The following is a 70,843-nucleotide window of genomic DNA, read 5'->3' as shown; positions in this document are numbered from 1 at the left end:
CTAGAGGGAGAGCGAGACCTTTGAAGTCCCCAAGAGCCCTGCAGGTGTGTGGATGAGGCTCACTATTTCACTACTACCCTTTGGCAGGCATCTTAAACACGCACACATTTAAAGGCAGATTGGCCCGCAGTGCCCCGGAGGGGGTCTGACGAGAGCTAACAGATGTCTAACAACTAACCTAAAGGGAGAAAAGTCACAGCCAAACAACCCACTAATATCTCTCTTTAACTCCGAGGTCTGAAGAAACGCCAAGGACGTGTGTGAACCTGCAGCACATCGAACCGAAAGGCCCCTTTTCAAATACACGCCGTGAACCCAAATGGCTCCAAAACTGATATGACTGCAGAAAGCGTTTAGAATTGGGGGCTTGCCCTGGATCCAAAAACAACACCCGGGCTGAGTGCGGGCCTTTCAGAGGAGCTTGATGATATCTGAGCACCAGCCTGCCACAAAACCCAGATCAGACGAATTATGGCGTCCGGGGGTGGCGTGGGGAGGTAACGGCATCCGGCACAAACTAGTCAGATGTTTGGATTTGCCGGACCGGACCAGGACGGCGTTTGGAGCACAGAAAACAGACTGAACTCCTCTTAAATCTCAACTTCTATTTTTATTTGGAGACGCGGGTCTCACATCACCTGAGTGAGTTTGAATCCAGAATCAGGCCAGAGCTGTCAAAGCGGCCCGGCAGTGCCCACGCAAGCGCGCAATGAAATGAGGCGTCCATCCACAGTGGGAGCACTCATCTGCGCGGCAGACTGGTGACTAAGCCATTATCCACTTTCTGAATGGAATCACGGCTAATGTTTACCAGCAGGATTTTGAGCAGATGACTTATGGGCAATTTCAAGTTGGGTAGAATGAGAATGCAATGCAGGTGGGTGTTTTTTGAGGGTTTTTTTTTCCCGACAAGTTTGAATTGGGGGAGTAAAGGAACTTTTTTATTTCACTTGTAATTGAGAGGAAGACTGAGTGAATGGTGCTGTTTTAGGTATTTCGTATTGAATATAGAATAATGATTCATTGTGAATTAATGTACATGTCTCAAACGACAAGTGACCCGACGTGCACGTTTTTCAAAAACTGAATCGTCACTCAATCAGCAGATTTCTTTTCTTGAGTTGCGAGCAGTAAATGGTGGCCAAAAACTTCACAGCGAGCAGCCGATAGGAAGCAATTCCTCAAAAAAGTGGCCGCTTGCTTCAAGCTGTTCATTGCCACTCCCAGTTCAAGTTTAAACTTTACACCTTTTCTATTTCAACTGCCCACATACATTATGAAAATCTGCCTGCTTAATGTGAACACAATGAGAACGCCATTGACGGGTTCGCGAAACCGGCATACAGTACACGTTTCTGTGGTTATAACCCTTTAAGAAATAGATATTTGAACACAAATGGTGAAGCAATCACATGAGGACAGAAAATATTACGACTCACAGGCGTATGTTCTTTATCCTCTGTCAGAAACAACTACTGAAGTGCGCTGTGACAGTCTTCAGGATTTGCTATGAATTTCTTTAGACAGACCCCTGGTGGCCAAGGCATGCACACCAATGGCCAAACTATGAGTGGTGTTACTTTTTCCACATATTAAAATACTTTCCATCCATCCATCCTTTGTCCGATCCGCTTTTTCCTCACAAGGGTGTGCTGGAGCCTATCCCAGCTGTCTTCGGGCAGTAGGCGGGGGACACCCTGAACCGGTTGCCAGCCAATCGCAGGGCACACAGAGACGAACAACCATCCGCACTCACACTCACACCTCGTGACAATTTCGAGTGCTCCATTATCCTGCCATGCATGTTTTTAGAATGTGGGAGGAAATCGGAGTACCGGGAGAAAACCCACGCGGGGAGAACATGCAAACTCCACACAGGAAGGCCGGAGCCGGGATCGAACCCACAACCTCTGCTCTGTGAGGTGGACGCGCTAACCACTGGATCACTGGGCAGCCGCACATTAAAATACATTTAATTAAATTGTAATACTGTATATTCAAATTACATTGAGAAACACTCTGCTATTTCCAGCTGTGCTGCACCGCTAATAAAGATTGATTGCAAAAGTTACATTGGCATAAAATTTGGGCATCATGATTAATTCATTGCAGCTCCTTCAAGTGTGCACAACTTGACCAGAGAGGGGCAGTATAATATAGTCATGCAGGCACAACTGAATGAGAGTGTCACAGCTTCTTCAAGTGACCCTGCAGTAATATGAGGAGTTTTACACAGAGGATAACTGTCTACATGTGTTGCTGCATTGTTTGTGTTCAAGTTGCTTGAAGCGTTGTAACACTGCCACGTGTATGCAACTTGTTAGCCCATCCTAGGTGTTTCCCATTATGCCTTAGCATTAAATTAGTGGACTTAAAGGCAGTTATGTGGTTGCTTCTAATGCACAATGTGTAATTACCCTTTTGTTTTATGTTTAGTTTGACAGTAAACAGCTCAGTCTTTTTCACTATCTGCTACTTGCGACTTGTTGTGAAGTGTTCCATCATGTCGGGAAATCATAAATTTTCCTCACTCAGGCAACTTTTACTACATCCTCCTCATTTGTTACATTCAGAGAGGTTGAAATGTGTCTTTTTTGCGTCGTATTGTGTATTTTTCCATTTGTGTCGCAGCAACTTATGCCAGAAGCGATGAAAACCCTTTTAAATCCACCCACCTCCAATGTCACACGTTGTCTGTTCGGGTCGCCAAGCACCAATTTGTTCATATTTATCATGAATCCGTTCCAGAGGTTAACTGTTGCCAACATAAATCCTTTTTGCATTCAAGAGATGTGAGTTTTTCCATCACTCCAAATTGACAATCCTTTCCTAAAAAAGATCCAAATCAAGCACTGAGCTGCCATTAAACGTCCTGCCGTGACTTTGTGTGCACATTTCAAGGAGGCTTTAAGTGGCTGTGTACGCACTCAAGCACAGTGGCGCTTATCTGCTGCCTTTAGGGCGACAGAGTCAGATTTGAAAAAGAAGCAAATGGGGTGGGGGGTGGGGGGCGCAGTTGCTTTTTTCCATTAGTGTATGAAAAAGTTGCAATTTGAAAGGAGTCCCCACTGGGAATAGACGGACCACCGAGGAGCGGGGCTTTCAATGTGGGGGCTTTCTACTGCACGGCTGCCGGAGTCCCTCAGTCAACACACGCACACATGCTCACGCGCAGCCAAGCTAACATTTTCTGTGTGCTTTGAAGTGAGTCAAAGCTCTCTTTTTAAGCGCATGTGGTGGCCTCTCAGCAGTTAACTTAATCTGCGTGAAAATAAACACACAAAAGGATGCACTCACACTTGCCTTCACGTGAGCACACTGACCCGTGAACTCCACTGTCAGGCCGCGGATGCAAACAAGACAGGCCCTCTTTCAGCACAAAAAGCATGCCTGGGCTTGGCAAGGGGTTAAGGTTGGGGGGGGGGGGGTAATGTTGCAGACCACCCCTCCTTCATGCTGATTACTGTCGGGAGCATGAGGGACAAATTAAACGATGCTTGGTTGTGCGAAATTATGATTGTAAATCAAACAGGAGTGACTCGTCATCTTGCATGAAAGAGTTGGTGAAGTGCTTGAAATTTACAATCCACCCCTTCCCCCTCGTGGAGAATTCTACTCATTGTACGTGCTGTGATAACACACTAACTAACGAACCGAAGCCCCACCACACACACACACACACACACACACACACACACACACACACACACACACACACACACACACACACTTTATATGGGCCACAATGTGGGAGAAAATAGGGATAATTGCTCAACTCCGGATATCCAGACCCCAGCGATGCTGAGCGTGAGGCCCCATTTTCACAGCGAGATGCCCAAAGTAACAATGAGAGGACTCGATTAAAAGTGCAGGCTGTTTACACCACTTTGTTTGTAATTGAAAAAAAACTATTGGAAGTTTGTTGACATGACCAGTGTGTTTCTGCAGTGGAAAACTGAGAGAGTATGCGGTTCAGATGGATGGAAAATTTGAAAGTTACTCCTTGTACTGTATTTATGGTCTCGTGCTGGGTGGGCAAAGTAGGGGCCTAGGTCAGTGATTCCCAACCAGTGTGCTGGGGCAGACTAGTGTGCCGTTAGAGCTTTTAAGCTGTGCCGTGGAAAATGATCAAACATCACTAAATTAGTCAGAAATGTTTTTATTTAGTATAACAAATAGTGTATCCTTGCCCATCTACCTAGACCAGAATCTTATGATCACAGACAGAACAAATATACATATATTCTATTAGATGGCAGAAAATATACCATTGACATGTGTTAACCACTTTTTGTGACATTTCTTTGAGGGTGGAGGGGGGGGGGTTAAAACTAAAAGTATGTGCCTTGGCTCAATAAGGTTGGGAATCACTGGCCTTCAGGGGCACATGTGGCCTGCCTCATTCTGTTATGAAGAGTGATTTTGGCATTTATTTCGCGTTTTTTAAATGAATTAAAGGTATTTATTGTTTTTATTTGCCATATTTATCTCAGTGAATGTTGACCTATTGTTAATTATGAAATTAAAATGTTCATCAACTAAACAATTTTACACATACATTAAACACATTTGTATTTTGTGAAACTATTGGGTAATTCTGTTTAAGTGCTAACAAATTCTTCGTGCTACTTTTGAGCGTGTTGGGCTCTGCGCATGTGCAAGAATCCCACAACTTCGTGGAAAAATGGCCTGAAAATGAAAAATTTTAAACGTGCTTATAACATCATCGACATTTACGGCATTAGTCTGCTGTTAGGCGTAGTCGACAGATTCACCCAGTCGACACTCAGGAAAAGCAACTACTAAGCGTGCATTCGCCTATGCTACTTTACAAAGTGACATCGCCCACTATTGGCCTGGCAGGCACACAACAGTAAGAATCTTCAAAAAAGATGCCTCTGAGAAGGCACTAAACCCTGTTCTGAAAACCACTGCGTACATAATTAAATGTCAACTATATACATATATCGCTTTGATCTGATGAAGTGTTTTCACTGAGGGGGCATATTCAGACAAGACTACAAGCCCCAGGCAGTTTGAGCTGGCAGATTTCTGTGACTGTATGACTCCGTTATCCATTATAATTGATTTTCATAACAACAATAGTAACACGTGATGGCCCGTTACAACTTCACTTATCCGTCATAAATCATTCTTATGACTTGAAAGAGTATAACGAATTTACAAGCTGCTTTATTTCAGCTGTTGCCAATTATAATGGCTGAGGGTGGAAAATAAAGTGTCATGTGGCGTTCTTATTTTTCACATAAGCGGCTCGGGTAATGGATGGACGGATGAATACATTAATCCCTGCCAAAAAGAGAGAAAAGGTTTTCCAGTATGAAAACTTCCCAGCAGACTATTAGTAGTGTGTGTGTGTGTGTGTGTGTGTGTGTGTGTGTGTGTGTGTGTGTGTGTGTGTGTGTGTGTGCGATTGCAGGAAGTGTGCCACAAAGGAGAGAAACTATTAAGTCCCATTAACGGTGACTGCTTTTGTCACTTAATGTAAAAATACATTGTGAATTACACTTTGAGTTACTTATTTTGCTGTATTATTACTAACTATCAAAATTATACCATAGTTGGTTTGATAAACCATAAAACGGGAAGGTGGTGGTGGGGGGGGGGTATTACTGTCAATTGTAATGACTTTTTTCTTACTTTGAGTAGAATAACCACGCAGATGAGAAGTGGTCCCATCCTAGGATTTTTCGTATGATGAACGATGGAAGGAAAAAGGTCAAAACCAGAAGAATCTCATCCAAAAAATGTGTAAAAAAGGACGTAAAGTTGTCAAAAAAGATCGTCTGCTTTGCTCGGCAAAGCCCAAAAATTCGCTCATAGTCCAACAAAACTCTCGTCTTGTCTTTTCAGACAGACAGGGATGCGTTCAGAGTCCCTCGGTCATTACTGCACCGTCCGGTTTGGGGCGATTGGCACAAAGTTTCTTTTGTTTAAGCTTTCAGGATGCGTCGGCCGTGTTTAGTGTGTGAGTGTGCTCCGCTGCTGCTCCACAGCACAGGCGAGAAAAGTTGCGGCGAGCTAGGCTTAATCATTTTCCTCCTCCCATGTCCTCGGACCTCACACGGGCCTCCTGATTGGCTGCATCCCTGAAGGGGCGTGGTATCTCTTACGGCTGGCCTGCTCGAAATCTTTTTTTTTTTTTTTTTTACATTATGCCGTCAGAATCTGCATCAATATCTTCTTTAAAAAAGAAAATATCTCAATATTTCTTTTCCCCGTGAACTGGCCTAAAAATGTAACTAGCTCATGATCCAAAGCATACGACATCACATGTCAACGATAATGAATGCCCCATGTATACTGGATAGCTCTTCACACAAAAGGAAAAGCTCATGATCCAAAGTATACCACATCATTTGTCAACGATAATAACGCATTACCTATTTGTATTGTATTGAATTGAGTTTATCTGAAAGGAACAGTTTGTGAGCCAAAGTTTTCATCATGTTTCAAAGACAATAACAACAATACATTAGCTAGTTATGCATCTACTGATGTGAAAGCAATGGCTCATGATCCAAGGCATACTACATCAAGTGTCAAAGTATCTATTTCGTCATGCCTGGTTATCACCAATCATCTGCTGAAATCGAAGTAGTCAGCAGTAGACTGCATGTGATTTAAAAATATGAATATTTGTTACTTTATGGGCTGTGTCAGACATGTCGACATTGTAAAAGTGGGCTGTCGTGTGAGATTAAGTGTCATTAAAGCTTCAGGATAGTCGTTGCTGGCCTGTGATCACTTGTTATCAGCAACAAAAGAGGAGCACGCGAATGAAACGGCATCCCCCTACCGGAAGATGTCCATGTTTGATCTCTGCAATTGAAATTGATTAGCAAACCAACACGGGCAACTCAATGGCACACCTTGTAAAGTGAAGTGAAATGCATGGCAGGGGGCCTCGGACATCAGAGACAAACAAATGGGGAGAGCCCTCAGACACAATACTACTTGCACTTCAAAGCCGCAGGCCGGGAGAACATTGCAACATTGATAAAGCGCCAACCATGTTTTGGGAGTCACACAGAATTCTTTTTTTGGCCCCTCGCGCATACGAGAGCCTGTGAAATTGTCGTCATGTCCAATTATGCTCCAAATAAACTGCTAAGTGTCTCAGGTGCTGCAGAAATCACATTCATACAAAACTTTTTGAAATACTTTTATTGTCAAGGATGAAATGTAAAAATATTCATCACTATTCACTATTCACATTCCGCACTTTGACACACATAATTGACCATTTTTCACATTTCAAGCCCCACATTCACTTACTATTTTTTTTTACCCTAAAAAGTTATTTTGAAGTTATTGTCACAGTAGCAAAAAAATAACACAATTACTAAAAATTGTTTCCAATGTCGATGTAGATTTTCAGTCATCGATGTCATGTCATTCAAAAATTGAAGCAACTTTGTTTTGTTCTTGTTTTCCAAAGCCATTCAAAAATGAAACAATTAGCTTTTTAGAAATGATGTCTTTTACAACTATGAGCTTTGTAATACACTTTACGACATTTTTTTTAAAACTGGGAGAACTGTTGTTGAGGCTGCCACCGTATACCCGAAAGTACTTACCGACCCTAATTCGTGTTGTCTGCTTTTAAATCCTTTTTAAAGAATCTAAAATCATTAAAAAAATAAAAATAAACCCCAAAAAATTGGGGGGTAGATATTCTTTCATTTTATTTTAGGCCATTTTTTTAATGTCTTTTTTTTAACGTGAGTTACATACAAAATACACAGTATTCTTTCTTTCATATTACAGGACTATGAATATGTTAATTGTGATCCTCTATTTGGGCCATGACCATAAAAATCATCATTTTATCATATGACTATGGGAATTTTGAAATTCTCCACTTAGAAAAATGTTGTTGTTTTTTGTATTAGTGTGTAGAGGCTTTGTTCTTGACACAGATCATTTTATTTTAATTTATTTATGATAGGACTGTGCTAGAAATATTTCACTAGATTTGATTGCAGGGTTGCAAATGATTGTCCTGTTTATGGTATCTTGTTGTCCGCACTGTTGTGTTTGGTACATTTTCTTGTAACCACTCAATTATTTTATTTCATTGTATGTATAACTGATAATAATCTGCGTCGTTCTTAAATTTTTGTCTGTATTCTTTTATATTGGATTTGTTGTTGCGCCATTTATTTAAAAAAAAAAATCACTGAATTTTGTACATTTCCTTCCGAGACAGAGTTCGAACCATTAAAATCATCTTGAATACATTCGAGAACGTAAGGCAAATTAAAAGCTTCTGTGGAACTCAAAGATGGGTGAAAAGAATAAATCCTTGCTCGGCATCGTGAGAGGCAGTGGAAGTAGACAACGACAGTGGTCTGGGTCTCAGGGACGAGGAGGTCGTTGACGGAGGCGCAATCTGGAGATTGTGGATATTTGCAGGACTTGAACAGCACCAAAATTGCAGCATTTCACAGTGTGTACCCCCTCGGCATGCCTTCACATCTGGAGGGGCTGTGGAGGGGGGGGGAGGGAGAGTCTCAAGACTCGGAGACGAGGCCAGTAAGTGAGAGCAAGGTGTCGAACCCTCCCACCATTGTCAAAGGCCACATCAGAACGACCGTAGCCCCCTTCACCCTCCTCTTCCACTTCCCGTATTCACTGTTTTGTGGTTTGTATTTGACTGTGGGGGGGGTCAGGTTGGTTTGATCACCCCGTTCCCCCTCCCACCTCCACATCTCCACTCAATTGTACCCCGGAGGTGTTTACGGGGAGGCCGACAGGATGTTCAAACCACCAGGAGATCAAAGTGTCTTCCAGAGAGTAAAATGCGATGTTACTCACTCGTGACCTTTTCAACTGCGACGGGCCTAACATCACAGACGCATGCAAGGCCCGGATTAGGCCACAGGAGGATCTGTGCGGCAGCTTCCTCCCTTCACACGGGAATCATCGTCTCGGCCTTCGCTGATAAGAGAAGAGGGGTGGGAAATGGGCTCAAAACTGGATCTGCAAGTCATATTAGGCTTTGTACAGTCGATCCTCTTAAGTTGACTGTCATTGAAATAAAGGTCAAAGTGTAGCCACCTATGAATCTTTTAAAGGAAATACTTATAAAATTAAAAACGATAAACAGGAAAGTTTGAAGACAAACGTGTTACGAGATATTGTGCATGTGATAGGTAGCATTTTGCACATTCTTTATTAACCCAAATGTGTAAAATGTTAAATTTTGCCAACTTTGTAGTGTCATGCGTAACAGTTCGCAGTTGCACCTGTATTATTTTGGAAAATAACAAAGAGGAAAACTGAAAGAGTTTTATTTTCTGTTTTATTTTGCACTTTTGTTTAATTTATTACAAATGGATTCTAAATCCTGAGCTACTTGTTTGTGTTTTATTTGGGACTTTTGCAGAGTGACTGCTCTGTCTTTGGTCAGAAATAATTGAAAGGTCGTTCTTTAAAATGATCTGTCATTGGTTTAATACTACATATTATGCATCAAAAGTACTTGTGGTATCGGTTACGTGGTATCGGTGAGTAGGTAAAAGGTTTGCACTAGTACTGATATCGGTCTTAAAAAAAAAAGTGGTATTGAACATCCGGAGTAAAAACGATAAAATAGTCTGTGATGGCAAATGACAAAAAGCCCGAGACATTTCGTGGCATCTCATTTGTCCTAATTGACACAAATGTATAAAAAAAAAAGTTAACCATTTTAAATGATAACATAAAATAAAGCTCAACCTCATGTTTTTAATTGACCGCACTTATGTGGGTGATGGACAAAAATATTAGGACAGTCCTGGATTCTGACTGCGTTGACTCAATTTAAAACTGACATGCTTCTTTTATTTTACACCTCAGGGCGCCCCCCCGCCCCCACACCCAAAAAAGTAAATCCTTCTATTCCTGCTGAACGGTGGCCTTACAGAATTTGTACATTTGTGTGCAACTTCAGAAGAATATTTTGGTTTATGTCGAATTGCAAGCAGGAAGTTCCACTGTATGACTCTGCTCAGGAGATATAAATATAATAAGATATCAGAAAAAGTCAGTTGGACTCTAAGTAAAGTACAGTCAAATGTATTTTCAACAACAACAACAAAAAAAAAAAACAATACAAAGGCTGAATAATAGAAATCAAGTTCATATTGAAGGCAGTGCTGGCATGAAGCATTAAGTTAAAATCACACAACGCCAGAAACGTTATATACAGTGTGTATTTACAATAAGAATTTTGAGCATGAATGCATAGCAGGGTGAAGTGTTTCATTCAAGGCGAATTGCATTTTTACATTTCTTTATACAACATACCCCCTTTTCTTTTCTTTCTTTTTTTTTAACAGACTGAACAAGTGTGGGAATGGAGGGGCTTTTTCCAAATGCTGATCGATTGTTTTTTTGTTTTTCTCACATTGATCCAAACAGTTGGCTGGTATGTCATGACACTGCATAACAACTACCATGTTCCAACCGCAGCGGAAGAATTCCTCTGAAGCTCACATTCGGGCTTCAGATGTTTTCTAAACAGTGCAATAGCAGCCAACGCTTGACTTCACATCATTAAAACCATCCTCTGCACATGTGAGTCATGTGTGTGTCTCAATGCCAGAGGCAGATGGTGAGCTCGGACCGATGAGCTAAAAAGGCACATTTTGTGTTGAATGCACGACAGGCGACTTACCAAAATTCAGAATTATTCAAACCTAAAATCCAGTGTATTCTTTTCAAGTCAACCTCATTTGACCTTCTCTAAACTTTTGAATAGGGATATTCCAGACCACGTTTTTCAGACAAATGTTGACTATTCAATCTTTGACGACATACCCAATACTGAGTACCGATAACTCTGGTACGTTTGATGTATAAAATTTCATTTAAAAGGAAAAAAAAATGTGAACAAAAACCTTGAACATACACATCAGACCACAGACAATTTGCTTTGTCCCACAGCCAATTCTTAAGACAACATCTTTACATTAAAACAAAATATTATGAGGTCATAATTACATAGAATACATCCTATGAGTAGAAAGGCATATATTGTAGTCTTCTCACACTAAGTGGCTACACTTTTCTTTGGTGAAAATCCTGTTTGAAGCCAGTTAGCTGTTGTCGTGGTCTTATGATGTCAAAACGTGAACATTATGATGAAGTTTACCAATTCGAATGGGACCAGGAAATGGATTGGTCCGATAATTGATCGAAACACCTGTTGTGAATTTTGCCATTCAGCTCAACGAAAAGAAAGAAAAAGCAACAGTGACCAGACATATGAATTCAAAAGTTTAAAGAAGTTTCAATGAAGTCATCCTGAAATGTTACCTTTTTCGGAGTAGTGCATATGTGGTTGAGGGGGGGGGGGAATAGTTCCATCACACGAGCCACAATGTGCAAGACGACCATCAATCAACAACATCGACGACGAAGAGGATGTACGGCACTTTCTTGACCATCGAAGCACTTTTTGTGCTTTAAATGTAACAGCATTACAGTTTTAAAGACAGCAGGGTTCCTTGCTAGGGCACTGTGGTGGACATCGGGTGGTATTCACCAGTATTGCATGAAGCAGCTCTCAAAAGGATTTCAAGTTTGCAGGAGTTTTAAGAAGCATTGGCACAGCAACTGGAAAAAAAAGTGGTGTGTACATGTTTGTGGGTGGGTGTGTGTGTGTGTGTGTCTCTCTCTCCTTCCTGAAATGTTTGTACAGCAGTTTTCAAGCTAAAACGCCAAGCTTTTCTGCCTCTTCAAAACAAGGCCACTCTTTGGAATGATGCTGATTAAAAACAGACAGTAGTCCACAATCAAATATAAAACTCTTCCCAGATTAGAAAAAAAAAAAAAAAGAAACACAAACAAAAAAAAAAAAAGTGCTGAGTGTTCCGTTGGTCTGAGAAGTTCCCAGGCTTGTGAAAAGAAAGCCATAAGAAGTCTGTGGTCAGAGAGCAGCCCCGCGAGCGCTCGTCAGAGTCACTCTCATTTGCCGGCGCTCTCGTTGGCGGGGTTGTATTCGGTCTCGCCTGCGGACACCAGAGAGATGCGGCGAGTGGATCCCCAAATGCGGCGGGAGAATTGTCCTGAGCGAACCTGACACCAGAAGACATCGTTAGACTGGCCTGAAGCACTGACTTGCATTTCCAACCTAAATTCAAATAGTTCTTCCGTGAATTGTTATTCATTTATTCCCAACATCATGAAATGACACGGCGGACTAAATTTGTAGTTTGACACCAGTCAGTGTCACACCATTATCAGGTGAAAAAAAAAAAGAAAGCTTATTTTTTTTCTTTTTCATTCACTTTTGCATGTGCGTGACCGAGACGACTTCCCTTCACAGCTCCCACATCTCACAAGCGCTTCATGTCCTGGTTCTCACCTCCTCCGGCTTTCCCGCCCCCACCACTATCAACTTCCCGTCTTCCAGGCCCACCAGGATGTGGCTGTTCTCTTTCGTGACAAACACGCTCCTCACGGGGACTTTCAAGGCCAAGGGTGGGATTGCGGCATTCAGGCTGTTATAAAGAAGACAACCCCCAAAAAAAAAAGCATTTTATTATAAGTCTTCCTAAAAAGCTTTTAAAGACATGATGTCAGGAGATACTGCAGATGGATAACTAGATAAAGTGCCAAGTAATTGACACCTTCCCCAAAACGTTTGCAGATGCATTTTTTTCCCACAAAACGCGCTTTGGCCTGACAAAAGGATGCTCAACATCACCTCAACATAGTTGCTTGTCACCAATGGATTAGATTAAACAGGAATTAGGTACATTTTTCATTGAATCATGTTAGATAAGCTCCCCAAAAAGACAAATTTGAGAATGTCAAACCTCTAAGATATGGAGTTCATTGCATATCGAATATTTATCATTACTATAACCAATGAAACGCATCACAAAGGTTTTCAACAAATGTAAAATAGATGATACTTGAAGATGTGACATGCTTTGGATGATGAGCTGTTCCTTTTTTCATTGTCTGATGAATAGGCAGATAGAAACAGATGATGTGGTATGCTGGATCAGGAAATATTTGTTCCTTATGGGAATCGAACTGAGGGCCATTGAGTCACAGAGGTCGCACATTATACAATGGCCATAACCAACACACAATAAATGATACACTGGAGCAGTGGGCAATTTTCCAGTATCTGCATTTGGGGTGTGCGGTGGGCACTGCAAAGACAGTAAAAATGTCCATACATGGAAATGGAAATGAAACTTGACGTGGGGGGAAAAAACCCCTGCAACATTGCAGATTCATCCGAAGCAACGAAACGTAAATGTTTTTTTTTGAGCCAATAAATCAATCACTATACTGTCGAGGCACACATGGAAAATCCAGGTGGAATCCATTAAGACACAAAAGGACTGAGGGAGTTTGCTTTCAATCATAGGGAAGTATGTTTATTCTATTCATCATTCGTGTTGATTACAGTCTGAAACAATTTCAATTTTTAAATATATGATACTAATTCTAATCAACAAAGGTAAAATCTGTTTTCACACTGAAATATATATTGTGCTGTAGGTATTAGTCAGAGTGATGGGGTGAACAAGTCTCATGAATTCTAATGGAAGGCCAACTTTCATTGAGTTCATAAAATCCTCAACTCAACTTCCAGGTTTCTGGACTTCTGAAACTGTGTAGTTTAGAGGTTTAGCGGTATCTACCTGCACAGCTGGCGGACATGGAGTTTGCCTTGCATGGTGCCCAGCATGATGTATTCAGATACCAGGTGGAGAGCGCACACTTGCTCCTCCATGTTGAAGGAAGACAACAGGCAGCCATTGACCGAATAAACATGGATGGAGTCCGTCCCCTGTTGTGAATGAGCACCATTTGAGAAAAGTAGTTGACTGTAAACAAAAAGTCATCATCTGCCTGCTGTGTTCACGTACCTTCATAGCATTGGATGGCTCACCCCTCGAAGTCTGAACCACCACGTGGCCCTCCATGCCCACCTGCAGCTGGGAGATGTGGGAGGGCTCACCTGGGGGCCTCAAGGTCCTCAGGTACTGGCCTCGTCTGACCGTGTGCACGATCACGGTCCCGTCCTACCAGTCAACAATCAAGAGAGTATAACATGTTATTCACAGTTTGAAAAATTACACATACAAATATTTCTTGTCACCAACCAACCACCTATTTACATAATCTACTTCCCTATTTTATCACCTACTTAAAACCTACCTACCGAGCAACCACTTAACTCCCGACCTACCTACCTACCTACATATGTTCTCCTTTCTACTTTACATACTGTACCTAGCCACATACCATCCTAGCTAGCTACATACTGGCTACATACCGACGTATCATCTACCAAACCCTCTGTCCCAACCAAACTACCTAATTACCTTCTACCATCAACTACCAATCTACCCATCTAACCTACCTACGTACAAGCATTTAGTTAGCTATTACCTAGCTATCATATAACTACCAACCACCTACATACCTTCCTATGTACTAACCGACCTACCTATTAACTGGTAATGCTAATTACCATCTTCTCTAACTTACTCACCACCTACCACAGCAACTTAACATTTAAGCTGGCTAACTACCCATTTACAATCGACAACAACCAACTATCTACCGATCTACTTATTCACCAACCCATCTATATACCAACCTACCTACTTAACACCTCACCCATCTATTATGTTTACCTATCATGTTTGCTACTACCGTCTGTAAGTTCCCATAAAAGTACTAAAATGTGCCAATGGTGGTTGATAACAGTACAGGAAGAAAATGGCAACCTATGCCTCATTAACACATTGTTTTATTCAGTGAGTAGTACAAATGTGTACATTTTGACCTGAGTTTTTTTACACAATCCAAGTAATGTTTCTGAGTCATACTGTACTGTATGTACTGCAAATAAAAATGTGTGTATTTTGTATTAGCTATTTCGAGACCTTTGAGCCTGAAACAGCCATGTCCAGTTCTGTGCTGATGGCCACACAGGTAACCTCTTGGTCGTGTCCGCACAGCACCTGAATGGGTCGAGGAGACAGCGTGCTGGAGAAGCCACCCTAAAATGGAAAAAGAATGCTCGGTGAAGTTCACAGGATCCTTTTCTCACCCGGATGCACCAACATGCCTGACCCTATTTTTTGTTTCTACCTGCTGTAGAACCTGCCACACGATACAGGATGTGTCTCTTGAGCCTGAGATGAGGTAGATGCCACACAGATCCAGAGCCAAGCACGTGACAACATCTTTGGGGAAACACAGAATTCAAATTAAAAATCCAAAATTTGATTCACACTGTTGGAGGGGTATTCATTCATTCAACAACTTGTATAGAAGTTCACCGAACCGCTGAATTTAAAATTTAAAACACATCTCCACATTATACTGTACATGTTGTTAAATTAAATCCTGTTTTTTGTCAAAACAATACTTGTGCAGGTGTGCCTAATGCAGTGTCCACTAAGTTCGCGCTTACCAATGTGCCGGCAGATCCTGCCCACCAGCTTGCCTTTGCCCAGCTGGGTGACCCGCAGACTACAGTCCCAGTGTCCTCCGCTAAACAGCAAGCGCCCATCATTTGACACCACCAGAACCTGAGCACTGATCTCCACGCCGGGTGAGAAAGGTCCGCCAAGGAAACGTTGGGTTCTGAAAATTAACAGACCGAGTGCATGTGAGCTGTAGCCTGAAAGTGATTACAATGAGCGCATTAAAACCATCACTCGAGGAAAATGACATCTCCAAATGGCTCCAAACCACATTGTTTGAGTTTTTTGGGGAATGTGTATTTGTTATTCATGTTCAAGGTCAATTTAAAAGGACGGGCCCTGAAACATCCCAGATGTTTTCTTGCAGAAAAACAGCACACAGATGTTCTCTATTTTGTTGATGGTCTTAAAATGTAGTAAAAAAGATGAAGATTAGATTATTTACTTTATGTTATTTATGAGGCTTGTGTGTGATATGTAATAATCATCTCATATTATTTGCCATTGGTGAGATGATTAAAATATCTGGGTATTTTTCTTATCTCTGAACCAATTGTTACATGATTTACAGTACAAGTGTAAAAAAACAAAAAATGCAATCACTTGGGATTATTAATGGTTGGGTCCTTGCTGAAGGTGAAGTAGTTGGCGATGTTCTTGTCATATGGCAGCCAGCTATGTGTCCCTATCAAGCCACTGGAGCTCACTGTCACCTGGAAGTACAAAAGGAAGCTGATTAAAAAAATGAATTGTGTGTTTTGTTTTGTTTTTAGCCTGGTTAGCTCTCTCCACGGTGAAGGTGTTGAGCAAAACTGTACCAGTATATCGGAGCCATGGATGATGGAGGACCGATTCTGGTTCTTTGGTACGACCGCCTGGACTAGGGGAATGCCATCACTCACCACCTGGGATTAGACAAACCAGTACAGGTTACGATACGCTATATAATAATAATAATGATAATAATATGCTGGGTTCGATTCCGGCTCCGGCCTTCCTATATGGAGTTTTTCATGTTCTCCACGTGCCTGAGTGGGTCTTCTTCGGGTACTCCGGTTTCCTCCCACATTCCAAAAACATGCATGGCAGGTTAATGGAAGACTCTAAATTGTCCCCAGGTGTGATTGTGGGCATGAATGGTTGGTCGTCTTATGTGTGCCCGGCGATTGGTTGACAACTAATTCAGGGTGTACTCAGCCGACTGTCCGAAGACGGCTGGGAGAGGCTCCAGCACGCCCCGCAACCTTTTTGAGGATAAGCGAATTAGAAAATGGATGGATGGATAATAATAAAAATAATAATAGTAATAATCCATCCATCCATCCATCCATTTTCTGAACAGCTTTGTCCTCACTAGGGTTGCGGTGACAGTCAGTATAACAAACCTGGACAGATGTGTTGATGCAGTAAGCTCACCTCCACAAATGGGCGCAGCTTATCAAGGTGATCAAAGATGTTAACTGGCAGAGTGTCCATGCGGGACTGCCGCCTCGAAGCATTTGCAGTTGACATACGTGGTGGGTGAGGCTCCTGTTTGCAGATGAAAATGTGACTGCAGCTTTTCAGGGAGGACACGGGATACTGATAAATAGTCCAAAAAGTAAAGGGAGAAGTTATGAGCTCATTTGAAAGTCGCACCTTTAACAGTTGGCAGGGCGTTTGTCCAAAGTTACTAATGATGCCTTCGAGTGCCTTGCGCTCTGTCTCATCCGCAATGGCGTCCAGATCTACAGCACCTGGAGAAAAAAAACAAAAAAAACCCATGAAATGATAAGCTTGATTTCTTTTTTTTTCCTGATGATGAAAAATCTTGTACCTTCGTAGGTGCAGTAGTAGAAGACGTTGAGGGCTTTCACTGCCTCTTCGCCTCGCTGCTTGTAGCCGAAAATCAGGTCGATCCACTCGTGTAGATGACACGACACATGCTCGCTTTCCTAAAGTCAAATCAAGTGATGTCAACTTGAAGAGTTGTTTGGAAGGAGCTGTGGGAAGAGCATCGCACGCCCACTTCTCACCAGAGCTTTCCTGTGCTTTCTGATGAAGTCTTCCCTCGACGTGGCCCAGCGGGGCAGCAGAACGTCCTCCACTGGATCCTGAGATATCTGCAAGGATCCCAGGTCGAAGCCTGCGACAAGAAGTGAGGTACGTGCTTGGCGTCATGCATCAGTGCAACGCACATCGACCCGAAACGCACCGTTCATGTTCTGCAGGATTTCCGGGAAGTAGAAGAACTCTGGGATGAGCTCCTTGACATCAGCTGGGCTTTCTATGCGAGCTTGCCAGGCCGCTGCCACCGAGTGGAACTGTCGGTCCGCGCAGTCGAACCTAAACATAGTTGAGCACGTGTCCGTTTAGGATTGGATCTGCCCGCCGTGGCCTGCTACACCTTGATGTCATTCCCACCTGCCGCTCTGCAGCTGGATGTGCAGCGTGGTAAACGGCTCCATGCGGATCATGTAGTGCATGACTCCTGCTGCGTTGGAGTAGTGTGTGCCATAGTGGAATTTGTCGATGGTGCCCGTCGGGTCCTCAAAGCTTTCATATCTGGTGGAAAACAATGAGTTAGCCAAAGACAGCATTGTGCTGCAAGTTGGTGGGCGGTGCCTTGACAAATGCCCGCCCCAAAAAAATGAAGTTGATTATTTTTCAAGATGTGATGAAGGACGCATCGGCCAATTATTCCCCGCTATTGTTTTAAGTCCACAATCGAAAACGCACTCGACTTGGGTGTTCTTCGCCATAAAAAAGTGAATCCAAGACTAATATCTTGTTCTAGCCAGTTTACGAGCGGTTTTTAGCAGGGGATATGAAGTCTCTTTTCCTCACTGAGACGACAGCTGAAGTTGAAGAACGAATTGCAACATTTGTCATGATCTGTGTTTTTGCTGATTTGGTTTTGATTCGATTTGCTCTTGTTTCATGTTTTCCTTGTGTCCATTTTTTTCCTTCAGTTTACTGGCTTGTACTTAAATACTTTTTATGTGCAGTATTGGAACACTTAACTGCGTTTTTAGTACTGTTAAACACCAGATTTATTTCATACGAACAGTGAGTGTTACACATAATTTGTGCTTGATATGTCATAAAAACACAACAGCGTCTTTTTATGATGACCAATTTTACGCACTTTTAGTTCTTTGGTTATTGCTAGAGTACGTTTACACTATTGCGAGTATGAATACCATTTTTATGAAATGCTAATTGTAACCCGTCAAAGGCGAACTCACCTTAGACTCGGTTCATGTCTATTTCATATTGCGTCGTGGCTATTTTACTCTTTTTTATTGTGCAGTATGTCAAACAAAACCTTGTTCTGAAGAAACAGTCCTCACAGATAAACTACTACTGCTCCATTTTGCTAAATACTATAACATCTTTTTTTTTTTTTTGGTTATACACCACTGCTCGTCTCAAAAAGACCTTGAAGGCCAACTTACTTCTCTTTGACCGCCTGCGCATGGCGAGGGTTGACCACACCAACAGGTTTGGACAAGTCTCGGAAAACTGTCGGGTCTTCCAGATCCAGAACGGGGGAAGTGTAGTCGCAGAGTATCCAGGGGAACTGAACAAAGACAACACGGATGTCATTTGTGGCGAATCTGTGTGCGCGCGCGCGTGCGTGCGTGCGTGTGTGTGTGTGCGCGCGTGCGTGTGTGCGTGCGTGCGTGCGTGCGTGCGTGTGTGCGTGCGTGCACTGCCTCCACTCTCTTGTCTCTCCGCTCATGTGTGGTCTTACCACAGGATATTGCGATAGGTCATTGTAAGTGCGCCCAGCGATGGTGTTGAGTTGCATCAAATATTCAAAATTTGATATTTCCCTGCAGACCCATTTCTGTGCAACACATGAGAAACAGATCAGCACCAGACGGGACATTTAGCAAATAATAATCCTACATGAGAGACTAAAATTGGCTATAAACACCTGTGTGAGGCCCGATGCTTTCAGCAGCTCTTGGGGTGATCGGGATCCAAAGTAAAAAAGGTTGGGAGGGCGCAGGCCCAGAATCCTTGAATACACTTTATTACGTAACTAAGGAGAGGAAAGATAAAGAGTCTGTTCTGAGACCTTGAATTGGGCAAAAGTGTAAAATGCTGTGAACTCGACATCACCTTCTTCTTGAAGTTGATGAAGTAGTGAGCCTGGTCGATGAAGAAAAGCTCCAGTGCAGAACGACGCAGGTTGTAGCGCCTCAAATGGACCTCTCGGAGCTGAGACAGAGGTCGCTTGAAGTCGAAACCGATTCCTGCAGGGATGGACAATTGTCATGCCCATACTTAGACTTAAATACCGCTTACGACATTCTCACATGGCCACAACATTACATACACCGACCACATCTAACGGCATCCAATGAAAATGCAGAATCCAACATTTGTGTGCTAATTATCTTTTTTTTTTTTTTTTTTTTTTTTTTGCAAACAATATGTTCCTTACTGTAGTTTTACAATGGTGCTGCATTGTATCGTGACAAGTGCTCCTTATTATTTTTTGTCCTCATGTTGCTAAATGAAGTCATTAAAAAAAATAAAAAATAAAAAAACTCACTTTTTTGATGCAGTGCAGGTCTACATCACGACAAACAACGGCCACGATGATAAACCTACTGAACGCTTTTGCCATATTTCATGGGAAGCATTGCTCAAGGTTTTTTTTTTCTAATTATTTGTTGAGTGCGACTGTTAAATAAACCACCGTTGAAATCGTAGGTTTCAAGACAGAACGGGTAGCTAAATTTGTGGATTCTGTTTTCAAACAACAGACACTCCTACCTCTCCCCTCTTTGGAAACTTTTATACTATCACAAAGGTAAATAGAACACACACACACACACACACACACACACACACACACACACACACACACACACACACACACAGTACAGGTATATGTGTATTCAATGAAATGTATATTGCTCACCCTCCTCCGTTTCCTCTTTCTCAATGGTGCCGTCGTAGAAGTAAAGGTGGTGCGTGGTGACCTCCAGGCGGCCGGGAACCTTGGCTACGATGGTGATGAGTTCACAGTCTTCGGATAAAACCAGCTTTTCTTTTTGGCTCTCGTCTTCGGCCTCCACACTAAATGCAAAAGTGAGGACGGAATATTTGAATTGGATATACTGTTTGCCAGCCTATTGTAAAAGCGTTCTTATCAAGAGCTGAATGTGAAGTGCACCTTTACTGAGTGAACTCACTTGTTATCTAAAAAAACAAGATCCTCGTCTCCTAACTGGTCGTCCTCCATATCGCTCACTTTGGCTTGTTTAGCAACAGCCAAAGGCAGAGGTTCGGAACGTGGACTGTCCACTCCTGGAAAAATAATGATATCATTATGTTTTGAATTTATTTTTTTTAAACAGGCCAAATGCATCATGGTCCACTGTGTTACGTACCCATGTTGTCCCTCTGGGCACTGGCCTCTGTGTGGGGATCATAATGGTGGTTGGGAACAAGTTTGAGGCGCATTTTTGAATATGTCTCTGCACTGGACAGTATCCACTTGACCTGAGGCTGATTTCTGCAGAACGTATAGAAAAAAAAATGAAGCATGTGTTTCTCTGTCTCCGAAAATAACCAGGAAGGCAGTGAGAGTGGAAAAGAGTTGAAGGCCAGCCGGGCTGCAAAGAGGTAAGCAGGAGAGCGCTTTGAGGCACAAACAGATTCCAGGGGAAAGTGGCAAAGCAGACTGTCAGAAGGAATGTAAAGCATGTTTGGGTAAAGCGAATAAAAATAACAGTGGCTGAGAGGAAGTCGTACTTCTTGGCCCACACCGCTCTTTCGCTGGTCAACAGCCTTCGCAGAGCCTTCCAGTGCTGCCACACCACCCCCTGCTGGTTGGAGCTTTGCTTCTGCCAACTGACGTAGCGCCCATTCTCACTTCGAACGCGCTTCAGGTAGGGGTCGACGATCAATTCCTGTGACCGTGCACATCATTGTCGGATAAGCGGAGAGGTCGAGTGTTGCGGTTACCCATGGGAGCGCTGCACCTTACTCCCACCTGAAACTTTGCTTTACTGTCCGATCTGTCTTTGTCTCGTTTGAAGGCCGTACTCATGAGGTCATCGAAACAGGAATTCCAGAAATTGGACATGATGTCATGACTCCGCCCAAACGTGTCCAACTCATACTGCTCCATGGTGGGCCGAACCTGCACACAGAAACATAAGCAGAAAAATATACTATCACAGCACCCAAGACTGAGATCTTTGAACTTATTGACAATGGGCACGTTAAAACACCCAACAATAAAATCGAAAAACCATCACTTTAAAACTAACTTCTTAACACGGATAATGTTAGAGAGATAAACATTTAACATTCTGTTTATTTTGGTGGTTGCGGTTTGTAGTGGGGCAGAAATGTTTAACGTAAGATTGGCTACCTTTTTTTTCCAATTTATTAATTGATTCCAGTACCACTGGATAAAGTGGTAGAGCAATTGTACTGTATTCGCAACTATTTATTTAAAATATCCTCTTAAAGAAAGTGAACACATAAATATTTGCATATATGCTTGTGTCTTTGAAACAGAACAATAAAACGTAGTTATTGTCATACACAACAACAAAGTGTATGCAGGAAAAGTGATTAAGATTGCACGACTGTCTGTGTCTTATGTGTTGTGTTGTGTTATTTTGATATTTTGACTTCAAGACGGCGCCGCGAGAGTGGCTGCCTTTCCAGCAGCTCCTATTTTTTGTTATTCTACTTCTTCCTTTCATAACTTTGCTGCTGTGAATTGGGAATTTCTCCATTGCGAGACTAATAAAGGATTTTTAATCTTATCTTTTTTTTTTTTTTTTGATGGCTAGAAAAGGGAAAAAGCTCAAATGTGGAGATATTTTTCATTCAATGTACTGAATTTATTATGAACACTGAGGGGGATTTGTAACTTCATGTTGTTTTGTGTCGCGCCCTGTCCAGAGACACACATTGCAAGGAGAGAATTCAAACTGACATCGGGTTGAAATATATTAACTACATTGGTGCGAGTTCGAAAATTTTTCATAACCTTGTTTTGGAAAGATATTGATTTTTATGATGAGTAGGCAACTTTCATTGAATCTCGTCAAACAATAACAGCTGCTGACCTGTTGCTGGTAAAAGCTCTGCCATTCCAGCGTGTGGCAGTAGGCCTTCAGATCTTGGGCAAATGTGGTGCTGCCATTGGTGATGGGCAGACTAGGGAGCAGCTGTTGGACCGTAACTGGGTCTGCATGCTGGTCCAGGAGTGCTCGCACCACCGGGACCACCTGGGAGAACATCTCCGCATGCTCAGTGTTGTTGATGTCCGTCGCGTCCTTGTCTGGCCAGAGGGGGGCGCCAATGCGGCCTAGCAGGAAGCAGACCTCCTCCCAGCTGAGACACAGCACAGTCTGCAGCAGACTGTGCAGCTTCACGAAGGCCATCACACACACCTGAGGAGGCAGGAGGACTTTTTAAGTGGCGTCAATTGAAATCGATAAATTTGTGAGTCTCTATTCTCTGCCTTCTATGCAGCACATTGTGAGTCAGTAAAAAGTGCTATCTCAACATATAAGTAACAATAACTAACTCATACATCAAAAAAAGTTGCTTTCGTTCAATAATTGGAACTTCATGTCGTTAAATCCTGTGAACATTTCTCAGTATGGCGCAATTTACACCACTTTAAACTGCACTTACACATTTTAATGCTTTTTTGCTGTAATTTTTCGGGAGTGTAGAAGGGTAAAAAAAATGCTTTCCATGTTTTTATTTTATGAGATAGTAGAATGTGAACTCGTATCTGCAATGTTTCAGATATACAGTACTGTATTTATCAGAAGGATAAAAAGGAGTACGACATGATTTGGCATTACCTTATCACAGGAAGAAAGAAAATGCACGTCTAAAAAATATACAAACAATGCAGTTACATCACACAGACCGATTTTAAATGAAACAGCAAACACATCTACTGATTCACGGCACGATTTATTTGATGTATTTTGATAAATGGCTTTGTGGGGGTTGCTCTACTCCGCAAATGAGTATTTCAACCAACAAATCATGTGATCGGAAGCCTTGTGGTTGCTTCAGTTATGATCGCTCAGTCCCACGGTGCTACAGCAACGGCAGTCATAATTCAGAGAGGAGCTACCCTTTCATACCCAACACTCCCCACAAGATGAATGACTCAAATGTCTTTGAAGTGAAACCCCTACAAGGTCTGGTATTTGTAATCTGCCTCTGTCTGTGTGAACCCTTCAACGTAAGTTAAATATTGCAGGCGATAAAAGGGACAACCAACCTGTGACTGCTGCTGTTGGATATAGCCGGTGATGATGCGTAGGCCGATCTGGGACATCTCTTTCAGTTCTGTGCTTCCGGGGTTACCGGGGGTGCTGTGCCAGGCCTGCAACTTGTCCAGTAGGTTCACAACCCCTTCAAAGATCTGTGATGAAGCGAATATCAACAAAGGATTCGCAGTGAAAGCGTAGACCTCATTTCAAACCAGAAGAACTTGAACCTGATCTTAACCATAATTTTAACAATGATGCAACCAATTCATCTCAATGACGGTATTTTAGGGAGGCTTGAATGGATACAAATACACTACTGAGTCACCAACCCGGCATGACGCTGCCTAAGAAATGCATGTAAAATAATAATGGCATTCAAACGGATAAATTCTCACCGCATACTGTCAGTGGTATCAAGTTTCAAGCATTTGGACTGAGTGTGAGAAAAAAAATCCAAACGATGTGTGAGGCAGGCCGTCGGATGCACCTTTTCACTCCACAGTGTATGATTGTCGGTTCCCTCGGCGAACAGGAAGTCCTGCAGCAACCTGAGGAGCCTCACCAGGCTGGGACAAAAAGGCAGGAACACTCCCTGGGCGTCCCTCAGGTCGGACAAAGATGATTCCAGCATCATCTCCAGCAGACTGTTACACACAGTGGCACAACACCACGTAATGTCATAAAACGTATGGCGTAAAAACACACATTTAGAATGTAAAATGAAAAAGCTGTCACGGCTCCTCAGGATATCATGACAAAAACGTGTACTGATAATGTTTGTATTATATTTTTGTCAAGTCGTGTAGTGTCAGGTTAGTAAAGTGTGCATTTACTGCCTTCCAAGATATTGTCGCTGCCACAGTGACGTCACCACACATTTAATGATGTCATCAATGTCAGCCGCAATGACCGTGTGAATGTACACACTAATGTTGTGACTTACGTCTAAAAGGGACAAGCGAAAAAAAAAAACATTCTAATGTCCTGCTGCTGTGCCAAATGATCTGGAATGCAGCATAAAAGTGGCTTCACTTTAAACCCGGCAATTTGGTCCAAATAACTGGCCACCCCAGCAAATCTTTTGATGCACGGTTTATTCCTGTTCAAAGGCATCATTGTAATGCATTGTGAGTACGGATTTAATCCTGATTCATATGAAAAGTGCTTGTGCATAAATTTTGATTTGGTGGCTTTATAAAGAAATGGCATTCAATCGATTCAAGAATTACAAATGCATGGCAGATGACCACAAAGCTGATAACAAGGTCAGCTAAAATTTTTAACAGAACTGAACTCAATTCTCTTTCGAATTACATTCAAAATTGAGGATAGCAATTCCAATTTTGACCGGTCTTATGATCTCAAGTAGCGTTACGTGTCGGAAACAAGTATCCTCCTGGTGGACTATAATCAAACGGCTTGTGAGAGAAGATAACCTCCGTTTGATGTCATCGGGCGGGCGGACCAGTTGGCAGGAGGAACCCAGTTTCGTGAGAACAGAAAACACCTGGCCCCTCTCTCTCCAGACCACATCCTCGGGCCCGTCCGCCCCACTGCCGCTCCAAAGCACCGAGAAGATAATGTTGGTGAGCAGGTTGCAGAGCTCCTCTTCTGGTGTCTGCTAAAAGTCAACCAACACTCAGACACCAAGCCTCACAGAAAACACCAGAAAGCTTTCGGAGATAAAGCTCAAGATATGACCGTCATTATCCAAACCTGTGGATTGGACGTGTTGGAGATCGTGTCTCCGGTGGGAGGGTCTGTCCCGTAACTGGCGTGGTCCAAAACATTGGATAGACTGGAGCTTTTTCTGGGTCGCTGCGGCGGAAAGGCTTTGCTGTACTCCAGAGGGGATGGTGTGTTTGTGAGGCTACTTGTTGGGGTGACCGTCTCTCCCATGCTGCCTAGTTCCAAATCAAAAGGTGGCGATGTTCCATACGGGGAGAAAGGCTGGTAATCTCTCCCTTCCTCATCGACGCGAGACGAGGGAATGTCCACCACGATGGAATTGGAGAGGGAGGACGAGTGACTCTCTTGGTCTGTCGAATCGAATGACTTCAGCTGGCCTCCCACGCCACTGGGCGGCGATTGGGATAAATCGGAATATCCCTCGGAGATATCTCGTTGGACGCCGTCCTCCTCTTCCTCGTCGTCGTCCTCCTCCTGCGAGGTGCCGTAGTTGAGGAAGATGCCCGTACGCGCATCCTCGATGAGCAGACTCGGGTCTCGACGCAACGGAGGCCGGAAGTTGGCCTCGGTGGATCCTGAGAGGCTAGCGGCGAACGATTCGTAGGACTCCTTCACATAAAGTTTGGTGAGAACATCCTGCCAACCGGGCTGTTTGGCCAGCTGCTTCACGTAGTCCTCGCTGAGATAGATGAGGTGGAAGAGCTGTTTGCAAAACCACAGGAGACATGAAGATAATTTGTCCCAATAGCGAAAGATTGCTTTGATGAAGATGAAGCTCGAGTGGCAGAAGGTCAGACTGACCTTGCGACAAACATCCAGCCGGACAGCCAGGTCAGCCCGGTGGGACAGACACACCACAGCTAGGAGGTCTCTGAAGTTAGGGCTCGTGTCTGAGGGAAGGCATGCAGACGTTGGAAACGATTCCGTATTTACCACTCAATGTTATAATGTGATGCTGGGGCTTAATTGGCTATACTGCGTTGACTAATTTCAATCCCTTTCATTTTACTTGGATTAAAAAAAAATGACCAGAGCAACTAAATTCACCTAGAGAATTACATAACCAGTCAAAGGTTTGGACGCATTGGAAACCTTTTGACTGGTTGTGTTGGCCTAATCACAACAAATTGTAACTAGTCATGGTTTGGAAAAAAAAGAAGCAACAAGGAATCATTAAAAGGATGAGCAAAAAAGGGAAGGAAGACTTTGATCATTGTTTTTAGTTTTCATTGGATTGCTGTCAGTTGTTGTTCATGCAAGCGATCGGGGTCATTGTCTTATACTTCCCATTTGCGATTGTAAAGGCCTCTCTTGTTTGAATTGAAATACCTGTCGCAAGGACCTGCTCGTACAGACATCGCACAGTCGTCATGGTCACGGGAAGGTCTTCAAGGAAAAACACCAGGCCAAGGTAGCCAAAGTCCTTAAGTTTGAGGCGCTGCTTGTTGCGCTCGGACACACGCTCGCTCTTCAGGATTTTGTATAAAACCTGCAGACACAATGCATGATGCCGGATGGTGTTAACGGAGATTGTTTTATAGAGAGAGAAGGCAGGAGTGAGAAGAGACAGACAGACAGAAAGAAAGAAAGAACGAAACTACTCTGACCCTGAAGACCATCTCTCTGGCCCGGTCCCCAAAGCTCGGGTTGAGAAGGAGACTATAAAGTTGTTCCACTCCCCACTCCAGAAGCACAGCCTGCACCTGTTCACGAGGAGGGCTGCTCCGGAAAAGCTCATAAAGCACCTCCAGGGCCTTTACCACCTGAACAAAAACGCCCAAGAAAGAGGTGTCGGGTTGAATTCGGGAGGGACATGTTAAGTGTCTACTCGCTAACAAACACACAACCCAAAGTGTTATGTGCTGCATGTGCAATCATACATTTTCCCCCCTCTGCATTATATGGAATGCAGCACAGCTTGTAAAATCAAGTCAAACCGAGGACCGAAACTGCCGTAGCAGAAACAAAAAAGCAATCCTGACTGCACTTTTCTTCAGATCTGCACCTAAATGAAATTAATTCTCGCATGGTCTATGCCCCGCCACAGGGTAGAAATGATGCCATCACCAAATACTGCCCTGGAATCTATCATGCAGGTCAATGTGAATAGGCATCATTTTGCCGGCAATGTATCACGAAAAATCCCCCGAAACGACAAGGGATCAGTACCTGCTGCTCATCTCCCGCACTCAGAATGTAAGCGAGGACACTATGGAGCTCCTCAGCCGTCGGAGACCTGAGGAAGTCTTTCAGCAACGCAAACAAACTCGTCTGAATCATCTGCTTCTCGTCACTGAGACAGCCGCCATCTTTCTCCGCGCTGCATATGAAACATGAAGGAAACGTATTTCACGACACATTCCGTCTTCTCCGCAGAATCAAAATACAATTTCACCTGTAGTACGTGCGAATGGTATCCAGAATGTACTGAACTCCATATTTCCTCTTCAGGCGCTGTTTCCCTTTGTGGATCACAGATGAGATGTACTGGACGTGATCTTGGAAAAGGGACATTAACATTCGCTCAGTAGGACATTTGGAAACCAACTTTTACAAAAGAAAGAAAGAAAGAAAGAAATTCACAACATATCAAGTGTGATAGCCTGAGCTTCCTACGGTATGTTATGCTTAAACCATCTAATCCCGCCATGCTTGTGCCTCACCGTGACAAACAGCAAAATGGCTTCTGGTCCAGATGCGGAAATCAAAGAGCAGGTGCTGGTAGAACTGCTGCAGAAGTGGACCGTTCCCCTCGTTGAGGACCTGGTCGAGTAGCAGCCGGCACGCAATCAAAACATTCATGTCCATCATAGTTTCTGGAACCTGCAGAGAGGAGAAATGTGTACGTTGCTGTCCATCTGGCTTCATCATGCCCAGTCCCTAACGTTTGACATTAAAATTCGTTTCCAGCCAATTCTAGACCAAGTCTGAAAAGACGCTTAAAAACGTCTTTGGGAGTGAATGAGTTAAAACCGGACATCGACGTTAAGTCAATGCAAATCATTTGGCAAATTCATGAACGTCAACGAAAACCAAAGGACATGATATGACCACGTTTATCGTTCGACAGCACCTTTGCAATGAAAAAAATGTCTGTTCATACTGAAATGAGCATTTCTTACTTTGCTGAGCATGGCTCCGATGATGCTCGGCCCGTGGCACTGCAGCAGGCTTTCCTGATTGACAGGATGACGACGGATCATGTTCTTCATCATCAGCAAGAAGGCCGCGAGGCTGTTCCTCTCCAGTCTGGCTTCTAGAAGGAAAGACAAACAAACACAAACTTACTGACAACCGCAACGTAACAAAACAGAGGATGATCGACGTTATTTTACACCAACGGTTACTAATGTCACGTGCTGATATCTTTTTGAATTTTGTTGTGATTAAGGGCTATAGAAATAAACTTGACTTGAAATCTGACTGAGGAGCTCTGGGTGAAATATCAAGCCTTCCGCAAACTTTGTGAATGTTAAGCATATATTTTCACTCTCAGTAGAATATGTGACATTTGTTTAGTCAAGTTAAAGAAAATCATTCCTGAGAGCAGAATTAAAAAAACTGAAAAAATATATAAACTGTGATTTCATGATGCAATCGTTTTGAAGCCTACGTTTACCATACAGCAGTTCAACGCCAACTGTGCAATCAATGAAACAGAATCTGACCTGAAGACTTAAGTGGCAGCAGCATTGCGGCCGGGCTTCGTGACGACGATGTCAATTCTGGTCCCAGCACTTCTGAGATCTCCTGAGCGCCGTTGTACACCTGCTCTTCCTCGCAAACTTGCTCCAGGAGGGGGAGCAAAACCCCTATGCCCCCAACCACATTGACGGCATCCTGCAGGGGAAACACACCCAGAGACGCACATGGATTCTGCGCAGGGATGGAAACTCCCAAAGCAGAAAAGATCTAGATATTCACAGCAACTGAGTTCAACATATTTACGTAACCAAAATAAATCTAACCTTCACGTCCCAGTTGATGACTCTGTGTCCCGTTAGCCGGCCGTCATATTGATGATTAGGAGACAAATCCAGACATATTTGACTCTTGAATGCCTGAAGCAGACACATGAGCAAATGCATGGCAATCAATTATAAAATAAAAAAATAAAAAAAATGTACTGGCTGATTTTCACCCTTGGCAGCTTTTTCAGTCGCTTACCTGGGGAGTGTAGTAGAGCACAAGCTTGCCGTTGAGATCAGATAACTCTCCATCCGTTTTGAACAAGGGCACGTGATTTGGGCCTGCGATAGACAGCGACGCTACATTTCAACACAGGTACGGGTACAACTGCCGATTTGTATTCGAGCAGTGCGGCTTACCTGCAGCGTACAGCGCTCTTGTTTGGCTCGGCTGCAGAGGCTCATGGCAAATGAAGGCGGTGCCCAGGAGTCCATCCAGAGAAGAGGGCGTTCCCCACTCTGTGTCCTGCAGCCCCGCTGGGATGGACTGCACTGTGGAGTCATTCAGAGAGCCCCAGCGGCCCCCTGCAAAGTTGGCTGGAAAGGACTGGGAGCGGATTAGAGAGTGGGCGTTGGTGGGAAAGGCAAATTCCGGGGACTGGCCCGAAGACAAGGATGTGTGTAGATTAGGCGAGGTTGTGGTGGTCGTTGTTCGGTTTCCTGCAGAGCCGATGCAGCAGGAAGTAAAAGGCTTCAAGGCAAACAAATGGAAAACAGATATATTTTTTTATGAGGTCATACCATCTCGCTTTCAACTCTGTCGGTAGGCAACAACCAAAGAAACAAATGTAAGTTATTACCTCACTCAAGGATGGAAAGCGAATCTGAGCTGTTTTGGACAGCTCTCCGTCAATGAAGATGTTGACCAGGTTCTGACCAAAAGGACGACGGCCTTGAATGTGGACTATGGCGACTGAATGCTGAAAATATAATCAAGAAAGTATTTGTGTTATTTACTGTATGTACTGGATGTAAAGGCGCAGAGAAATGGTTTGGCATTGAGAACGGAAAATAAATATGAACAACCACGAGACGAAATTCCTTGCTAATTCAGGAGGTCTATTTCAGTGTTTGTGTTTAACAATTATGCTAAAGTGTAGGAACGTGCATTTGACTAAATGTTCTTGATCAACAAGACTAAAATTAAACATTCATGATTGATTAACTCATTCACTCCCAAAGACATTTTTATACGTCTTTTCAGACTTGGCCCAGAATTGGCTGGTACTGAATGAGCTTTAATGGTGCATTTTTTTTCTATACCAAGTCATGTATGCATTTCCAGTAACGAAAGAATGTCTTGAAAAGTTTTGCACCACTGTTTCCATTCTATTGTACTGAGCAGAATAGTGCCGCATGGAGTTGTGACGTACAGCTCAACCTCTGCCAAGTCACGTTCTACTTTCGACCACAGACGAAATCAACGGCTCCGCCGTTGGTTGTTGACACGCCTTTCCAACGAACAATTCATTGATGACCGTACCCATCCTGACTGTTAGGTCAAACATCCAGACGAGAGGGCCTTGAAAAAAACGGCGTGTGACATTTTCCCTGATGCACTGCGTTGATATTTGGGAGAGGCTGAGTCCTCACTGCACTCACCCAGCGTGAGTCAGCTAGTGGGAGTTCTGGCAACGCGACGGCCATGTAATCTTTCTTCGTGCAAACAGCCACGACCAGCACGCCCTCCATTGTGAAAAAGGCTTCCAGTCCTGTTCCGCTAGCTGTGAAGAAACTTTATAGAAGACAAGAGCTTTAAAAACCAAAACATTCAGTAGGCTGTGACGCAAAAGTTATTTCTCATGCCGGCCTTGCCCTTATACCTGTAAAGCTGCTTCCTGCGAGGTCCTTTTCCCATGTCCTGTTGACTTGCTGTGACCAAGGTGGCGGTAGGTTTGTTGAAGTCTAGCAGAGGGGAACGTGGGAAGTCCATATTGAGGCGGAGCCAAGCATGAAAGGCAAAGCTGCTGCCTGACCATCGCTGGACTGTGGGCACCATGATACCCGCCATAGGGGGTGTGAGATCAAAGTACTGGAGGGCGCTGTCACGACCTTCTCGCGCCGCCATTGCCGAGAGAACTTGGATGATGCGGGTGCAGAATGGATGGGTGCCCTTATCCTGATCCAACCTGAGCAGTTTGAGGAGGCTCCTCAGCTCCTCAGGCTTCAGGCAAAGTGAGCCCAGGTCCTGCAGGAGCCCCAGCATGGCATCAACGCACTGCCTGTCCAAGTGCTGCGGTTGCGAGAGCACCTGCAGGAGGGCTCCCACCATGCCTGCCTCCACAGCCACAGTGCGACAAGATAGGGAGCCACCGCATACAGTCGCCAGCCACTGTGCAACCAGCAGCTGGAGCTCCCTATGGGCGTGCAGCTCAGGAAGCCATTGCAGGAGCAACAGCAGCGGCTGGTCATTACTAATGCCTAAGTGATGTGCGTGGGCATACTCGCCCTCCACCGCCTGGAAAGGAACAAACACAGAAGTGGCTCGTAATGAGGGTGAGAATGGGATGCGGTGACATGACGCCATTTAAAAAGGTCGTTTATGAGAGAAAATGGACGGCTCTCTGGAGGCAATGAGCGGATAATGAGAGTAAAATGCTTTTCACCATGTTCATCAACTCCTGCAGCAGCCTTTTGGTGGGCTGACCTTGACTCTTGAGCACGTCAAAGAGCTGCGAGTAGCCGATCCGCTCCTTGAAAGTTTCCTGTGGGACGAGACCGAAATAGCGAGTCGAAAGCTACTCCGCAGAGAACGTAAAATTGGCACACTTCCATTAGGCCAATTGGAACACAATGAAATTTCTGACATGAATGCAGAACAGCCTTCCTGAGAAGCTCAGAGTATTCCACCAAAGACATTATCGTAATGCAGTAGGCACTGTGTAAATATATTAGGGATGAACAATTTTGAAAAATAATGACATTTAGATGTTTGTGTTTTTTTCCCTCTATATTGTAATTGCAATGAAACATGCAATTATTTTTTTTCCAAGGCCCTTCTCTCGTCCATTTTCAACAAACACAATTAATCTGTATTCCAACAAAAAATATCAGATTCATTATACATAAAAGTTTTGCTCTAATAGGGCAGGCTTATGTAAAAAAACAAGGCAAATGAACCACGAATTAATTTGAAACAGTTTATTTATCCTCTTCAGTTAGAGTTACCTGACTGAACACATTCAGATGCAGCCTTGTAAGTATTCACTGCAACAACTTCACAAAATTCTATCACACAAGTGCGATGTAAACATAATTCACTAAATGCTGAATCAGATGACAATAATGTGAACAAATCTGTGACTTTATCTCGTTTTTGTATCTTGTGTTGAGCTCATGCTTCATGAAACATTGACTTGTACACATATAGACTGCACTTCTTAAGCACTGAACTTATTTACATACGATAGGAATAAATGATAAAGTACACGTTGGTCGGAAATGAAAATTGCATTCTACTACATTGTGATGTCGATTTGAATTTGATTAACTCTTCAGCCCTAGAATACGAATATCTAAGTACTGCCTTTATGCAATGGTGAACAGTGTTATCCGAGAGCCTGAAGTGTTTCAAATATCATTCTGACATAGCAAAATGAGGTAGCACATTAGAGACAACGCAGTGCTTCAAACAACAACCACACTAATCACCATTAAAATCAATTAAATAATACTTCCTAGGCAGTGTTACTCACAACGTTATTATCTTGTTTGAAGACAGAGTTTGGAGTTAAAATTCTTCCCGGATTTTAATGCATTACACAAGTGGTCATAATGTTATCCTACTTAAAAGATTAATGATGCACGGGTGGACCAAAGGTGATCCCATGATGATATTTTTACCTTGGCAGTGGGAGAGTTACTCATGATGGCTGTAAGAACTCCTAAAGCATGCACTGTGATGCTGTCTGAGCCTCGCTCCAGGACCTACATCGCCATGGGGGGAAATGAGACGTCATCAAGCCGGTGCAACAGGTCAAAATGTGCAGCGTCCACCAGGAAAGAAAGGATGAGGCTGAAGTAGAAGCGGGAATGAAGGAGCACAGCTATTTGTCCACACCAAGATTATATGTGAGGCAACCAGGGTAAAGAAAGAGAAACAATTAAGAAAGGCGACAGCCAATCCCAAGACACTAAAGAGATCTTTTTTTTTTAAATGCTGGTACCACCACACCAGCAGCCAAGGAGGTAAGAGGAGTCATGCATCAACCACCATCTCATGCACTATGTAAAAACGAGTCCAGTGGAATCAACAGGGAATTCAGCCTCTATCTCGGAACATAACTTACTGTATGATAGAGTCTCTCTTTGCATTAAAAGTTACATCACAGCGATTTCTTGTTGTTGTTGTTTTCCCCCCCAAATAAATTGATCAAAAGCGTATTTCACTTTGTCAAAGCAAGAATCTCATTGATTTGAGTCGATTGGCCTCATAGGTCAGATCTGCAATCACATGCTCCTTATATGACATAGTTCTAAGCCGGACTTTAACCAATCATTTTATTGTGCTTTCTATTGATTTCAAAGGAAAACAAAGAGTCGCCGGCAGTTCATCTCTTGCCTCCTCCCACATTCCAGAAGCATGTATGCTAAGTTGACTGAAGACTTTAAATTGTCTACCAACCAGCGTGAATGATCGTTTGCCTATTTGTGGCTGATGACTGACTGTGGGGGGGGTTGCACTTATCAAAGTCAGTGAAACCCGAATGAAGACAAACACGATGAAAAATGGATGGGTGGATATAGAGTAAAATATTGAAAACCAATAAATGTTCCTCTTCAGTTCTACTGCTGGCAATAGTTTTCCATCAATCCCCTACAAACTATCGGGGATCATTGCGCAAGATGTCAGAACCAAGTGCCCAAGTATTTGGAATTCTGTCAGCACTCGGGCAGTTGTTCAAATTCCACATTATTAGTCCTTTTCGCCGCTTGAAAATGCAACAGATGTTTCTTCATTTTCAGTGTCCCGACTTTACTGTATGAAAGTGAAAATTTGTTCTCAGGACATTGGTGTAAAGATAAGGTCGCTGTCTCACCTCAAGTCACAGTTATCATATCATGCTACCTGCTTCATAAGCCTGCCTTCCTGTCTTAATGTTTCCTGTTTAGACCACTGATAGCTGTGAACACGTGAAGGCTGAGTTTCCTGCTGACAGATCAAAATCAACACCAAAGGTTTGTTTAGGGGTTGTGGGGAGTACCTGGTCCACTCTGACCTCTGTGAGTAAACTTGTAGTGAGGTCACACTCACTCTTCGGCCTAAGCCTGTTGCTCTGAAAGAGCTACAGGACATACACAGAGTACAATTTCAAAAATGCAGACAGTTCGACGTCAAGTACTGCAGGTTTTAAGAAAATTGTCATATTTCGGTGGCGCGTACTGCTGAGGGGAGTCGGTCAGCAGTCAGGCAAACAAATGAGGAATTGCATTTGAGGAATACGAGGAAAAGAAATGAGGAGATCTGTGCGGACTAGAAATGAATCAAAAGCTGACGGCCACATTCGAGATGGCCTAGCCGCCAACCTTGCTGTTCTGTATGAGCCTGAGGATGTGCTCAAAGCAGTTGTTGTTTAGGAAGACAGCCTGGAGGGCGGGCCGATCCGAACACTGCAGGATCTCGGGTACCGTGTCTACAAAAGAGAGCAAAGCGTAACATGAGCTTCATTGTCACGTCAGTCATTTGACCTCCGTGCGGATTCGGTCGTCTTACTCAGCATCAGGCTCTGGAGCGAGATCAGGCGCCCCTCGGAGTTCTGCCTGTCTTGCTGCTCACTGCTCAGCGGACGGTTCCAGTTCAGGAGCTGGAAGAAACTCTGCAGTATGGTCTTGATGTCGACTTGCCGCTCTGAGGGGCTGCTAAAATGCAGCAGGTGGATCATTGCGGTCAGGCACTGCAAGGTCAGCCGAGGGAGGGATGTGTCTTTTGAGTGATGGGAGGCCCGGCAACACCAAGCTCGCAGCACGGAGAAGAGGTCCTCGACAGCATGAGAGGTGACGGCGAGGAGACCATTTGGCTGGAAAGATGCATCATATGCGAGATGATCCACGGTAATCACATTCCCAGACAATAATAACCTCTGGTTATGAGGATACAGCAAATATGGCGACAGACCTTGCCCCCACTAATGATAGCTCCCTGGAGATGAACCAGCCTGAGTGTGAGAAGCTCTGGGATCTTCTCACTGTCATGCAGACTTTCTGTAAAATTTGAAATCATGCAGTACGTAGGTCAAATGGAGATGTTGAATAAACTTCACGGAGTACAAGAAAAAAAAAAGAAACAAACCAGACTGACGACAAGGAACACAAAGCCCATTACTGAGAAAATGTATTTCAAAGTGACAATCAATCAAAGAAAATGACTCAGAACCTTTTTTGACACTTAACATCCGACACGAGAGCTATGAAAAGTGTGTCGTGTATAATAGGGTGGTCCATTTTGGAAAAGTTTGTCGGATTCGTCGGGCCGGGTCGGAAATCTTGTCGATACTATGACACAAGGATGTGTGCAAAATTTTATTCCGATCGGATAATTTTATCCCGTCCCGCAGAGCGACCAAAGTTTCCCCTATGGAAAGAATGTTACGGGGCTGAATGGTAGTACGGTTTCTCCCGTACAGTAAGGATTTTGTTTTGCTCAGTTCGCACTTGCAATAATTCAAAGACGGAAGACAGGAACGCATGTATTGCAAAAAAGGCAACCGTGGTTATCCTTCAACACTGGTGAGATTGTTGGTCCATGTTAACTGGTCCATCTGTCTATCTGTCCATCTGTCTATAATGTCCATCAACACTAGTGACACTGTTAGACCGCAAAAAAAACGAAATCCGCCGTGCGTGCCATCCCATGCCTACTTCGCGCACGGGTGCAACGCCCGGTGTCGCTCCACGACCTGCAGAAGGTGCTGTCGCTGTTCCTCGTCGCGCGTAATGGCGCCGCAGAACGCGCTGATGAGGGCGACGCCCCTCTCCGCAAAGTCGTTCACCACCCGTAGGTGACGAGCGCGCCGACGAGCCGTGGTGAGCTTCGGGCTGCCCAACAAGCCACACTTCGGTGGCTGAGCGTGAGCGTCTTGCAGTTGCAGCGGCCATGCTGAACGCAGGCACAGCCACGACTAACGCAATACGCAACGCTTCTCCTGGCCCAGCAGGAACTGCCGATCCTCGGTGCTCTTTTTTTTTTTTTTTTTTCGATGTCGAAAAGCGTCCTCAGCTCAGCGTCCAGTAAGAATTCCGGCGATTCTCGACTTCAATTGAAAGATATTAGCTCGCCAGTAGGTGACCGTTGTGTGTTAGGCGTGCGTTTGAGTTTGTCTCCGGCTGCTGAGAGCAGCGATGGAATGGTTAGTTAGTCAGGAGGTGATCGTTCGGGCAACATTCAGCCCAGCCAGTGTCACGCATGGCAAAATACACGGTTAAAATACACATGTTCACCCTATTGAGACCAGTTGTTATGGTGGAAACTTTGGCCGCTTTGCGGGACGGGAAAATATCATCAGATCGGAATGAAATTTTGCACAGAACCTTGTACCATAGTATCGACAAGAATTCCGACCCGGCCCGACGAATCCGACAAACTTTTTTTTTTGCCATGAAAATGTGGACCACCCTAGTGTATAACTGCACTCAACTACGGAAGATGACATTTTTTTAACTTATTGAGCTGAGAGGACCGAAACGGCTCTCACTATGATGCCATGACATCTGACACCGCTGCAAACTACAAGTGCAAGAACAAATGCAAAATGTTGACCTTTGCCAAGGCCGAACGGTCCTAATTTGAATATGTACCAAATGACATATCCATGCCCTACATATCCCTGAAGCCTGTGATGAAGATAAAAGCATTATTTATTCAGATATTCCCTCCGAGGCTGAGGTGATGAATAGCTCTGTCGCATGGCCAATCCAAACTGAGCATTGTTATCTTTTTACCGCCCGACTTTTTAACACAGCGCTTGTATTGGACCACATTACATTGACCTCATGTGTTTATTGAGTGTATATTATCGAATGATAGTATTAGCAGCTATAATGACCTTTGAAAGTCACGCTTTGTTAATGAATGACTCTGGGCTCCAGGTTGGAGCCGACACATTGTAAAAGTTGAGGAGGAAAAGCAGCGGGCATAAAAAAAATAAATAAATAAATTTTAAAAATCGCAATCATTTACAGTATACTGTATGTACAGAACAGGTTTACGTGATCTACTGTCTCTACAAGTGTGAGGAAGATTCTTCACCGTGGAACAGAGCAGTCAGCTCCTCTGGCAGTGGCAGCGGAGAGAATTTATACTTGTTCCTCTCCAGCAAGCTCACCTCCTCCCTGCATCACACACACACACACACACACACACACACACACACACACACACACACACACACACACACACACACACACACACACACACACACACACACACACACACACACACACAAGGCCGGAGTCAGGCCCTCCTACTCATACCTACAAAATACGACTCCACTGAGGAGTGACGTCAAGAGGCACTCAGACAAGATGTTAATCATCCGCCTACGATTGACTAAAATATTAAAAGTATGATATGGTGAAGCTGGTCGAGTTTTCGTGTCAATAAATTCCACCCTCAGACTTATACATACGGTACATGCTGGACATATACTCACCCCGCCAGCCGTCTCCTCCACGTCTGATAAGGGTCGAAGACACTCTCCCACAGCACCAGTCCATAATAGACGACAGACTGCAAAGTGGACTGCTCTCCTTCTCCATTCTTTATCTGATGTACAACAAGAATGCAGTGACACAAATGGACACACCAACCTTGGTGTTTGTACGCCTGTTTCACTCATAGCTCTCGTAAACAACCACAGCAACATCCTTACGTTAAACTAGCTCCGCAGCTTAAGTATATTTTGCTGGGTGTCCGCTAATTTGAAATGACAGGGAAATGTAGTGATTCTTCACTGGTTGAACATTCACAAGCCCATGCACCTTTGTCAGAAACCATTAACAGCTTCACGTTCAGTTTAGAAACGCCGTACCTGGTGCAGACAAAAATTCACAAGCTTTATGGATTCAAAAACGAAACTGGGGGTCTTCTCTGGGTCGATGTTCTCCATGTTTCTAGAAGTTGAGAGAAATGCAGTATTAGGAAACCGAACCTCAGCAAGATGGCCATCTATGGTAAAGACGACAGTATACGCGCAGAATGAAAGGGAGAACTTCCTGACGAAGGCTTGCAGCCTCTTTGCACAATTCGTGTCGCAATGTCAGGAGAAACAAAATAACTGCAATTTGCCGGCTTCCCTTAAGTCAATAATAAATTAGATCACTGATTTTTAAAGTCTTTTTCCCCCCCATGAAAGACTTAGACCTACTATGATCCTGTATTTCAATGGTTACAGTGGTACTTGGAGCACTCAGTATTTATTTTAGGTGGTACTTGGCGTAAACATTTTTAGAATGATTGAATTACATTTTAGCTATTGATGATAGGCACAAAAGTGCCTATATTAGTGTTTTGCAGCATGCAGAACGCCTAATCAGTACTTGTGTGGTTAGTTTCCATCATGACCGCAATCTAGTATACTTAATTTCATGCTTTTATTGATAGGGCAACCCCAACATTGAATAGTAGACTAACCTGCAGACGATTATGAAGAACTTGATGAGGAGGAGGGGGTGCGGGGTGTTGCTGCTGTGGTCATGGCTGTCTGAGAGGTGCGGCGCACTTTGCCAAAGCTGTGTGCTGAGGAACACCAGGACCTCACTGGGGAGCAGGGGCACCTCAGAGGTGCACTCCTCCAGCCTGGAGAGGCAGTGTTTAAGTGTAAAATAAACACATCAAAACGCGGTCTGTCCAAAAAGGCCAAAGTTCATTCTGTTTTGGAGAATGGTGGATGGAACAATGATAAAACTTGGAACAAAGATAGAACTTTTTACCTCCGAGGCTCAAGCGAGTTCACATCTATGAGCCTTTCAAAGGACGCCACAAATGCTTCCAGCCACTGCTGCAAATAGCCCACATCTTTCTAGAAGGGGAGGGAGAGAAGTTCAAGTTAATACCTCAAAGTACAAACTAATGACTACTTGCACAGTGTAATAAAAGCAAATACATGAGCTGCATGAAAAGTTTCTACTTTTCATTTTTAACGACGCTCAGTTTCGAACGACACTGTCATAAAAATGCTGATTGAACTGCTGGGCACCATTTTCATGCCCAGAGCAAGTTTAGCTCAAAATGCAGTCAAACTGTGCACACGGGTGGAGTTTTCTTTCTTTTGGCATTTTCGTTGACGGGCGCAGTTAGAAATTAGTGTTTGTGCTGTTGTGGGACTGAACACAGCCGAATTGATTTCAAGCCAAAAGAAAAGGCTCTCTTCATTCCGTTTAAATTCAGTGCATGAGCAGCGTCCGGTCTACATGGCAGAAGCATAATAGCCTCGGCGGAGTCCGTGCAGGAGATTGGTGCACGCAAATTACGTTCATTAAGAACTGCAAGATCTCCACTGGCGGATCACATATCAATATTAGAACATAAATTTAACTTACCCTTAAAAAAAATACCTTGAGATGTAATATGTAGCTTGGCTATAAATTTTAACTTTGAAGTATTGCAATAGGTGCCTTTTGAAAGGTTTACCTTTGTGTATCACTCCTTAATTGATCCCAAGAGCGGAAATACTGACACACAGTAAGTGTAGCAAGTGATAACAGTGACATCAGCTAAACAGGCCCAGTCATGTCAGTGATCATGAAATTATAGCACAGTGAAAGTGCAGACAAGGTTGTCCACCCATCTAAAATAAACTCGACTAAGGAAAGTGGCACATTGCGCCTCCTGTCAGCCTTATGGCCTGATTTTTGAAACAGGATGTTGCGAAGAGATTAAACTCAAAGAGAGGAAAAGCATGAAGCATCTTTTTTTAAAACTAGGATGTTCAACCAAACAAGGTGCTGTACACAATAAGCCATTAAAAAAAAAAAAAAGATGTACAATAATTCACAGCAATAGTGGAGTAACTTTTCCAGTATGCAACATAAAGATAATTTAAATCAATAGCCAAGAAAACAAAAATAAGAGGGGTAACATTAACATATCACGGCACTATTATAACAGCAGGTTTTGAAATGTGAAAAATGTCGGATTATTTCAGAGTGAGGCACACAAGATGAAGAACTGTTTATGCAAGAGGTGTCCTGGCTGGTCTACAAATATTCCATAGGCATTACACCAGGACTCTGGCTACCGCGACAAAGTCAAAAGCATTCTCCTCCTTAGTACAAGCCCATGTACCATCCAAATGACTTCAATCTGTTTTTTCAAGCTATGTGTTGCTGCTTAAATGCACCAAACAACTTATTTACACTGAAAATTGCTTTAATAAATGTTTGCGAACCACATCCTTCCTGTCTTCAACCCTCACACCACCTTCTGCATCTTACACCCCCGTCTCAAGATCGGAATGGCTTACAGGTCATGATTGTGGGTCAAACCTTTCAACAGACTTCTTGATAATGATTTGCAATCCCCGACATTCCCATAAGAACCGAGGAGATTGTAGCAAAATAGTGACACGCAAGACATCCAGAAACGTTCCTTGATGTGTTGGCGCGCTCCATGATAGTCGAAATAGCAGATTGATATGAGCTGAGCATGCAGAAAGCCTCGTACAGTGAGGGAGCATCTCTTGGAGGGCAAACATGACTTCTTTCGGACTGACTCACAGGACAAAAATTAATAGTGTCAATAATGTATGGCATAACGGAGCTTCCCTTTAGATGGAAAACACATTTTTAGAGTTGTGACAAGTGTGGCATTCTGACACCAAGCGTCATTGCAATGTGACTGCAGAAATATGTGGCACGGTTCCACAGAGAAGTTATGCAGAAATAATACACTAACCACTGCAGCCATGTCTGTTCTACCGCTTGCATTCCGCCAAAGTTTACATTACCAGCTGACACGGACTTATGAGCCAGTCCATCGTTCATTTTATGAGTCTGCGCATGGGAGGCCAGAATCCCGCAACTCAGTGTCGCATGCGGCGGTGCCGGTCCGTAGCTGTGCCGCTCACTTCTCCACAGCAAGCACTCCAACTAGCTTGTTTCTCATGTCCCAACATCAAGCGATCAACCAGGAAATGACATGCCACTTTAACTCAAACTTGTTTCCTCCGTACACAACAAACCCCTTCCTCTTCTGCGCGTTGCGAGCAAAAAAAAAAAAGTCCCACATCACAAATGTGACTGTGGAAGCGTATTTATGTTAATTAAATGTAACACATGAGCATGTATTTAAAACAGAGTTCACGGATGTATGTTTTTTTCAGAATGTAGCTAAATTAGCATGCAGACACACCTGTTTCAAGTGATAATAATTTAGGCATGCATAATATCACTTACAGTGATCCCTCGCTATTTCGCGGTTCGTTTATTGCGGCTTCAGTGCATCGCGGATTTTTTCAAAACAGATGACGAACTCTGCTCGAGGGAAGCAGCTCGACTTCAGCCGAGGCGAGATGTGTCATCCGTGTTTGCAGTTAAGTATCTCCATGCAGCTGATGCGGCTCCTACTCTAGGCTCGTGTAATGGTATCGGTGTGATAGTATTGGACCGTGACGTCACCAGATATCATTACACAGTAGGTGTGAAAGAATAAAATATATCTTTTTCAGAACAGCACTTTTCAGTTCAGGACCAAATTAGAACATTTGGCTTCTCCCCAGAAGTCACACTTCAAAATATCAAGATGACAAGGAACACAGAAGACATGCATTTCTTACAACAAACATAATTCAAAAACTTGAGGGTCTGATTGATGATCAATGAAATGTCTATCTGACAGGCAACCCAATAAAAATGTAACAAATTTGCGCTGCTACAAGGAGAGGTACCGCCGCTCGTTCCTGCCGACTGCTGTCAGGCTATTGAATAGACAGACCTGAAAACCTGGACTCACCCCCACTCACCCATTTTTAATATGCTTATATCTATATTTTATAATTTATATTTATGTATATACTTTTTGTTCTTCTACTTCTCCCTTTCATAATTTTGCTGCTGTAAATTGGGAATTTCTCCATTGTGAGACAAATAGGTTTTCTGATCTAATCTTATCTTATTCCCCCGGAAGACTATTTTTGAAGTCACTAATGTTGGACCTGAAGGAGGGCCTGTTTATCTTTTACTTTTCTATCAAATTTGTGACGAGAGAATTATTGATTTTTTTTTTTTTTTAAACAGCACCTTGAAACTTCTGTCCACATGAGTGATGTGTTTATGTGTCTCGACCTAGTTGGGGTTGTGCATTCAGTACTTCTAGCTGACGGTGTTACATTTCTACCGAATTCAAAAATCTGATTACACAAAGGAAACGTGTGCTGATAAGAAGTAAAAGCAGGGAAAGTACCTTGTAGAATTGTTATCGAGTTCTTAAATAATAACCCAAGGCGACATCACTTTTTCAAAAGATCAACACGTTTCTCCTAATATCTCCAACTGGCCATGTGATGTGTCGGCATAAAAAGGCCACAACAAAACCGCTAACGGGGCAACTCTTGCATGTCCAATGAGATGTGTCAACTCCAGACATGTATCTGCTCTGTCTGCAGCTGCTGCTTGACATTCAGCTTAGCTCCGTCTCCCTGCTTTAGTGGCAGCAAAGAGCACTTTGATTGTCCGGCTTGTTGGCCCTCGTGCTGGCAAAGGGTGCAGAAACCGCGAGTGTCATGTGAGCTCTGCTTGTTTTTATGATCCACTGTTTCCAAACCTTTATTGAGCCACTATTACATAAGAAAACTCTCATGGCACACCACCATTAAAAAAAAAAAAAAGGCGCAACAAGTATGGCTACTAAAATAACCATGATCTTGACTCAGTTTACTCACAAAATAACATATTCTGTGTGGTATTTGGGCCTGTTTTTGTGAAACCCATATTGAACCTTATTGTAACTTCTACCCTCTCATGGGAGCAAATGTACTTTTTGTGCCTGTCACCATGTGTCAATGGCATAGATAGATGAACAAAGATACATTTGTAATGAATAAATAATCATATTTAAATAAATAAAGGAAATTGAGACGGCGCTCATCTCACAGCAGCCTGGTGCGGAATCACTGGCGTTTCCAACATGCAACAACAACGGGAAATATCTGTCTGTGTGACGCAAATGTAACTGGTTCCCTCATTACAAATGTTGGAGCTGAACAGAGCCAGGATGTCATGTCGGTCACTTTAATTAGTCCCTTGCAACCGCTTAGGCCAATAATCACCATATAATTAGCAGCTATTTCTCAGGCTGGAACCTTATTTATAAGCCCAGAATGTCACAGAGCCACTGCAAAGATGTTTTCTTTTTCTTAATTTCCGTTTGGAAAGATGTCATATGGAAGATTGACCTTTGAGCGTGCCCAGAAAATGACCTGAAAAATTAATCCATGACAATATTACTTAAAAACTAATCTGCTCATCATCTATTTCCTCGGGTGGATATTCTGTTCCTTGGTTGCGTTATTATGAATCCCACTTAACACGAATAATTTTGTGTCCTGCCTCCTCGAGTGTAAGTTATAACAATGTCTAAACTCCTCGCTGCGCTAGTCAATGTTATATTGTCGATCAGCATGGTTTAGCTGAGACATTTGTTTCAATCCATTTCTGAAAGGGTTAAAGCACCGCAGCACAGATGCTAATCAGCGTAGCATTAAGCTTGCCGGGGTGTATCTTTAGACACTTGTTTGGCTGGTTTAAATCCACAAAGCGGACGTCTATTTGTTTTGTGTTTACTTTTACAGGAAAGTTAGAACTGGGAGTGACATTAAACAGTTTGAAGCCTCTTCTTTCTGTTGAATTGTTAAATAGCTGCCAAAGTTAACTGCCACCATACAGCGCTCGTATCTCTGTGCTTGCAAGGTGAAGTGTGACACATTTTTGTTTCATATTCTTTTAAATGATCCTTGCCAGTACGGTTAATAAGGTTATCATGGCGACAGTTTAACCCCAGAAGCAAAACTGGAGAAAATTATGACATGATCAATAAAATCTCACTAAATTTGACTCCACACATGAGTGGAGAAAAAAAAGAAGTACAAATTGAGAACTTGTTCGCCAGCCTAGGCAGCAAAACAAATAAGTTAAATAATGTGAACACTATCAATAAGTAACAGAGTAATGTGGCCTGGCAACATATATGTAGTTAAAAGTATACAATACAGATTGGCTGCAGGAATAAGACATTAATGAGCCTTCCTTCAGGGTGCGCATTATGTCCATGCAGGAAATCGTTTTTATTTTGGTTGATGTATCTCTTATGGTCGTCGACTTACCCAAGTGTGTCTCTGCTAAACATTCATGAACTTTAAAAAACGAATTTAGGACTGGAAAGGTCAGCTGACAAACTTGTAGTGCTGGTCACATGCTCTGCTCAAGCATACAGTATGATGTGAAAATGGCACATCATAGCAAAAACGATGCAAAACTGAACTGCAGGTAAGACAATGCATTATTGTATGTCCGTTTTACATCATCCATGAACTTATGTTGATCTTAAAAAGACTTTCCAGGGGTGTGTGATGTGTTGCACAATCAGGAAGCCAAGTTCCTTCATCACACGCAAGCCAGAGTAACTGACAGAAAAATATACAGGATGAAGGCGATGGGCGTTCCAATCACTTGTTTAGATTAAGAACGCTGTCTTTTCTTTTCATTCTTACCAGTTTGACTTGAAGCATTACAACAACAGTGGGATCTGCTGCGATCTGTCTGGGTGTGTTTGTTGTATCTAAAACAGGGTTCCAGGTCAAAAGTCATGTTTGCTGTCAAACAAAAGGCCTTTGAATGGAACTCGGGAGCCATCTATGCTTATTTACATGATTCAGAAGTTGACACCCCCCGCCCCCCCCCCCACACACACACAGAATTACAGTAATCCAACACAGGTGGAAATGGGTTTTTGCCTGTGCTCCTGTATGTGTGAGGGTGTTTGTACTCTATGTGGATGTAAAAGCAAACCAATCAGAGAAAAAAAAAATTTAAAAGAAAAAAAAACCAAAAGCAAATTGATACTATGTAGAGCGCAATAAATAAATAAAAGTCTCCATTTGGATAAGCGGAAGATTTCACACCCTCATTGACGGATGTTATTTCCTCAAATAGTGACCCGGACATTTATTTACTCAACTGCAAAGAGTATGAGATGTTTATTTGAAGGGGGCGCCTATGTGAGAGGTTGAGCAAATGCTTGTGCTCGGGTGGAGCCAGAAACTCGGGTGTCTGTTAATTGGTCGACGGACAACTGTGACTCCCGTGTTACATTGGGAATGGAATGTGCAACTGCCTCAAATAATCACTTTGGCTTTGTGTGACATTTCATTCTTTGTTCCTATCAATAAAACACAATTTTCTGTCGACTGACAATGACATCGCAGGACTTAAGGGCTCAGCTTGTGGACGTCACATGTCCAAACCGAATAAAGAGGTGAGCCGAGACAGTTATTAACTGAGCTATTAGAGATTATGATGTCATTTTCCATCAACAGCAAGTGACTGTACTGTGCAAGGTAAAATGGTTGCCCGCTGAGATGGATTAAAAGAGGTGTTTTTTTTCTGCTTAATTCATTCCACAAACGCAATATTGATCAAAATCCAATGTTTAGACTGGTGGGGGCTCAAAACATCATTTCAAATGAATTTAACGTACTTTCAAAAGCATAGGCCGACCAGTAGCCATGACGTCTACAATCCAGAGGCTGAGATGCACTGTATTTGTGTGCAAATGACTAGAACATGAGGCCGGTTAAGTGTTAAACTGCTATTTGTGGGGCATAGGGACTCCTGCCATGAATTGAAAAAAAACCTGCGATTAATTGACAACCCTGCATAGAGGTTAATCATGACAAATAGATGCTGCAAGATGGCAAAACACTACAAAAAGCTTCTCAACTCACTTCGACATAGTTCCTTAGCAACAAGATACTACAAGATGGTGCCAAAGCAATACTTTTATATTAGACAGCACTTTTTCTTGAGTGAGTAGTGAACCGCGAATATGCGGGAAAATAATTCGTGTTAAATTCAGTCCGAATTTAATAGAAATTAGCAACGAGAAAAATGTCCTTGCGTATGACAAGACGTCCTTGTCAAGTGAGCAACACTTCAGATAGAGCTGCTGCGATAAGACAAGAGGAGCCGCTGCCCCACTTAATCAAAACGGAGCAAAAAGTCTCATCTTGTTTTCCTCTGTCCTCAGGCACTGAAGCAGATTGCCAACATATGAAATCGTAATATCTTCCACAGCCAATGTGTCGTTCCTCATCAAGAAAAGACATGTCTTGAAAGCAAAATAGTCGTACTTTTATCGGCATCACCAAGAAACATTACAATGTAGTCACACTCATAAATGGCAAAAAAATCTTGAATGGTCAACAATAATAAAACCAGCATAAAGGTACGTTTGATAAATGTTGCATTCTATGTATTGTTTCCCTACTCAAATTTTAACACGAACAGACACAATCAAAATGATCTATCAATGTAGACGGCATTACATTTTTGGCAGGCATCCATTTGACTTCAACATCTAGATAATCAAAAGATAATCTAATTCAGCTTTACAAAGAGAACTGCTGCTGTTGGCTATAGCACACAAACATGCCACAAAATTGTCAACTCCTTTGAACAGTTCCGGATCTAGTTGTGGATCTAATTATTTCCTGTTGTATGTGCTGATGAATGTGGAAGTTTGTCTGTCAAGACTTGAGATTGAACATTAGCTCACACACAACTTTTGTGCTTAAAATGGACAGATGAAACAGGTCAATCAATTAGATTTTTTAAAAAAAGTTAAAATGTTTCTGTAAAAAAAAAATGTGTAAAGGAATTCATTTTAATAGTGGTAAATAATAACATTGATAATTCAGTCATTTATCATAAATACATTATGATAAATCATTATAAATAATAAAGTAAATAATTTATTAAACAATAACTTTTAACATTTAAATAGAATGTACATATAAAAGTATTCATTTTACAATTTTTTTTTATTTCACTTCTTTTAATTTGTATTTGTGTATTTAAAAATCTTGAATGGTCAACAATAATAAAACCAGCATAAAGGTACGTTTGATAAATGTTGCATTCTATGTATTGTTTCCCTACTCAAATTTTAACACGAACAGACACAATCAAAATGATCTATCAATGTAGACGGCATTACATTTTTGGCAGGCATCCATTTGACTTCAACATCTAGATAATCAAAAGATAATCTAATTCAGCTTTACAAAGAGAACTGCTGCTGTTGGCTATAGCACACAAACATGCCACAAAATTGTCAACTCCTTTGAACAGTTCCGGATCTAGTTGTGGATCTAATTATTTCCTGTTGTATGTGCTGATGAATGTGGAAGTTTGTCTGTCAAGACTTGAGATTGAACATTAGCTCACACACAACTTTTGTGCTTAAAATGGACAGATGAAACAGGTCAATCAATTAGATTTTTTAAAAAAAGTTAAAATGTTTCTGTAAAAAAAAAAATGTGTAAAGGAATTCATTTTAATAGTGGTAAATAATAACATTGATAATTCAGTCATTTATCATAAATACATTATGATAAATCATTATAAATAATAAAGTAAATAATTTATTAAACAATAACTTTTAACATTTAAATAGAATGTACATATAAAAGTATTCATTTTACAATTTTTTTTTATTTCACTTCTTTTAATTTGTATTTGTGTATTTATTGTTCTCGGCAAATATTTTTCTACTAAGGGGATTTTTGTGGGGATATTTGTTGTAATTTAAACTCATGATTATTTGTCATGTGTTTTTGTGATTTGGTTTCATGAATGAATAAAAATACATTTGAAAAAATATGTAACGCTAATATCAAATCATTTGATTAATACTAAAAATGTAAATTAAAAAAAATATTCAAAATGTTTCTAAATGTGTGAAAATAAAGCATTTCTTCTAAAATCAAAATGAGTCGAAAGAAGAATGGAAACAGAATGAATACATTTTAATTCACCAATTTTACGGGGGGTTATTGCTAAATTAATGCAACCAAAATGACAGACTTCTTGATCATGCACATGCTCGGTAGGTCAGATTAAAGAATGGCCTGGGCCACTGATCTCTACAGTGGCCACAAGTAAATTCATTCTTCCTAACTCTACCCACACATATTTCTCAACTCTCTGAATTTAGCCGATAACAACCACAGAGTTAATAAATTTGTAAATTCATAAATGCTCGTAAATCCATGGTTTCTTGATACATTTTTAACTGACAGATTCCAAACAGACAACGAGGGGAGAAATTAAACAAGGATTATTATTTTGGCTGTGGTTTGCAGTGGCATCGTCAGGCGAGCCGTTGCTCATAGTTTGCCTGTCTTATGTAACTAATAAGACAAACATTATGACATTGTGATGCAGTGCAGTTCTATCACTACTGTAAACTCCAACCACAATCATCCATCCGTCCATTTTCCATAGTGTGTAGCCCAATTAATGTCACGGGGGAGATGCAGACTCTCCCAGCTGAGGTGCGATACACCTGAGACTGGTTACCAGTCAATTGCAGGGCACACGTACGGTAGACAAACAACCATTCACGCTCGCATTCACACCGATTTGTGTGGATAATTTAGAGCTGTGATTCTCAAAGTATGGTAGGACTACCATAAGTGGTATATGTGAAAGAATCAGTTATATTTAAGTACCTTCGCATTTGCACATTAACATGCACACGCAGTCTTCAAGAATATATTTTTACTAACATGTAGGTAGAGTTTTACTTTCAGTTTTCAGGGCAATAGATTTTAATTGAACCGATATTTAAATCTTTTTTTTTTTTTTAAGCGCAGTGTGAATGTTCAAACTGTAATATCACACTGGCATTCATATACTTTTCAGCAATAAAATCTTTGCCTCAGTTTTGATGGCTGCTTAGGCCATCTTAGTTTCTAAACTTTTTCCTCTTTGGGTTGCATACAGAAATATTCTAGGATGTACAGTATAGGCCACTTTGAAAATCATCCATCCATCCATTTTCTGATCCGCTTATCCTCACAAGGGTCGTGGGGAGGGGGGGGGGGCGGTTGCTGAAGCCTATCCCAGCTGTCTTCGGGCAGTAGACGGGGGACAAAACCAATTTATTAAACAAGCATAATCTACAGTATTTTGTTTATCAGTATATTATTGAATTACAGCTTTCTGTTAAGGGTGATATGGCAAATAGTTTAGGATTTTTCATTTTTTTCATTTTGGGGTGGTCTGCTCTCTACATATAGTATAACCCCAAACAAGAACAATATGAAAATAGCTGGTTATTCTTCCAGGAGTTTTTACTCGAGGATCATTAATGTGATAGTGTTCACAAATCAGCCCTTGACATACAGCAGAATGAGGAGAAAATCATTTGTAAAGTGACAGCCAAAGCTGTCAGTTTTGTAAATGTTTTTTTTTCACCAAAAAAAGCCTATTGTCAGGTAAAAAAGAAACTTTAAACCTAATGTATCTTTATTCGTTTATAAAGAGAAATGTGTTGACTGTGGTTTATTTGCATCTTTGCAAATCTAAGAAAAGCTCTGTATAGCGACAAATTATTAGTAGTATTACTAGTAGTTGTCATAGTAAGAGGCGTTGCACACATTGGGGAAATAGGTGTTGCAACAACCCCCCACTTTTTCGACACCCACACTTTTCACACTGCCCCCTCTTCCCTGCCATGTTTTTAAAGAGTTGTTGACACAGCAAATGTTTTTTTTTTTTTTTAAATCAGGTGGGCCCACAAATGGTCACCTCCGACTTCGACCTTCTGCACTACTGTATTTCAGTGTCGGTCATGATGATGATACTTCAAGAACTAAGCATTTTTGAGGTGGTACTTGGTGTAAAAAGTCTGAGAACTACTGACTTTGACTCCTCGCTGAACAGAGCATGCATGTTTTTCGAATGTAGGAGAAAGTACTCGGAGACACCCCACACAAGCACAGTGAAAACTTTCAAATTCCACACAAGAAAGTCGTAGCGCAGATTCAAACCCCAAACCTCGCAATTGTGAGTTATACGTACAAACCATTAGCACACCACACTACCTGAATCATAAACCTATGGTTAAATGATTACTTCTGTGAGTGTTAGTCCAAACTTATTGCCCTTGTAAAGATTACATGGTGTATGTATTGTGTGCCTAATCAACTAACTTTACTTGATATATTTATTTGCCTGAATAATAAAACATTTACTATTTGAATAGCTTAAACTACAGACGCGTGACTTTAGGGGGCGTGGTTACAAGAAGCAGGAAGTAGCCGGTTGCGGGTTACACCTGCGTTACAGGTCAGGTACAAGACGAAACAACGCACTGGGTCAACCTGCCACCAGAATCCAACTCGAGTACTGCTTTCAACGTCTCACCAAAACAGTCCACTGATGCCATTTATTGAATTTATAAATGAGGAAGCTAACGTGCAAACAGAGGAGTTACTTCCGCTTATAACCGTCTATGTCACGAACACGCAGTAAGGGCAAGCGCACCTGAGGTGCAAAAGTAACGTGTTTTTTTAAAAATAAATATCAAATATACGCATGCAAGTGCAGCAACAAAAAAACGACGACAACAACAGGTGTCCCAGTCAGGTGTAACGTCCTCACCTTTGTGTAGTACAACATCCACAGCTCGTACAGCTTCTCCTTCGTTGCCATCGTTCCTCCAAGCTCCTGGTTGCTCATTAACTCCCGTTTGCGTTTAATTAAAAACTCCAGGGAGAGACCAACATGGTCTACAACGAGCCCGGAGCTGCTTCAAGTTGTTTCCAACACACGGCAGCAGGACGCGGCGCGCTCCTGCCGTCAACCATTCCTGCCACATTAGCCCTCAATTCATTAATCCGCGTCAGTGCTGTAGGCGGGCGGGTCGCTGTAAAAACTTCTCACGAGTTCTTCTCAAACAGGCGGCGTGGAAGGACGTGGTCACGGTGAGATTAACGTCGAACTAGGAAGAGAAATTGAATGGAAATAATGCGTGGAGAGGAACATCCATGAGAAGCGAGCGCCTCGCACAGTAGCTGCTTCCGAGTGGGGGGGAAGAGAGAGAGAGAGAGAGAGAGAGAGAGAGAGAGAGAGAGAGAGAGAGAGAGAGAGAGAGAGAGAGAGAGAGGTTGATCCCACGGAAGCTCAAGGAAACGATCCTGTTGTGCAGTCGCTCACAGGTACTTCATTAATTCCCAGTTCCCCACACAGCTGCTGTTGTGGGGAACTAGGAAGTCATGAAGTACAAATACTTCGTAACTGTACGGAAGTATAGTTTTCAGGTAATCCGATCGCGTTTACATGGCCCAATATTTATAGCTTCGAAAATGGGCAAGCCAGGGCTCTTAATAGGGGTTTTAAAAACCTGAATAAGTGGTTTTTGCGCGCTTGACATGGCCTTTAAAATAACGAATACAGTACTGCCAATATTATTATTCCTATTATTGACTGCATGTAAATGTAATCAGCGGAGTTTCCCCATTCTGTTTCCGTTAATCTAGCACTCTTTAAGGAAAATTTATGTAGTCGTTTTAAATATACAGCAATTAAACATCAGTAGGAAGTGACATAAACAGCTTGAAGCTTCTTTTTTGAAGAATTGTTCTTTAATGTTATCCTGCAAACGGTTGCATGTTGCTACTTAGTACTGTAATAAAGTATTTTTATTACATTCCCCGCATGTTTGTTCACATTCAGATACGCATGCGCACGCACGCACGCGCACACGTGCACACAAACACACACACTCACACACCCACACACGTATACACACACACGCAAACACACAATAAGATTTTATTAGTCACCTCATACCTATTTACTACACCATGCAAATAGAATGACTCACAGCAGAACTGTGTTAACTGTGTTTGTTCCAGTATAGATTTCAATACAAAACAATGCAGGACAAGTGAGACAGCTTAACCATCTTTATTGTCACTGGTGACCCTCTATATTTTATCATATAAATTAATAATAAACTGTATTTGTTGATGAAGCTTGCAGTTTGCACATTTAATAAAACACAGCACATTGTTGTTACTTAGGTGGCCAATAAATAAGGCAGGATACAGGTGCTACATTGATAAATAATTGAACAGATACCAAGGAAAACAACTACATTTGCAAATAGATTACATTGTTTGCCATCTTTCACTTTAACCCCACCTAAATTTGAGTGATTACACACTATTACCTGAACTACGAACTGGGAAGAGTGAAGACTGGATCAGCTGTATTTCCATGCTGATGGCCTACATTCCTGATGGTGGGAAAGTGCCTCTCTCTGTCCGACATGTGACTCATGTTTACATTATGGTATGCAAAAAGTTGAATCAATTAAAACATCAATAAGTCCATCTGTATTCATGCAGTTCCTTAAGCACCTTCTGTTTACCATAGCTTAAATTTTGTAACATGACTACAAACACACACTCACACACACACACGCACACACACACACACACACACACACACACACACACACACACACACACACACACACAAACCGATTTTAATGATTCCCATGAAATATTGTTCCTTGTCACTGGGTCCCTTGAAGTGCGCTATATGAATCTTGACCATGGTATTATTCTTCTTCTTATTATTACCCATCTATACTGTCGGAAAAAAAGGTGCTAAATACTTACCAATGCTTATCAGGCTTGTCACTTGGAGCAGTACTCTCAAGGGTACACCTATGTACATATTGGGACCCAATTTGTTGTTTGTTGGCAAATAGGCTATCATTTGGTGTCGCCTACCTTAGGGTACATATTTGTCGGCAAATTTGCATCTAAGGGTACATATTTGGCTACCAAGGGTAAATAATTCTACTACCACACCTAATCAGTTGTAAATTGTAATTCCATCATTCGTATCACTTAGTAGCACTTGCACCTGTTCTCCTCCATTGTAGAAGAAACTAAACGAACTACGGGTAACATCAACACATTTGAACGATAATGGTTCCTACAACAATCCAGATTTATTTTTTTTTTTTTACTTGATTGAATTTTTTTTTGAAAATGCAGTTCGATAAAAACACCATGGACTTCTTGCTTGAAACGGAGTGTGAAATCGTTAAACTTTTTTGAAACGACCCATTTACCATTCCTAAAACAAATTATTAATCAAGTGCAATCCGACATGCATACTGTACATAAAAAATACAACAATTGTACATGCAATTATACATATAGTATTTGTGTTGTTAAAATTAATAAAAAAAAACACTCCAACTAGAGCAGGCATATGCAATCGATTTCTCTTTAGTTGATTACACTAACCTAACGTAGGATTTGTAATGGAATCAAGAACTACAGAGAAGCGTGGAGCGGCTAAACATGGAAAAAAATATCGGGTCACTACAGGAACAAGCCCTGAAGCGAAAGGAGAGATTGAAAGCGTTGAGGGATAAACAACTCCACGTAAGTGCAGATACAAGTCGGGAAGACACAAAGTAGAGTTAATGATCAAAAACAGTCAATACTAAGTTAAAATGCATGTGTAGCCATGTTAGCATGTAGCTCGCTGGTGTATGACTGCTAAGCGGTCATAAACTTATTTCTGGACTATTCTGCCGCATTCTACGGACAAGAATAATATTTATAAAACGATACCATGAAACAGGACTGTAAATTAGCGGCAATATTGTATTTTACATTGGTTTTGTCGTTGCTTTGCGACGGAGCGTTTATGACACGTTGACGTCACCGACTCACAAGTAGTCTTCGGAAAGACTTGTGAAAAATCAATAAGGCGACAAAACAGAACTGCACCTTATTTTGACCTCAGTTCACACTTCTCAGTACTTACAGTACTATGCGTGTCCCTATTTGTACCAGAGACCATGTTAGTGTGAATGGTTGTTTGTCTATATGTCCCCATAGATTGGCTGGCTCTCTCCTAAAGTCATCTGAGACTGGCTCCAGATAACCTGTTTCACCAAAAAGGGCACGTTCTGTAGAAAACTATGTCTTTCCAGGGCCAAACTGTCACCTTCAGAAAAAACATTTACTGTATAGTCAATTTTGGTGAGTACAACCAAATGCCAGTTCTTTTTAACAAAAAAACGATAAGAAAAGTTTAATACTTAGCCTTGTATTCACACTGGAACTGTAAAAATGGGCGCATCTTTATTTCCGTGCCGGTGCAAGCCTCGTTTTGCCTTTTTGAGAGTTTTGCAGACCACTCTGCGTCATGGTTGGCCTCCTAGCCTACCAAGGGCACCTGGCAATTTGGTGGCTCAAAGAACCACGTCTCACTATTGCCACGGGTAGTGTTATGTCATTTTGGTAAATTTGATGGAGGTGCAGGCAGACTGATTATGGGTTGCACTAATATGTGTGGTGAATGCCCTTGTATTTAATTTAGAAATATGATAACGGGGGACACCCTGAACCGGTTGCCAGCCAATCGCAGGGCACACAGAGACAAACAGCTATCCGCGCTCACACTCACACTTAGGGACAAGTGAGAGTGTTACATCAGCCTGCCATGCATGTTTTTGGAATGTAGGAGCAAACCGGACTACCTGGAAAAAAAACCCACCCAGGCATGGGGAGAACATGCAAACTCCACACAGGATTGAACCCAGGGATCGAACCCACGACCTCTGCACTGTGAGGACGACTAACCACTGGCCCACCGAGCCACCCCTAATTAAATATATTATTATTATTGTTATTATCATCTTTATTGGAGTTTTAAAATCACCCCATTGCATAATTAGACACAAGTGGTCAGGTTGCAAGGCCGTCTCCAAGTGTATGGTAAGTACAGTGGAAATCCGCATAGTTCAACACACTTGGATTCACACAATCCTGGGTTTTTTTTCCTCAAACTTTTAAAATATTAAAAAAAAAAAGTTTGATATTCGGGTAAACACACACACACACACACACACACGTTTTCAGTTTTCCATAAAAGAATGTGTATTGTGCATCAGAACATTTTAAAGAGCATTTTTTTTGGGGGGGGGGGTACATTTTTAAATTTTTTTATTTTTTCCCTCATGCATTTCAATGGCTGGCAGTTATACGCGGATTTACGAGGCGGCCTGGTCCCTATCACACCTATCTATTGGCTGTACTTGGAGTCATACTTCATCTGAACAACTGGTATCTTTCCGTCCCCCGTCCGTTGTGACCAAAGTTTTGTAATAGTGAAGCTCATTCACTGTACACGTGAGATGCCACTAAGGCGGTACAATATGGAAGTAAACTGACTTGCAAGCCAAGTTTGATGTTGACATTCCTTGCTTCCCTTTTGTACTCCCCTTCAAGAATGAGTCAGAGCTATGAATTGTTGTAACATGTGGACAGGAAGCGTCTTCAGGAAAATGCACATTGGGTGGGATTTGATATCCTTTGTTACGGTTTTCTTTTTCCAGGATTTGTGCTACCTTGTTATTTGTGTACTTTGTCTCAACTTGTGATTGGGATCGATTGAAATGCTGCTGCAAACGTGGTTCAGTTTGTTAGCTTTGTTGACTCTTCTTGTAGCGAACCCCCAAATATCTACTTTACGTCTATAAATCTGTATTTCTATGAATTTTTAAATGATCCACTCCACAACATTCTTTGGAAATCACAACGTTCCCTAATGATGAATATTGATTTTTTTTTTTTTTTACCTGTTCAAAAAACAAAAAAATACTAAATAGACTTAAGATAACGTAAAATAAATTGCAACAATCCAGAAGAGAGCAGGTAATTGTGTAAAGTATATGCATTAAATAGCATAATGGAGAAAGTCATCATACCACCCAAATTGACCTGGCAAATAAACACAAACAACAAAATATTGGTAGCAATACTCTAATAATGCACTCTAAACATGAATATAAACCTTACAGACATGGATCAAAACACGTTTTGTTATGTTCATCCAGGAGACATTTGTTTTATTTCAACAGGGGCGAGAGCAGGAAGATGGGGAGCCAGAGCATAAAAAAGCCTCATTGGAAGAGGAAACACCGGAGAAGAGACACAAGTGAGTTTGCCACTTCAATTTGTTTGTGTCTGTGACGGTCTTGATCTATTATTTGTTTCTTGGCCGCGCCGCACGGATGTGAAACCGATTTGAAGGAACGCCGCGACGATTATCTGCAACTCATCTCAACACTAATTATTGGTGACGCATCGAAACACTGTTTACTCTGGCTACTGTCACATCCTCGTGTTATGAGCTGCTCAAATATCCTGCAGCTTCGTGTCTTGCAGGACAGGAAAGATGGCCGCCCGTGCATACCAAATGACATTTTCCATTGTTTATACTTAATGACTGCGAGTTGATGACACCAAGGGAGTGCCTTTGTGTTTCCACCGGTGCAATTGAACACATTTCTCTTAAGCAAAAGCAATTATTGCCTGATAACGAATGACAGTAATCAGGGCAGAAAATAAAAAGAATCTCTCCAATTGTTTTATGCAATTCGAGACACCCATTTTTGACTGAGTGTGTATTGTAGCACGTGCTAAAAATTTCATGAGGCATCACTTTGACAAAGTACAGGTTGAAGAGCCACATGGTCAACACCTTTGTTGCACAATGATGAATTACAATACACTACAAATGCACATAACATTTGTTGATATGCCCAGCATGTATATGCGATGAAAGACAAATGCCAATGTGCTAACATATCCTACATTCACAATTTAACAAAGAGTTGAAATGGAGAGGTATAAAATATATTGACTGTGTACCATACAACATGACAAAGAGTAAGATTTCAAAAAGCAACGCATACCAGGTTAGAAATAAAGATTTTCGACCATTACAAAGTGCTTGATTTGACAAAGTTGCTTGCAGCTCAACAGCGTTTCAACATTATGATCGTTGGCTTCCGTTCAAGCCGCACTCTACAAACACGCAAGTATCAGTAGATGGAGATGGAAATGTGCAAACGCACAGATGGGCGAGCCTTCAGCAAGCAGACTATTGACGACAATAACTGTCACTGTTCTAAGAAGGGCAGTGTTTCTTTTTGTCTGGAATAAATATTTAGACCGTTAGAATTTGATGCAGATATGAATCCTGCCTTTTTGAAGTTAATTCTTAAAACATTTTACCGACCTTGTGACTGTGTTGTTTAATGGTCACTGTAAAGGTCAGACTTTGTACCAATATTTGTTCAAGTGCCACCTTGAAGCCTGTACACAATCCATTCCAAGATTCCTGGTCAGTTTCCATTTTGTTCATCGGTGAAATGAGCAGCCTGGACAGAGACGGACGGCCGCAAAAAGCTCAACTTGTGACTTGTGTGCCTATTTCTTTTCATTTTGGCAGAAAATCTATACCGAAGTTGCAATGTTTCTTCACGTTTTACAGATACATTATATTTCATGAACAAACTCCCTTTTCAACACAAATTGAATTGAATTATATTCTTTTTATTTGGTTCTCTGTATTTTCAAAGATGTTTGACTTTAACCTTTTCATGCACCCCCGTAACCTGATAACACGATAAACTGTCCACTGTGGTAACCGCAGTGGTGCCTTGAGATACGAATGACCTGACTTGGAATGTTTGGAGATACGGGTTGTCATAAAACTTTTTTTTTTCCCCCCCTTTGACTGGTAAACCATAATTTGAGATTCAAGTACCGTCCGTGGCAGTGAACTCAACTCACTTCGCACTAAGCAGCAGGCTTCAAGCTGTTTATTGCCTGACCAGTCATAGTTTACTGTCAAATTAAACATAAAATAAAGAGAATTATAAGATTTGTATTTAAAGCAATCACATTGTGCTGTCCACAGTCGGGTTAGCTTAATGTTAATAAACAATACAAAATTCCACAGTTTTTATTTATTTTATTAAGGGTGGGGGGGGGGCGGGGGTTCTGGAACAGATTCATGGTATTTCCAATCATTTCAATGGTGAACAGGAATGAGTGTGACAGCCCTACTTTAGATGCTGACTGAGCTAAAGGTTAAGTACAAAATTTGAAGCACGTTTTCCGTCTAAATTTGTGTATTTTCTCAATGTATTTGACCATATATCATGCATGTTGGTGAAATAGATGCTTTCACTCACATTGCCTCTTCATCAGAGACTTTAAGCTGCATGGAGTCAAGGAAGAGTGGCAGACATGACCAGCATCCTTGCCTATAGCCATACAAGGCACGCGTCTGTTGGCTGCAAAGTGGGGCAGAGTGGGGGTGGGGGGGTGGACGGTGATGAATGTGTCAGCTAGAGCCCTCGCTAGCTTGCTCACAAGTTCAGAGAACTCTCTTCTTGTTGCACACATGGCCAGACAGCGCTATACCTTCATAGCTCCCGGACCCTGTGTGGTCGTCGAGCTGAGTCTGCCAAGAATTCCTCTATGAAGAGGCACGATGAAAGTAATTACAATGTCAAGGTCGGCATTCCTCGGCCGGTTGTTGTCTGTGCCCAGGAGCAGGTGGGATGCGTTAACTAGATGGGTTCACAGGGAGGGGGGAAAAGAGGTGACTTTATCCCCAAGGGGCTCGAGTCAATCAACAGGCGGCCATACAGGGATGCAGATGGTCTCCCTCTTTTTTTTTTTTTTTTTTTAAAGTTCTTTTCATCTAAAGCGCACACACTACCCCCTACTGGAAGCTCGGTGGCTACACTGTGTGTCGAAGTCCAGCTTTGGCAAGCTCTATTGACTCCAGACATTTTTTGTTTTTTTACTATAGACAAATCTCACGGCACATCGCCCTTGAAGTCTGTATTCGGAAATCATTTTGATCTCATCTGCATTTGCGCTCAAATTTACTTAAAGCTGCTCGCTGGAATTGATTTCTCAATGTTGTCATCAGTTATTGGGTGCATGATTGTCTCACATTTTGGCTTCTGCTCAGGGAGCTGAAACTGAGAAATTACACTCCAGAGGATGACGAGCTAAAGGAGAGGCAGGTCCCCAAAGCCAAACCAGCAGCAGGTTGGTTGTAGAATCTTCATTATTCGAAATGAAAGGATATTCAGACTGTGTAAATGGACCAACATATTGGGGATATAAATGGCGATTCAGTGTTACAAAAGTTTTGTCCATTTATCCAGCTTAGGATAAATAGGACAAAAAGAAAGGATACGTTATTCTTATACTGTGTCCACATGGTAATTATAAATATAATAATAATCATCTTGGATTTAAGAGATATTTTTGTTTGTTTATTTGCAGTGGAGGATAAAGTTGAAGACCAGTTAAAGGCAGCCAATCCAGAGCCTATCATTGAAGAAGTGGTGCGTTTTCATTTCTGATTCTGAAGCACACAATGGTTTTTTTTTTAATACAATGTTAAATTTGATTTTCCCAGGATTTGGCTAACCTAGCCCCAAGGAAACCAGACTGGTAAGAAGACCATGGTTGTTACTTTCACTTTGGTGTGAATTAATGGTTCTCTCTGACTGACAGTGTGGTTTTGGATCTAGGGATCTCAAGCGGGATGTGGCAAAGAAACTGGAGAAGCTGTCGAGGAGAACACAAAGGGCCATTGCTGAACTCATTCGTTAGTACTTTTTTTTGCCCCTCATTTTTCTTCAATGTCTTCTGAAATATTAATATTGATCTGGTTCTGGCGTCCAGGCGATCGTTTGCGAGGCAGCGAGGAGGAGCTGGCCGGTGTGGTGGGAGCGGTACAAGCAGAACAGGAAGACTCAGACTGATTTGGAGATATGAGAAGAAAAGCCACACTGGAAATGTGAACAGCAGGGCAGGCATCCAATTCTGGGAATAGTTTATCACAGGTATGTGCTGGAAACTTTGTCCAGTCTTGCCTTGTGCTTTTTTTTTTGTTTTGTTTTGTTTTTGTATCATGCGAATCCAATGGTACAATCTGTATATGTGGTTGAATTATAAACAACCAGGCTAAACCTTTCATATTTTCTGTTGTATGGTTGTTTTAAATCGAAGTAAAGTACAATTTATGTTTTTGAAATCCCTGTGTTTTATTGGGTCATCCAGCGTCCACGCACTTTTGAAATACTGTAGTGTACATCATGTTTATTAGGAAAACTATCACTCTAATGAATAAGTGACCACGATGGCGCATTACACTGATGCTTTGCTACAAGTGAATCAAATTTGAGTTTTGATTCAAAGGGTGAATACACTGGAACAATGATGAAAACACACTTGAACCTTCTTTTTTTGGTATGACATTCACTAGTGATATCTATTGGCAGCACCTCAGTAGCCTGGTCTGAAATAACAGCGTCCTATTCTTTACCCATAAAGTGCATTTACTGTCCACATAGGCCCATACTCTCTCCTCAGGCGCATATTGCACTACTCACTACAATACAAGGCCACCTGCACCTACTTGACTGCTGTTGCCCTTGTTAAAAGGCAAAAAAAGAAATACATTAAAATAAAGAAGGCTCTAAAGAGAAGCAAAGCGTTACTCCCATCAGACAGCACATAAACTATCGTACTGTCAATATGTGAATTAAGTGCCGTTACGTCACGCGTCTGACGACTACATTGGAAAAATATCCATCAAAACATCACAAGATGGCGTGTTGTGTTTGTGGGAGTTGTAAACCAAACGCTACTGATGCTCTAAATGCTGATGATTGGTGAGAAGATCCTGAATTTTGTATTTCTCCTAAAGGAAAGGGAAACGAGTGGCTCAAGGAAGCATAGAATCGGACGTGGTGGAGGCAGAAGTTGCTTTGGCACGCGGCGTGAAAGTACGTAGTCGGTGACGGCGAAGGGTGCTCACTTGTTTGCCTGTGTCAATAATGTCTGACCTGGACAGATTTAGTTAGCCCTTGAGCAGGATAGCTGTTTGGTTGCTATTGTAAGGTAACAAACAATGAGTTGAAACTGTGTTTTGTGTGGCTACGGGAAGTCGCTGGTTCAGTCACACTGGCCGCTGCCAGATTCGATCTTCCTGGCTGCAGGGCCCAGCTCCACTTTGCACACCCTCTGGGCAAACTTCAGAGAGCAGAGTGTCTCACCTACGTTGCGCTCCAGAGAAGACACCTTTGGAAAAGAAGCCAAAATCAGCAACATCACTCTTTTAAAAATAATAGCCTAAGTTGACAAATCTTTAGTGCGTGGTATGTCACAGCGAGGCCAATTTGTATGAACTTAACATGTGCAAGTTCTCAAGCGAGTGTGTGACGGAGAATTTATAAGAATAAAAACGGTTACAACTCCATCCATGCACATGGCACACTCCCTTGTTTTTTTTTCAGTGCAACATTGTTTTTTTTTTTTTTTTTAATGAACTTGATACAAATTTTTACAATTAAGTCGATAACTGTACAAAACATTTCAATTGTGTTCAACATTGAATATTTCCCAAATTCACCAGCAGATTTACCAGAAATGTTCCACTCCTTGGTAACTCTCGTTATAAGCCGTGAATCAATGACATTGGAAAGAAACATCTGTGACCTTTGTTGGCCTCGCATGTACCACTATAATGTGAACATATTCCAAGAATCCATTCATCCGTTTTCTATGGCGCTTGTGCGTATTTGTCACAAGTAGGGCTGAATCATTTTGAAAAATAATTGCGATTTAATATGTAAAATATTATTTTCAAGATGTTCTTCCCGTGTATTTTTTTAATCAATAAATTATACATTAAAAAATAAAGCCGATCGAGTGAAATGAAGCAGAGGTTTGGTTTGTTTTTTCCAAATTTGAGCCTTTGCAATTATAAAATTGCATACTATTCCATTGACTGAGAGGCAGGGTACACACTTCACTGTTCATTCATACTGACATTCCACTGTATGTACAATTTAAAGTTGTTAATGGACCCAACATGCTTGTTTTGGGAATGTGGGAGAAAACCGGAGAGGACCAATGTGAAATCCACACTGAGATGTGACATTTGAAGCAGGGACCTTTTGACTGTAGGGCAAATGCGCTAACTACAATGCCCGTCCTGGTACCTCACACAAATACCTTTTTGGAAAATTCCAAATCAGTTGTAGTCCTACCTGCACCACCATGGCCGTCTTGCTGCCTTTACCCAGCGAGTCCTGCAACAAGTACGTAAGGCGAGAGTTCCTGAAAGGGATGTGCGTCTGTCGTGCTCTCAGGGCCTGAATGACGTCCCCGAGGGCCAACAGAGAGCGGTTTATATTCTGGGCCTCCTTCAGCCTCTCGCCCTCTGCACCAGACTTCCAAACCCTTTCCGATCCTGCCAGGTCAACCAGGTTCAACTTACCTGGGGGCAAGCAAAAGAAAATGTCAGCGGTGCTGAAATTACCTTCGAAATGTCATCTGTCCCTATTAGGGGAAAAAGTCGAATCATATTAATTATACAGCAGGTCTTTTCACATAGATGTTGAAATATTGATGCCTGTGCGACTGACCGGTAGTTTTGGAGCCGGTGGCGAGGTCTGTGCCCTGAACGGTGATGCAGAGCAGAGCATGAGAGCGAGAGCTGTGCTCGTTCATTTGAGTGCCGAACGTGATCCTGTTCCTGCGGGCCATGGCTAAAATCTGAAGACAGACAATATTGTGAAAGTCTAAAAACTTAAGTAAGTTGAGGGCCATACAAAAAAAAAGAGCTCGACATAAAACCATCTGTCACCTTCTTGATATGCTGAAAGCTCTTAACCTCGATGACCCTGAGGCCCGGCACGTGCAGCTGTCCTGTTCCATCGGGGTTCATTTTGATGTCCAGTTTCTCTCCATCCTTACTCAATAGATCTCTGAGAGTCAAAATATGTCATCAACTGGCATTCATAATGCCATCAGCGTTCTTCGCCCGGGATCGAGCTGTACCTTAGCACCTCGTTGTAGATCTCCACAGAGCTGACAGTGACGGTATAAGACCACATGTCCTTCCGCTCCTCTATTTCACTAAAGAGATGCTTGAGGGCCCTCTGGTTGATGCCGGGATTCTCCACACTGCCCTAAATAGCAAAATAAAGATAACTTGCATTGGTTTAATTAATGATACATTCGTATTGGTTCTGTAGAAAGAAAGAAAAAAAACATGCAACTTCATGACCTCCATTGTGTATGTTTTCCCAGAACCAGTCTGTCCATATGCAAATATGCAAACATGGTAGCCATCGATGCACGAGATCACAAGAGGCTCAATTTCTTGAAAGACCTGAAAGATGGCAAAATGCAAGTTAAATTACAGCTTTGCAGATAATTCCTTTCCCTTGTCTTTGTTGTTGATTTGTGCTACCTCTTCTTGCCCAGCGTGAGGATGGAAGACCTTGTCCAGCTCAAAGGTGCGACCTTTCCCTTTATTCAGCACGTTCAGAGAGGACTCGTTGTCGGGGTCTGTGGTAACCACCACCGATTGGCCGTCCTCGTGCTGGTCTTCTTTCAGCACAGGCTTTACGCGACACAGCACGCGGATGTTGCCTGGGCGACGGGACGTATTGAGAAGTTGTTAATAACTGCTGATAGATGACAATATTTGTCCCAAGGTTTCAGGGAAATGATTTTGCTTTGCCTGAGTGCATACCTTTTAGTTCCACAAGCTGCTCATGCAACTTCCTGCGCAGTGCAACCTCCTTTCTGTATTTCTCCAGAAGGTCTTTGTTGGCCTCTGACATCTCAGAGATTGCTGCTGAAACCTGCCGAATGAAAATGATGATGACATTATTTTTGTGTGTCTAGGACACATCGTGATATCAAGTGGCGGTGTGTTGTGTATTTGGTACCTGGATCTTCTGTGACGATATACACAAATTAATTTTAGAAACCATCAATATTACAAAAAAAAAAAAAAAAACAATACAATACAACAGCAGGCAACTTGAACATGATTTGGTGCGATTCTGAATCAATCTTTACATTTTAAATACATCACACTCACCAGAAATCCTAATTATTACGTGTATTAATATGTGCCAATCACTAGATGTGCTTTACTAGATCACCTTGAGTGGAGCAAGTTTTGCTCAGTCCAATCAATCAGTGAACGTAGAAATGAGGACATTATTGTGTTTCAAGAAACTTAATATAGTTGAAGTTCTGAAGGCCCTTGGCAGATTACATTGACAGAGCAACACATAAGGCTGAAATCTAATTGGACAAAAACAATTGGAACATACACTTAATAGAAGCCTCGCAGCCAAAAGAAAGGGATATGAAATAAAGAGAGTAGGCAGTTGTGACTAATTGATACATTTTCAAAGAATACATCTGAATTAAATGGAATTTTAATTTCAATAATTCAGGTCGGAACTATATTAAGTCATGCGATGCTGATTACCTGTTTCTTTGCCTCCTTTATCGCCGCACCGTAAAACTCTGAGAAGTTACGAACTTGGCTCCGCAGGCTGGCGTAGTCTGTTTTCATGCAGCGCAGAGTCGGGGGGAGAGCAGTCAGACGCTTCTGTAAACCTGTCGGGGGGAAAATTATGTTTAAATTAGGCATAATAGACTGACATGAAACGTTCACTTTGTGCATGTGATATGACTGACCAAAGAACTGGTGCTGCAGGTCCTGGAAGTGTTCTGCTGAGCAGTTTGCAGCTGCCCTCACTGCCTCCTCCTTCCTCTCCTCCAAGTGGCCGATCTCCTTCAACAGCTCCTCTCTCAGCTGTCCAATTTCCCGCTCATACGATGCAATCTATGAAAAGGGGAAAACATATATTCACCAGTCAGGTTGAAGGTGGAGTTTGCAATATCCCCCCACAAAAAAACCCAAACACTTTTTGTCTTATTTGATAAAACTGTCATTATGACCTGACAGCAACATATGCAATTGTCCTTAGCAACTGTGATGTCGTTTTCAGTCGACAACAAGTGGCAAAATGGCTGCTGCCTAAAATAGATGGATTTTGCTGCTTAATTAATACTCCACAAGTGCAATATTAATCGTAATAGCATGTTTAGACTAGTAGGGCTGCAGAAAGCGTATTGTTGTTAAAGTTTTTGTCTTGACTTCCCCTTCATGGGAAAAAATCTGATGATGATGATGATGTATATTGGTGTTTATTTCCTCTTAACTCATACGCTCCCAAAGACATTTTTAAACGTCTTTTCAGACTTGGCTGACTTGCAGAATTGGCTGGTACTGAATGAGTTAAGTCGATGTACCTAATTAAGTGTCCGAGATGCAGGTCAACATAACACCCCATTATTATTTCTTTTATTTAATGAAATATCATTTATTTTGTTTTATAATACCACACGATATACTTTCTGGGGGCAATAAGGGAATGAAGATATGCACCTTGTGCTGCAGATTACAGCTGTATTCATCCGACTTCCTGATTTGGTCCTCCAGCTGTTTGCACCGCTCATTTTGGTTGGACAACTTCTCGGACAGCAGCTCATTCCTCTGCCTGGATTTGGCCAGTTGTTTCATGGTGGCCGGCGACTCCACCTCAACAGTCTGGGTGATATACTGGCAGAAACATTAAGGTGTATTTCAAAACTGCTCTTGTCAAGCATCCATGTCAAATATTTCCACATGACAGACCTCCGAAGCAGTTCTGTACCTTAACCACAGGCTCCTTGCCCCTCTCTCTGTCCAACTCCAGCTGAAGCTCCCTCACTCTGTCCTCTCGCCTTCTCAGCTCCTCCCCTCTCCTCCACTCGCTCTGCTCGCTTTGCTGCTCCAGCTGCGACAGCCGCTCAGCGCGCTGCTGCAGGGAGACCTCCAGCTGCTGCACCCGGCTTCGCAGATTCTCGTTTTCCTAAGAAAGACAATAGGAATCCTCAAAAAAATGTGCCAAGGAAATAAACGGTAGTCACGGCGCATCTCACCTTGATGAGCATGGTGCTGGACTGTGAGGGGATGGTGCTAAGCTGCTGCAAGAGGCCTTGGGTGACAGTCAGGCTCTGCTTGAGAGTCTCGTTCTCCGCCGAAAGACACAATACGCGTTTTTCTGAATCGGTGGCGCCCTGAGGAAATAAAGCATAGTGGATAAAAGTATTGGGACAGCTGTCAGTTTCATCTTGACTAGAGGATGTGAAAATGTAACATCTGGAATTGAACCCCTTTTGATTTTTGGAGTGTGTCAGCCCATTCTCTCTGATCTACAGTAGGGATGGACTACAATGCCTTTATCACTCTTGCTTTGTCGTAAAGGAACATACATCCAACAAAATTGGAAGCACCAGATTGTCCATACTGCCTTTGTAATTCGGGGACACTTTAAGATTCAAGTCCAGCCCGACGCTGGATTGATTAAGAGCTGTGTTTGATACTTGAATGTAATGTCATGCAGTGTTTCCGCAACTTTATTGAGAGATGGCACATAATTTACACAACCAAAATACGAATTTTCAGATGAATTTCGGCAAATGTCTATACATATACTGTATATATTAGAGTTGCTATCCGGTTTTTTTTTTTCATTTGCTGTGACTGCACTCAAAAGGACTTACAGTGGCAGTTTTGAGCCTGCACAGCTCCTCCTCGCGTTCTTCAATTCCACTTTTAAGCTCGTCGATCTGTGCAAGAAAAATCGATTGATATTTTGGGGGGAAATTGAAACACACCCGGATCTTACGTTGTTGTATACTGCTGTATACCTACCTGCTGCTGAAAAGCCAGTATTCGTGAGTGTCGGTCTCGATCCTTCTGTTCAAGCTGTGAGCGCAGAAGACGCAGCTCTCCTCTGAGCTTGCTGCGTTCCCCTTGCAGGCCGTACAGAGACTCCACCAGGCTGTGAACTCCCGCTTGAGCTCCGGCGTCGCTGCCGCTCTGGCCTGAAAGTACACAATTAGTCTATTTAATAGCAGCGGAATGAGCCCTGATTATTTTCTGTCACATCTTACACATATTCATATTAGGTCAACCAGAAATAGTAATCCTTTAATTTTCTTATGACCTGCTTTGTAATAGGTGAATTTTCATCAACTCTTAACTAAATTGGGTAACTGCAATTGCTCGCTGGCCAAAGTGTACCTCCCTCTCACCTGAAGTAAACAAGGTTCACACGTGAGCCTAAAGAGGACACTTCCTATAGAAATGGGATGGATATATTATAGCATCCATCCATCCATTTTCTGAACGGCTTTATCCTCATAAGGGTCATGGGGCGTGCTGGAGCCTATCCCAGCTGTCTTTGGGCAGTAGGCGGGGGACACCCTGAACCGGTTGCCAGCCAATCGCAGGGCACACAGAGACGAACAGCAATCCGCGCTCACACTCACACCTGGGGAGAATTTTGAGTATTGAATCAGCCTGCAATGCATGTTTTTGGAATGTGGGAGGAAACCGGAGTACCCGGAGAAAACCCACACAGGCACGGGGAGAACATGCAAACTCCACACAGGAAGGCCGGAGCTGGAATCGAACCTGGTACCTCTGCACTGTGAGGTCGATACGCTAACCACTGGAACACCGGGCCACCATATTATAGCATATCTTATATAATAATAATAATAATAATAATAATAATAATAATAATAATATTCAATTACTTAAACTGCATACATGGAATTGATTAATAATAAACACCAATATTATATACCTGTTTGGCTCTTACAAGACAATACAATAGATCTTTATTCAGACACTGGAGCGCTTTTACACACCAGTTGTAGCTGGAACAAAGCCTTTCCTCTAAACGGCCCTATGAAACCAATTTCTCCTATTTGTTTTACTTGAACACACGTGGAATATTAATGAACATTAAGCATGCACTTAAAGCCTTTTCACACACCAGCATGTAGCGAGTCAGTGATGCTAACATTATTGCTGCTGCTGTCTTTGGACTCTCCAGGGTCGCCGAGCTCCTCACATGTGGCCTCACTCAAAAGCAGGAACAACCGTGGCCATAAACAGCTTAATAAGAGTAGAAGAAGCATGCCCTGCAGCAGCTTAATAACCACACCACCAAGAGTGGCCAGACAGGCTATGTCACCTCTGATCTTCAATGCAGGCCTTGCAAACGTTATTATTTTTATTAGTTCTTGATAAACAAAACCAGACATTTTAAACCAGAATATATTTTTGTATGAAGGCACAGGCACATTTCCTAAGGCCTTGCATGTTGCGTTACAGGCAAAACAAAGCAAACAGCTTTACAACACCAGGACACCAGCAGCTATTTTTAGTCTGACACGAGTACACGTGCCAACTTGCATGCGCCAGACTTGTAAATGTGCGTGCAGATGGAAAAAAAAAACCCCTCAGATATTATTCATAAACGCCTCCAAACCGCTTGTGCGTTTACCTGAGAATCTCAACAAGGAATGTCGAATCCTTGTCCTGTGACCTGCAAGCGTTAATATTCATGAGATGGCCATCACACACTTTCGTCTCAGTGGTGCTATCACTTCCAGAATCATGCACATGTGAAAATACTCAAAACACGCGCACGACCATAGAGCTTAGAATTAGTTCTGCCTTTCTGCACCAAGGTCAAACAGCCATCTGCTCCATGCTGATACACACTCACAGACAGTAAGGCATGTATGTACACAACAGTCTAGTCTCTGTTACGTCACTAATAGGTGGTCTATGAACCAAAGTAAATTTTGCAAGTTTTGCACTCCACCAATCCATTTTTGTCCTCATTAGTGTCATTAGCTTGAGCCTATCCCAGCTGACTTTGGAGAGTGTTGCCTGTCGAGAGTCACACTCATAATTCACACCGTTGAACAATTTATAGTCTTGAATGAGCCTCAGTAGCTCATCTTTCAAAAGCTGATGTCATGATGACCCCTAAAGCAACGCACTGAATGGCTCACAGACCCTCCATATAGACATGTAAATGTCCAATTATGCGCCATAGTCTTCCTTCCTCCTTTTAATGCTCGACCTTTTCCCTCACCGTCACTCTGCGGGCTCAGCTGCTGGCTGACGGCTTCCTCCAGGTTACAAATGATGCTCTTCTTGTCCTTGAGGCGCTGACGGTAGGAGGCCCGCAGTGCCTTCATCTGTTGGCGGTGCTGAACCCGGTGCCTCTTGAGCTGGACGCGGTACTTCTCAGCCTGCTGCTGCAGCTGCTGGAAGTGGGAGTACTGCTCCAGGAAGCTCAGCAGGTGGGACATGACGGCCATCAAGGGAGACTCTCCCAACTGAGCACAAGTTTATTTGTTGCACTTTTTTTTTGTTGTGGAAAATGTGCTTATTTGTGTTAAAATATTACCTTTCCTGCTGCCTCCAGTTGCCCCTGCGAGTTCCTTGTCTTGTCAGACTCCTGTTTAAAGGATAAAAATGCTGCCAGAGGAGTGCAAGCTGGGATGTCAAAGCCATCTTGCTCATCTTCATCACTCAGGGACGTGTCATCACTGTCACTACTACTGCCTGGATGTCCACAAATCAGATTAACAGAGAGTTAACATCACACTGCATTCACATCCATCACTATTTGTTTTGAACACTTACTTGAGTCACTAAACCTAGCACAGGCCTTCTTTCTCATTTTGGGGGTGTGGCCATTATTCTCTCTTCTCCCTGTTTCCATGGAAACAGGTCTTGGCTCCTGAGCACAGCAAGATAAATGAGGGTCAGGTGGTAATGATCACAATATTTACACATTGCACCTAGAGCTGTGTGGAATCACTGTTTATATCCAAGAAAGAGAGACCATTTTGACTGTCAGGTTTTTGCTATGACTCATGCACAGTCCTCCCGCAAAATGTTATTATTTGACGAAGGGACGCCCGAGGCTGAATATGATGTTACTCGACGTACATCTGTGGAAGCTCCACATGGTGCCTCCAAGGCTTCCTCCTCCTCCTTCTTGAAGACAGTGTAGAAGATGTAGATTAAAAGGGAGTAGAAGGCGTACATCTCCACACTGTGCAACAGTCCCTGTGAATTGAAATCAAATCATGCAGCAGAGGACATTTCTAGCCACGGTAAAAATGTTACAAGTCACCACATTCCATCATGCAGAACACTCCATCTTCTTTACCTTAACAGATATCGTCTTCTCCTTTGTGGCAATAATTCGACATTGCTGTCATTTGTATTCCCCTTTTCACACTTTATATCGATGACACATCTTTGCCATGCAGCTCCTTTTCGAATGCCAGCAACAGCATCCCAATGCTGTGCAGTCCATCTGACTGTTTTCTCCTCCCCTTTCTCCTCCTCCTCTGCACTCTTGGCCCATTTACAGGCTGCAGCTGCAGCGAGCATGCTCAGTGCAGAGCCTCAGTCAGCTGCGATGGAGGCTTGAGGGATGATTCAAGTGCTCAAAGCTAAAATGATTAGCTCCTTCAAATCACAAACAACCTGCTATTCAAGGCTTGATTTTTTTTTTTTCACTTTTGGGGAGCAATTTTGTAAATCAATTACCGGTACTTATTTTGAGGAGGAACTTTCCAATATTGTAGATCAATTATTATTATTATTATGATGATTATTATTATTATTTTATGTTAGTTAATTCCAGGGAACCAAAGCATGGGTTTTACTAAACAATGAAAATAGATCAATATAATGAATGAACAATCTTTATTACATTTTGTTTTTATTTTTTTCAATTTACATTGTGTATAGCATCTTATTTTGAGCCTTGTATATATTTACTTGCTATCAT

At 42.3% G+C, this 70,843-nt stretch overlaps 4 protein-coding genes across 6 annotated transcripts in view; 1 reads left to right on the top strand and 3 right to left on the bottom strand.

Annotated features, from left to right (window-relative positions):
- nradd (neurotrophin receptor associated death domain) overlaps positions 1–6,039 on the bottom strand; it is a 22,141-nt gene extending 16,102 nt beyond the window's left edge. Inside the window, exon 1 of the mRNA XM_019873616.1 lies at positions 5,662–6,039. Within this exon, the coding sequence (XP_019729175.1) occupies positions 5,662–5,700 (39 nt within the window). The 5' untranslated portion in view covers positions 5,701–6,039. The remainder of the gene's footprint in view (positions 1–5,661) is intronic.
- Positions 6,040–11,275: 5,236 nt separating this feature from the next.
- On the bottom strand, positions 11,276–51,490 carry nbeal2 (neurobeachin-like 2). Of its 3 annotated transcripts, none has more exons than XM_019873617.1 (55): positions 51,049–51,490; positions 39,319–39,407; positions 39,020–39,184; positions 38,418–38,499; positions 38,040–38,152; positions 37,637–37,719; positions 35,507–35,592; positions 35,105–35,408; positions 34,918–35,024; positions 34,596–34,676; positions 33,235–33,318; positions 31,998–32,096; positions 31,215–31,849; positions 30,994–31,126; positions 30,192–30,311; positions 29,752–30,082; positions 29,591–29,673; positions 29,392–29,484; positions 29,092–29,263; positions 28,546–28,679; positions 28,087–28,246; positions 27,819–27,921; positions 27,593–27,743; positions 27,031–27,186; positions 26,753–26,912; positions 26,225–26,313; positions 25,451–26,125; positions 25,171–25,355; positions 24,222–24,378; positions 23,743–23,886; positions 22,562–22,888; positions 21,469–21,618; positions 21,228–21,385; positions 20,864–20,988; positions 20,666–20,780; positions 20,392–20,549; positions 19,584–19,717; positions 19,396–19,503; positions 19,210–19,305; positions 18,911–19,035; positions 17,877–18,017; positions 17,668–17,798; positions 17,489–17,598; positions 17,290–17,407; positions 17,112–17,209; positions 16,890–17,003; positions 16,292–16,378; positions 16,077–16,186; positions 15,461–15,633; positions 15,136–15,230; positions 14,928–15,044; positions 13,902–14,057; positions 13,674–13,822; positions 12,377–12,512; positions 11,276–12,087 (listed from the first exon to the last, which is right to left on the bottom strand). In XM_019873617.1, exons 1-55 carry the CDS (start codon positions 51,124–51,126, stop codon positions 11,977–11,979), a joined length of 8,394 nt encoding a protein of 2,797 aa, XP_019729176.1. In that variant the 5' UTR covers positions 51,127–51,490; the 3' UTR covers positions 11,276–11,976. The 3 variants fall into 3 exon arrangements, with proteins under 3 accessions (XP_019729176.1, XP_019729178.1, XP_019729177.1); XM_019873619.1 differs by having other exon boundaries at positions 25,171–25,352; XM_019873618.1 differs by lacking the exon at positions 34,596–34,676.
- A 2,221-nt stretch (positions 51,491–53,711) lies between these two features.
- ccdc12 (coiled-coil domain containing 12) lies at positions 53,712–60,336 on the top strand. The gene is made up of 7 exons (XM_019873653.1): positions 53,712–53,855; positions 56,345–56,421; positions 59,260–59,339; positions 59,580–59,641; positions 59,716–59,750; positions 59,831–59,907; positions 59,985–60,336. The coding sequence occupies exons 1-7, from the start codon at positions 53,772–53,774 to the stop codon at positions 60,062–60,064; spliced, it is 495 nt and encodes a 164-aa protein (XP_019729212.1). The 5' UTR covers positions 53,712–53,771; the 3' UTR covers positions 60,065–60,336.
- LOC109518044 (kinesin-like protein KIFC3) lies at positions 60,204–70,400 on the bottom strand. The gene is made up of 20 exons (XM_019873652.1): positions 70,214–70,400; positions 69,991–70,110; positions 69,682–69,778; positions 69,443–69,600; positions 69,125–69,371; positions 66,880–67,052; positions 66,729–66,794; positions 66,105–66,242; positions 65,837–66,034; positions 65,569–65,742; positions 64,815–64,962; positions 64,603–64,733; positions 63,850–63,961; positions 63,565–63,746; positions 63,379–63,483; positions 63,150–63,280; positions 62,956–63,076; positions 62,735–62,864; positions 62,357–62,586; positions 60,204–61,385 (listed from the first exon to the last, which is right to left on the bottom strand). Exons 2-20 carry the CDS (start codon positions 70,087–70,089, stop codon positions 61,260–61,262), a joined length of 2,766 nt encoding a protein of 921 aa, XP_019729211.1. The 5' UTR covers positions 70,090–70,110; positions 70,214–70,400; the 3' UTR covers positions 60,204–61,259.
- Between the last annotated feature and the right edge of the window lie 443 nt (positions 70,401–70,843).

Source organism: Hippocampus comes, unplaced genomic scaffold (genome assembly GCF_001891065.2).
Source record: "Hippocampus comes isolate QL1 unplaced genomic scaffold, H_comes_QL1_v1.1 scaffold383, whole genome shotgun sequence".
NCBI lineage: Eukaryota > Metazoa > Chordata > Actinopteri > Syngnathiformes > Syngnathidae > Hippocampus > Hippocampus comes.
This window is presented reverse-complemented; position numbering and strand designations above follow the sequence as displayed.

What these genes read in the sequence shown, in the direction of transcription:
- ccdc12 (XM_019873653.1), top strand. Translation starts at nt 53,772, where the DNA reads ATGGAAAAAAATATCGGGTCACTACAGGAACAAGCCCTGAAGCGAAAG. An exon ending in CAAAGCCAAACCAGCAGCAG is followed by an intron (nt 59,340 to 59,579) that starts GTTGGTTGTAGA and finishes GTTTATTTGCAG; the next exon opens with TGGAGGATAAAGTTGAAGAC. An exon ending in AGCCTATCATTGAAGAAGTG is followed by an intron (nt 59,642 to 59,715) that starts GTGCGTTTTCAT and finishes TGATTTTCCCAG; the next exon opens with GATTTGGCTAACCTAGCCCC.
- LOC109518044 (XM_019873652.1), bottom strand. Translation starts at nt 70,089, where the DNA reads ATGTACGCCTTCTACTCCCTTTTAATCTACATCTTCTACACTGTCTTC. An exon ending in TACTGGCTTTTCAGCAGCAG is followed by an intron (nt 66,795 to 66,879) that starts GTAGGTATACAG and finishes TTTCTTGCACAG; the next exon opens with ATCGACGAGCTTAAAAGTGG. An exon ending in CCAGCACCATGCTCATCAAG is followed by an intron (nt 66,035 to 66,104) that starts GTGAGATGCGCC and finishes TGTCTTTCTTAG; the next exon opens with GAAAACGAGAATCTGCGAAG.
- nbeal2 (XM_019873617.1), bottom strand. Translation starts at nt 51,126, where the DNA reads ATGAGCAACCAGGAGCTTGGAGGAACGATGGCAACGAAGGAGAAGCTG. An exon ending in GTGCGGGAGATGAGCAGCAG is followed by an intron (nt 27,187 to 27,592) that starts GTACTGATCCCT and finishes GTTTTTGTTCAG; the next exon opens with GTGGTAAAGGCCCTGGAGGT. An exon ending in CATGTCCGCCAGCTGTGCAG is followed by an intron (nt 12,513 to 13,673) that starts GTAGATACCGCT and finishes TCTTTATAACAG; the next exon opens with CCTGAATGCCGCAATCCCAC.